At 47.1% G+C, this 71,300-nt stretch overlaps 3 protein-coding genes across 3 annotated transcripts; 1 reads left to right on the top strand and 2 right to left on the bottom strand.

Moving 5' to 3' along the window:
- The first annotated feature begins 15,842 nt into the window (after positions 1-15,842).
- On the top strand, positions 15,843-19,502 carry SSTR4 (somatostatin receptor 4). The gene has a single exon (XM_084622730.1). The coding sequence runs from the start codon at positions 17,156-17,158 to the stop codon at positions 18,395-18,397; it is 1,242 nt and encodes a 413-aa protein (XP_084478856.1). The 5' UTR covers positions 15,843-17,155; the 3' UTR covers positions 18,398-19,502.
- Positions 19,503-27,038: 7,536 nt separating this feature from the next.
- On the bottom strand, positions 27,039-32,118 carry THBD (thrombomodulin). Its single transcript, XM_084623570.1, has one exon. It carries the CDS (start codon positions 31,945-31,947, stop codon positions 30,304-30,306), a length of 1,644 nt encoding a protein of 547 aa, XP_084479696.1. The 5' UTR covers positions 31,948-32,118; the 3' UTR covers positions 27,039-30,303.
- A 7,793-nt stretch (positions 32,119-39,911) lies between these two features.
- CD93 (CD93 molecule) lies at positions 39,912-63,112 on the bottom strand. Its single transcript, XM_084622279.1, has 3 exons — positions 61,164-63,112; positions 42,053-42,157; positions 39,912-40,063 (listed from the first exon to the last, which is right to left on the bottom strand). The coding sequence occupies exons 1-2, from the start codon at positions 63,050-63,052 to the stop codon at positions 42,112-42,114; spliced, it is 1,935 nt and encodes a 644-aa protein (XP_084478405.1). The 5' UTR covers positions 63,053-63,112; the 3' UTR covers positions 39,912-40,063; positions 42,053-42,111.
- Between the last annotated feature and the right edge of the window lie 8,188 nt (positions 63,113-71,300).

Raw genomic sequence — 71,300 nt, 5'->3', positions numbered from 1 at the left:
TGAGGTTCTTCCAGGTGACCCTTCTGCACCAGCCTTGCAACTCTGAGTCCCTAGCTGGGGGAGGGAAGGGGAGGTGAGAAGGAAGGGGGGAGAGCTCAGTGTTTGACAGAGAGCTTCCTTACCCAAAATCCTTTGCAGAGAAGGGAAGTCAGTCCAATTTCTTCATCAAAGGGACATTGAAAATGGGGAAAAAATTTTGATCTATGTAAAAGTTATCCAAAGAGCAATGCATCACTGTCACCGTGCCCCAGTGGGTCACAGTGGTGGATGACAGGTTCAGGACAAACTACTGAGAAATAGGGAAGACTCATCCCACACTGGTGGTTTTTCTACCATCAGATATATCAAGCCAGTAACAAAAGTAAATTTCTGTCTCACCACACTGGTTAACAAGAAGTCAGAAATGCAGTCTCCTTTAGCATTCCAGCACTCACTTCACCACCCAGACACTGGACTTTGTGATGAGTGGTTATTTAAAACCAATTTCATCAAACGAAGGATCCTTCTAATCCCAAGAGCTTAGCCACATAGGTCAATAGACAGCAAAAGCTGATTTATCCGGCACTTCACCAACTGGAAAGCTCTATAAACCAGCATTTCTGATCTTCACTGAAATTCCAGTTTATATTCCGGTCAGTGCGGGGCCAGCAGCAGGTTTGGGCATGGGAAGGAGTGTGGAGTGCAGGCTCTGGGAGAGAGTCTGGGTGCGGGAGGGGTCTTGGGAGGAGGCGCGGGGTGCTGGATCCTGGGGCTGCTCTCCTAGGGCAGCTCCCCGCAAGCAGCGACCTGTCCTGACTGCTCCTAGGTAGAGGTGCGGCAGGTGGATCTGCGCGCTGCCCCCGCCCCTCCCCGAGCACTAGCAACACAGCTCCCATTGGCTGGGAACTGCCTCCATCTAGGAGCAGCCCCCAGCACCCCACACCCCAATCGACCCTCACACACCCAAACTCCCTCCCAAAGCCCGCGCCCTGCACCCTATCCCACACCCTCTTAGTTAACTGACATGTTTAACTTACCAGCACCCCCCATTCCCCCAACATTCTGGATAAAACAGCTTTTACTGTATAACTTAGATCTTACCCAATAATCACGTTGCTGCTAATCCTTTAGTACCTAACATGGAAAGGTTTATTTATAAGAGAAAAGAAAGAGGAGAGAGTTAAAATGGTGAAGGAAGTCAAATACATACAACCATTGCAAAGTTCTTGGAGCAGGTTTGTAGCAGTGCTGTTACAGACTGCTGGCTCGTAAAGTCTCTAGTAATTTCCAAAAGATTGGAAGGTCCTCAGTCCATTGATTGAAATGCTTCCTTTAGCACAAGTCCAAAAATCAGAGCAGGAAAGAGGCAAAACGGAGAAGCTTCCAGGGTCCTTTATATGTAAATGGATGGACTGCTCCCAGACTTAGTTTGTGGAAAATTACAGGCACAAGATGGAGTCCAGGGCCACATGAGCTAGTCACATGCCTTTGCATGCTTTGATGACTCATAGGAACAGCCATTACCCATATTCTGGCTAAAGGGTCCACAGGAAGGCTCACCGGGCAGGGACAAGCTTCTTCTGTGGCCTATTGTGTTCTTTAATGGGCCACCAGCTTGAATGGTCCATTCACAATGTGCTGGCTAGCCTGGATGTAAACTACTTTGTGGGTGTTATCCCAGGAGCAAATACAGTTGAGATATAGCTCTATATAGCCTATTTTCATAACTTCAGATACAAAAATGATACATGCATATAAATAGGATAATCTTACTCAGCAAATCATAACTTTTCCGTTGACACCTTACATGATATACTTTGTACAAGATTTGTGGCAATTGTTTAAGAGCGGCAATATTTGTGATATAAATGGTCATGTTTCAATCATACAGCATCACAATCACGAACATGTTTGCGCTGCTACAGTTTATTTTTAAAATCGGATCTTGCTATTAGTCCTCAGTGTTCTCTCATCTCTATTAAAATACCTTGATTGGAAAGCATGCCTTACAATGAGAGATTTAAGGAGTTCACTCTATTCATTTTATCAAAGAGAAGGTAATAGATTGATCAAACCACCTCTTAAGTACCTACCCAGGAGAAGATATCTGATTTTAGGGCTCTCTCTAAGCTAGCAGACAAAGGTATAACAAGATGTATTAGCTGGGGTGCAACTTTTTAATAGTGAAAGTAATTAACGGCTTAATAAAGGCAGGGATAAATTCAGCGCCACTTGAAGGTTTTAAATGGAGATTGACGTCTTTTTACAAAATGCAGTCTGATTCAACCACAAGTTGTTGGACTCAAACATGGTCACCCAGGTAAAAAGGCAGTATCACTCCCGCCCCTGCAGGAATGATTGGGTGCAGTTCTCTGGCCTATGTCATGCAGGAGATCAGGCTAGAGCAGTGTTTCTCAATGACGGGTCCCTGAGATCTCCCTGACGCAAGCCAGTCCCTGGTATCCAAAAGGCTGAGAAACACTGTGGTAGGTGATCACAGTGCCCTCTTCTGGCTTTAAAAAAACACAGAAGCTTTGATTTGGAGGATGAAAGGATTCCCTCCCCACAGACAGCCCTACTGGTAAGGAGCAAACATTCAAGAATACGTGCAACTTTACTCAGCAGAGTAGCCCCACAGACTTGCCTGAGTAAGTTTACTCATATGCTTGTGTGTGTGCAGGATTAGGGCCACCCTGAGGAGTGGGGCTGCAGGGGCATGGGAGTTTTCAGAGGAAAGTGGGGGCAGGGCTGTGGGGCTCAGGCAGAGAACAGATTTGTGCATGGGGGTCTGGGGGAAACCCAGGGGCCCATAGGGCTGCAGGTGGGAGCATGGCCTGTGAGCGGGAATGTGGGAGACACAGAGGGAGCATGGATGAAAAGCAGAGTTTGAGCTGGGTGGGGAGAAGCGGAAGGCAGAGGAGTGATGTCCGCTCCATCAGTGCAGTGCATCCATCCCCCCGCAAACTATTTGTTTAGCTGGAAAAGGGCTTCTAGATAAAAATAGAAATTTTCACCAAAAAAACTCCCACCAATTTTCATTTAAAATGTTGTGGGGGAGGAGGGGGGTTGTCTGAAATCCTGTGAGGAGGAGCAGGTTCTCCTGCCCAGCGGTTAGGGCCCAAGGCGGAAGTCACACCCAACAGTTCTTCCCCGGCGGCAACCCCGCCTCGTGGGCACAGTTCTGGGGGAACCCGGGCCCTCCCACGCCACCGGATTCCAACCCAGGGTCCTGGGAGGCTGGTTCCGTTTCGCTCGCCTGATGGTGTTTTTCGTCAGCCTCAAGTCAGCTTCCCTGGGTCACTTCCTCCCTCATTCTGCATCCCCGTCAGCCGCCCCTGGGGAATGCTGGCTTCCAGCCCTGGTCTCCATCTCCCGTTGCTCCTCAATTCCCTGGCTTGGTGTGGGCTCAGCTCATGTCCTTCCCTGGAGCTCCCAGAGCATGTCCTTCTCCCTCCTCTGCCAGCCCATCACTGAGCTGTCTCGCTGCCTTTTAAAGCCTGCTTCTATCCTGAGTATATTCTGCAGGGGCAGAGCCTCCATTGCCCAGAGCTGCTCCTTAACCTCCTCCTGTCCAGTGAGGACAAACCCCAAAATTGTTTTTTTGTTCTTGTGTTTTTGGTTTTGGAAACAATGAAATTTGGGGTTTGGGTTTTCAGATTTTCTGTAAATAAAAGTTTCCTTTCACTGAAATTTTTTGCAGCCCTATTTATCAGAGCATAGAATTGACTGTATGGAGAAATCCTTTTCCCCATAAGCACTCCCATTTGTCCAATGGTGGGTACATTCTAGCTGCCAGCAGTAAAAAGGAGGGCCATATTCCCAGCTGGCGTAAACAGGCATAACCACACTGATGTCAATGGAGCTATGCTGATTTACACCCGCTGAGGATCTAGCTCCTTGGCATTAACCTATAGGCAGGCAGGCAAATGCAGTTCACCTCTGAAAAGAGACTCTAAAGCAGCACCTTGAGATCGCGTGTTTAATGTGCCTCAGTGATTCCTTATCAGTTGTGCTCAGCTTATAAATCAAATGAAGCTTCTTTCCTGGCTGCCAGGCCTTGTGAGGTTCTGGAGGCTAAATATTGCCTCTACTTCCTGAGCGGAAAGACCTTGGTCACCTCACCAAGGCTGTAGCAGGCTGTTCGGTGACCTCACTCTTTTAGCTCAGGCAGGAGAGGCTCATAAGATGGAGAAGCCCAGCCATGAGAGCGCTACAGTGACTAAGGGTGTGCTACACCTCTGCGGCTGCCGTTAGCACAAAGCAGTAAAACTTGTTCTGGTCACTCACGTCTGCGACTCTGACCCTGAATACACCGACAGCTGAGTAACCAAGGGGCCGTCCTTTTAGTCAGTTCTGGGAGGAGACACCATGCAGATATCGCTCGACAGGTACCGGGCCAGATCCTGAGCCTAGCCCCAGTGAAATAAATGGAGCTGCACTGATTTGCACCAGCTGAGGATTTGGGTCTATGATTTAAAAGCGAGTTAGCACGCCATTGACAAAGCCTTCGTCTGACGAACCACAGGCAACGGTTCCCAGCCGGTCCTGAGGAATTCAAAATCTCTGGTTAATGAGCCCCCTCATCACATATACATTATTGGCTTTTCTGGAGAAAGCTGCTTTGGCGAACCATGACAAGGGCTGGAAATGCTGCCAGCTCACAGCTAGTCTGGCTCCCCCTGTATTTTCTTGCATAGGTCTCTGTGCAATGCTGAAGACAAAATCTCTCTAGGACTCTGCAGATGATAGATGGATTAAATCTCCCAGCAAACGAGAAGGGAAGTGGCATCTGCGGTGACAGCAAAATGTGTAACAATCGCAAAATGGCAATTCAGCCCTTCTCCAGCATATTCAGAATGAAGACACTTTGACGTACAGGTATTTCAAATGAGGTTAAGGGCACCTGGAGTGAGGGGATACATGATCTTTTTTGCCCTGTATAAACCTATGCCCCAGCTTGTCCTAGCCCTTACTTGAAAGTGCCAGGGTAAAGGGCCTCCTCAGTGCCTTGCACAGAGCGTGACTGTCAACACAGTGGGCAGTAGGAGAGAGCAGGGGGCACTTGCCAGGCACCCTCCATTGCAAGGGAGTGACAGAGGAGGAGGGGGAGAGGGGCGGGAAGTGGGAGGAGAGCCTGGCTCCACCCCCTTGGCTTGCCAACCAGAGTAACTGGTTGAGGTCACAGGGGTGAGAAAACTGCTCCACAAAGAGGACAAAAGAAATTTACTCCTCACACCTAGAGCAGGGTGGGGCCCAGGGAAGGACTCATGCTCTGGGTTGCCCCTGGGTGCGGCGGTTACATGCAAACCCCTTACGTAGGGCAGAGTGGAAAGATACCATCTAAATAAAATAAATTAGATGATTCTGCCACCACTTATAGTGTAAGGGCTTTTTGTTCTGTGTTTGTACAGTGCCTAGCACAGTGGGGTCCTGGTCCATGACTGGGGGTCCTACATGCTACAGTAATACACAATAATGATAGATAGTACTTGATGAGCAGTACGCACATGCATTATGGACTCAGGTGATGGGGACACCCTCTTTGTCCTTCGGCTTTATCTCAAGGTGGATTTTTGCTTCTGACATGAAAAAATAAACCATTAAATGTGTTTTGGTACAAGAGACAGAATACTAAAGTTTACAACCATTTACCTAACGATGATCACAGGCTGCAGTTCAGAGAGTCATAGGTTCCAAGGACCAAATTCTGTGATGAATCCTGTTCAGGTGCCATTTGAAGCACATTGTATCTAGGCTAAGCAGAAGAGGCCAGCAGGGACCAATGTGATCTCCTAGTTTGACCTCATGTATAACACAGGCCAGGGAACTTCCCCACACTAATTCCCAGAGCAGATCTTTTAGAAAAACATCCAGTCTTGATTTAAAAATGATCAGAGATGGAGAATCCAACATGACCCCTTGGTAAATTGTTCCAATGGTTAACTACTCTCAGTGTTAAAAATGTAAGCCTTATTTCCAGTCTGAATTTGTCTAGCTTCAACTTCCAGCCATTAGATCCTGTTATACCTTTCCCAGCTAGATGGAAGAGCCCATTATTAAATATGGGTTCCCCACATAGGAGAGTCCTGCAGGAAGCATGGGGAGAATGTAAAGACTACAGATAAAGGCCACATTAGAGGAGCATAAGGGAGAGAGGCCTCATGAACTTTCAGAAGATACTAATGCTGTTTGTCATAATGCTACTACCAGAATAGTTGGAGTGAGAAGACAGAAAGTAGGATATGGGGCATTAGCAGCAATTTTTAGGGAAAAGGGTGGTCTTGGAGTTAAGGCAATAAACCAGAACTCAAGAGAGGCAAGTTCAATACAGTTGAACCTTGGAGTTATGAACACCAGAGTTACGAACTGGCCAGTCAACAACCACACACCTCATTTGGAACCCGAAGTATGCAATCAGGCAGCAGCAGAGACCAAACCAAAAAAGCAGTACAGAACAGTACTGTGTTGAATGTAAACTACTAAAATAATAAACGGAAAGTAAAAAAGAAAGAAAAAGATTTGACAAGGTAAGGAAGCTGTTTCTGTTTGTTTCATTTAAATTAAGATGGTTAAAAGCAGCATTTTTCTTCTGCATAGTAAAGTTTCAAATCTGTATTAAGTCAACGTTCAGTTGTAAACTTTTGAAAGAACACCCAGAACGTTTTGTTCTGAGTTCTGAACATTTCAGAGTTCACAAGCAGCCTCCATTCCTGAGGTGTTCGTCACTCCGAGGTTCTACTCTACATGGCTCTCCCACAGACTTCCTGTGAGATCTGGGTTTCTTTGTGTCCAAGTTCCCCCCAATCCTTGCTGCCTCCTCCCCTTTTCCTGTCGAGAAGGTAAGCTCCTGGGAGAGGGGCTATCTTTGTCCACGTGTATGAACTGGTCTGCACCTAGCACTGGTCTGGAAGGAACTGATTTCAGATGCGACCTCTAGGTGCCACCATCATACAAATAATAAATCTAATTATACCAACAGAAAGGAACATTTTTTAATGTTACACTGAAAATGAGCCCTACGGACTCAGTGAGTGTTTCACAATAATACATTAAAAAATGATGAGTATCCAGTCAAATTCCCTTTGACTTCAGTGGGACCAGGATTTCACCCTCCATGTATTAGATTACAGGTGCTTTGAATGCATTACCTTAACGCATACCAGTTGTGGTAAGGAAGTCTAAGCAATAAGCCTTCAGCACTAGTACTGTATCTCATATGAAATTACTTCAGACAGTTCATGAAATCAAGAAGGAGTGGGTTTGTAGCTCCATAGTTGCTGAATCCAAAAAGATGCACCACTGAGAAAAGCTTCATGCTTGAAGATGAAACTCTAGGTTGACCATATTGTAGGGAGGACAGGACGTATTTTCATTAGCCAGCTGTCAAAAGATGCAAAGCCTCACCCATTGATTGCTTAGCAGATAAACAAATACAGTGCAGGGGACAGTTTCCCTAAATCCAGATTGAGCAAACATAGTTTTTCACCCAGACACGTGCAGAGCAGGAGGCGTTACAAGATAAGCATATTTTCTTCTCTCCATAGAGGGTAAATCCTGAGTCCTGTTACAGGTGCTGAAAGCCCCTGGCAGCGGAACCAGTGTGCTACAGCAATATAAGGTTTCTAGGACTGTAGGGGTTATGCACGAGACTTGCACATCCTTCTTGGGGTGGGTCTCTGTGCAGCAGGGGATAGGGGAGTTTGGTTGTGGCGCAGTGTGAACCAGAGGAGGGACTAATGACCTGCACCACACATTCTCTTGCCTGCCTCTCCTCTGTAACGGGGGGCATGAGGAGGGAATAGCTTCTGTGGAATAGCTCTACTGTTGTTCCATGTCTTAGGAGAAGGATTCCTCCTTCTCCTGACCTCCTGTGGATCTTTTCAGGATTCAGTTGGGTTCTGGGAGGTGGATTTCCTCCTAAGAGAAGTTCTTCCAATAAAGCGGGAGGGATAATTTTGTGAATTCTGTTTCTTCTGGTGTTTTTAGCTGTGCTTCACCAAAGTCTAGTACAGTACAGACTTTGGCACCCAGTAGGCACCCACAGGACAACTTTAGAAGAGGGGACACAGTGTTCTCATTCATTCATAGGCATTGCCATTCGGGCAGATCTTGATTCCCTTTGCTCAAGTTGAGTAGCACTGATAGCATTTGTGGAGTCCGATGGTATTAATGGGATCAGAATATGCTCCACAGAGCACTTAGCACTGTCCCACCAGTTAAGGGTATGAGAGAATTCTGTAAGTGAACCTGGGATAAACTGCTTCACTTTGTCCTGGGCAATGGATCTTCTGGAGATCCCTCCTTAAAATTCTCCTTTGCTGTGATGCCTACAGAACACTTGACAATAGTTAGACAGCTGATATGCTAAGACTGCTATCAAGTTGTCTAGTGTTGTCTCACTGTTTCCTTGTGTCCCCTTTGTCTGTCTATATTCACCTGTTGTCTTTCAACCTCTACTTAGATTGTAAGCTTTTGGGGGCAGGGACTGTCTCTTTGTTATGTGTTTGTACAGTGCCTAGTACCATGAAGTCCTTGTCTGTGATTGGGGCTCTTAGGCAGCAAGGCAAGACATAATATTATTAATTATTATTATATTGATAAGGAGGGACCTTCCAAAGCTGTTGATCCAACCTAAGTCACAGGCACGAAAATTCACAACCAATGAGAGCAAGAGAGAATATACAGGAGGATACATGAAGTGTTATATAAAGATTTCATAAGCATGAGTTGGGAATGGCCATATCACTCATGAGTCCAGCTGGTGGGCATTTTCCAAATTTTGAGTTTTCACCGGACATTTTCATTGGAAATTCAGTTTCTGCCCCAAAACAAAGACATTTTTCAATAATATTTTTCCCAGTAATTTTCAACACTAAAGCTGGGGGAGATGTTGTCATTTTTCAAAATTTAATCAAATTTCCATATATATTTTCTTACCACTTGAGAGGTGAAAACCACAATTGAGTTTCGCTAATCATCTCAATGAAGGCCTGTAAAACCTTTACACCACACCATTGTATATTTTCTGTATGGCACCTATTTTACACACAGTCAGGATCTATGCAGTATTGTTGTAGCCAAGCTAGTGGTGTGCACCAACACTTCTTAGCAATTACTGAGGTTTTAGCAGTTACCATCAGCCTATTCCTACCATGGAGTTTGGCTTGAAAAACTAAGAATTAATCCTGTGTGCTACAGTACGGCATTTAGTTGTTAGTATACTGAGTCACCAGAAACATCATCACCTGGCAAGTAGAGACCCTGTGTTTTGACCTGAAGAAGAGCTCTGTATCGCTCAAAAGCTTGCCTCTCTCACACACAGAAGTTGGTCCAATTAAAAGGTATTATCTCACCCAGTTTGTCTCACAAATTCAGAAGGTTTTAAAACTGTTTTCAAATTTTTGTTGGGACTACTATTTTCTACCTTTCCAATTCCCTTAGTTACACTTGAGTTGGTTGGGAATTGTCCATTGATATAGTGGGTTTGGTTTCTTATTTTGTTTGCAGAAAATGCAGTTTCTGCAAAATCAATGTTTTGATTTTGGCAAAATTTTTTTTTTTCTGAAAATTTTCACTTTTCATGTGAGATATAATCTGACCAGGGAAACTCGCCCAGGGAGGATAATGAAGGCATGAGCAACTTAAACTACGTCTCCCATGAGGTACTACAGCAGGGGGACACAGCGGGGACACAGATTAAAGTTGAACCATGCTGAAATGAAATGTTTTCAATTCCATTCACCAAATTAAAAAAAAGCACAGTTCTGAATTCAGGAATGTCAAGATGTTTTATTTCAATCAGAACTGTTTCACCATTTCCGAACTGAAATATTTTCAAGCTTTCCTTTCCACAAAATGTTTTGACTTTTCATGCCAATTTGGATGGAAATCCCAATTTTTACAGTTACCATGAGTCTGACTGAGCAGAAACAAGTGAAAAACAATCAATTTGAGATCCTCTACAATGACCTCAAATAGCTTTTCTGGACATGCAAATGCCATGGCCTTTAAAGTTCTAGATCTCAAGGACCTGTCAGGGTTAGAAACAAGCACTCACTGGAAAGCCGTGAATATCTCCTATCCCATGGTACAAAATTTCCATTCCCAGTCCAAACGGGCTATAAGACATTACTCCTTAAACCTGTCAACAGTCCAGCACTTGGCCTCAGACCAAAGAAATTTAGGTGTGGGGGAATTTCACACAGAGGAAGTGGAAAGAGAGATTTTTATGGTAGGTTGATTTTTTTTTTAAAATAGTGCATGAGTTGATAGTTGCATAACTTTTGTTATTTATTTATGTTACAGTAACACCTAGAGGCCCTGACTAAGATCAGGCCTCATTGTGCTAGGCACTGCATAAACACACAGTAAGGGGCAGTCCCTGGCCCGAAGAGCTTTCAGTCTAAACGGACATGACAGAAAAATGGTGACAGAAAAGAAGGATTTATCATTCCCATTTTACAGATGGAAAACTGAGGCCCAGGAAGTCTGTGACATAGCCAAGAATGGAATCTAGATCTCCTGAGTCCCAGCCCAGTGGTTTTACCACAAGACCAACCTAAGACATCAGCATTGCCTCATCTGTAAGTTACAAGTTGGTTTCAACTACTGGTGTGTCACGTCCAGCTGACAATATTCAGAGCAATGTGAGCATGGACATGGTATGCCTTTGCAAAATGCCATGCATTCAGACATATATGAAAGCCCATGATACATTATTAACACAGTACATGGAACTCTTGATCTCACTTGCCAGCTGATGATGTTTCTAATGACTCACTATACTAATTAAACACTAGATTTCAGGACACGGGATTAATTCTTATTGTTTCAAGCCAAATTCCATGATAGGAATAAGTAATTGCTAAAACCTCGGTAATTGCTAAGAAGTTTTGGAGCACACCACTTTCCTCCTTTACAGTAAAAGAGTATTTAATCATTTCCTGTTCAATTCTAGCACTTGGAGCAATTCAATGTAATCTGCGTTCCATTACACTGTTTTATTGCACACCTTCCGGTTTATTGCTGTAACAGGAACCATGTTTAACACGGCACCCCCACCTCCAGAACAGAATGTATTACTTGGCCATAGCTTCTTTTAGGAATGTTCGTATGAGCTTGCCAGACTGAGGCTTCACTTTCACCACATTAAAATGTTCAGGATCCTCCAGCAAGACACAGAAAGCAATGGGGAAGTTGCTATAATGAAATGCATTGGGCGGTATTCAGGGCATCTGTACCTCCTCAGAGTCTCCGCTCGTATAAATCAGCATAAAGCTGAAGCTGTGCCCAGTTACACCAGCTGAGGATTTGGCCCCGGGTATCTTAGTGTTTTCCATACAGCAGTCAGTTGTGAAGGGAAAGACAAGGTGCAGGAGGTAATCTCTGTTACTGGAGCAACTTCTGTAGGTGAAAGAGACAAGCTTTGGAGTCCCATAAAGCTCTTCTTTGGGTCACTGGCAAGCTTCTCTTTCCCTCGCAGAAGTCGGTCCAATAAAAGAGATCGCCTCCCCCAACTTGTCTCGCTAATATCCTGGGACCAACAGGGCTACAACACCACTGCAAACAAGTTGTGGAGGGAGGCATCTTGTAGAAGAGATGATGGATGGCGGCCGGACATGTGTAAGCAGACTGCTTGAGGGCAAGGAAGAGGTCATCAAAACAAGTGCCAGAAACCATATTGCTAACTTCCAAAGGGTCAAAAATTATGAGTCAGATTTCAAAAAATCATGAGGACTGCCCCCAAAATCAGGAATTGGTTTTTGTTTTTAAAGGCGACGCGTGGGGGTTTGGGGCTGCCTTTTGATTGTTGACCCCCCTCTGCTCACCCCAGTGTGTGTGTGAGACGGTTACAAGTGCCGCCATCTCTCCCGATTTTATACTGTGAGGTGATTTGGCCCCTGCTCTCGGCGCGCTCACTGGCTGCCAGGTGGGGCGAAGCTTCCAGCTTCTCCCTAACCCCCCAAATTCTAACTCATTCTGCGCCCCCAGCCCCAAATCTGCCTGCTCCCCAGCCCAGCAATTACTACTGCCCAGCCCCCCTGCCCTACAACCACCCTGTGCCCCTCACTGCACCTCTGCTCCTCCTGCAGCTCCAGGGGTCTTCCACCCCCACCCCGGTCAGTGTCGCAGGAATGGAGAGGGGTGGGAGGAGGAGCTGAGAGCAGACTGGTCCATTGCTCTTGGGAGGGGGGGGTGAGGAGGGAGCAGAGTCGACCAAATCTGATGGGGTTTTTCTGCTCCCTTCTCTGCTCTCCCTTACCCCAAATCTCCTTTTGGGTCCCGCAGGGCTGGGGAGGGGAGAGCTCTCCCTGCCGCCAAAGCAGCCCTGTTTGGCTGTTCTTCCCCAGGAGGCAGGGAAGTGGAAGAGGCAACCAATCAGAGGGGCCTTCCCCCTGGGCAGGGCTAGAAATTGGAGGAGGGCTGGAGTTTCTCATGTCATTGTGAAACTGGCTCAGCCGCGGTCCAAGTGGTGAGCATTGGCACCGCTGGACGTTGGAGGAGACTGTGGGCTGCACCGGAATTAACTGGCCACGGCCTCTGAAGCGCAGCCAGATGCCCCGACTCAGCAGATGGGGCCCATGGCAGTGGTCACAGACGGCACTTATGTTCTCGGGATGGCGAGATGGGACGGTGGGCACGTGTTAATGGAGCTGCTGACGCGGGCATGTAAAGGTGGGGGCCCTCCCTGCGCAACCCCTTGTGGTCAGGTGAGGTACTGCTGGTGAGCCCCACTTTAGTTTCCACAGATGGGACACCAGAATGTTCCCTGCAAAGGACCCGTGTCAAGGGAAGCCAAAAAACAAACACAATCCAAACGAGTCCGTCTCCTCGAATAGAGTCTCATGGAAGGAGCAGTTGTAATCAGAGCAAAGGCCCTTAGGACCCTGCTTCAGAGCTCCTCAACTCAGAGTCCTCAAACAAAGTCTCTACCTGGTCAGGCTTCTCTTCTGGAGCAGCAAGGGAGAGATCTCACCACCACTTGCAAACTGGATAGCTTCTAGTCCCCTCTCTGCTCTGCTTCCTGTTCCTGTTTAAATAGGACAGCCTTCAGGTGGAGCAGGTAGCCCTCTTGATTACCCGAGGCTGTTTTGGTTGTGAGCACCTGGCTGTCCCTTAAAGGGGTAGTACACTCCTTTGCAAGGTACCACCATTTCCTTCCTCAGGAACAAGAAACAGGCCTGTGATGAAATGCTGAGAATCAGGTGTCCCAGACTACTGGAGACACACCCTTTGTGTTATCAAGGAGGACTTGTGGCACCTTAGAGACTAACAAATTTATTTGAGCATAAGCTTTCGTGAGCTACAGCTCACTTCATTGGATGCTGTAGCTCACGAAAGCTTATGCTCAAATAAATTTGTTAGTTTCTAAGGTGCCACAAGTCCTCCTTTTTGCAGATACAGACTAACACGGCTGCTACTCTGAAACCTTTGTGTTATAACATTTATATAATGCTTTGGGAACATTTTAATTAACCCGGTGATGGGACAGCCAACCTGCTCCAGAACCTCTGCCAGCCTGTTGTATTCCTCCTTCCATCATGTCTTTATTTATAAAAAGAAGTGTGTCGTTTTCTTGCTGACATTGCATGTCTCAAATAGACAGATTGACCAATCCCATTTCCAGTCACTTACTCCAGAAGCTGGGATACCTTCCAGCACAAAGCTTTCAGGAGGTATATGAGCACCCATTTGTGGCCACAGGTCTCTCTGCAGTGCCCTCCCTTCAGTAGCCCCCTCACACTCCACAAAGTCTTTGTTGTAGCTTAGCACCTCTTTCTGGGGCTGGTTCAATACTAAATACAATAGGAGCCGTGATCACAAAAGAATCCAACATAAAGTACAAAACCATACGCTCTACCTGAAGCCACCAGTTCCCAGCCCTCTCTGGACAGAGCTCTGGCCGTGCATCCATCTGACCCCCACCTCCCCAGCCTCCCAACCAGCCACACCCCCTGAAGCTTCCTGCTGCCTTTTATGTTAAATCACCTGATTCCCCTCAGGTAAATCTCTTCTTTTAATCCAGGCTGCCTTAGCCCCAGGCTCTCCAGCCCATGAGCAAGCCACCATGTTATAAGATATACATACGTATTTTCCAAATAAAATACGCTGTGGAGAACCCATGTGGAGGATGCTGTGAGTGGTGCTCACTTCAGAGCAGAAAACCCAGAGCAATTATTTCCCTGATGTAAACTATCCAGTTCCTTTTCTATTTCCTGGGGTGGGTTGGGACTCCCATCGCCACAGTCCTCCAGCCCTGGAATGAAAACTCAAACACACAGACATATTCAAAATATCGTCAAAGGACCCCTGATAGACACCACACAGCTGCTACAGAGTAGGGCTGGCTGGAAAACAAGAATTCTGTTTGGCAAAAAACCCTCAGAATTTCAACATTCGTTTCCATTCTACATCAGAACAAACCCAAGACCTTTCCAATTTTGGGGGGGGGGGGGAGAGAGAGATACCCATCCCAGAATAGGAGACTCATCTGAGAGATGGAAGGTCCAAGTTCAAGTTTCTGGGCTGAATGAGGCAATGCAAGGACTTGAACCTGGGTTTCCCATTGCCCATTTCCCACATCTCTCATTCTCCCTCCGGAAATTCCACGTGAGATCTGAGAAATCTTCACAATGAAAGTTTAGCCGAACTGATACCTTTGCACAAAAAGTTCAGTTTCCCTGAATCTACATTTTCTGATGGAAATGTGAAGCCATGGACAAATCCCCTGCCAGCTCCACTACCAAGATAAGACTGGCTTGTTCTGATAGCGACCCCCAGGTGGAGATGCCAAAGAAAGACACTCATGATAAATGAACAGAAAAAGCAAAATGAAAACAAATAGAAAAGGGGACCCAACAAAGAGCTCTATGTGGCTCGAAAGCTTGTATCTGTCCCCCACAGAAGTTGGTCCAATAAAAGATATTCCCTCACCCACCTTGTCTCTCTAGAAAAGAACAGACACACTGGTGGTCAAATCCTTTGCTACCATCACAGCTGACTACTCCATTCCTACGGGCTGATGGCTGCACCTTGATTTTCCTCCACATCACACCTGGTTGGTCTGGGGCAGCCAGGCGTCCCCTCTGGGTGAGGCTGGGGTCATTGCTTTAGCTGCACCTCACTAGGCATAATCAGAGTCCACATTTCCTCCCCAGGTCCCTTTCTCTAGGCCAGCTGTCTGCTTCATTCAAGAGCTCTAGCTCATTCTGCTCCTTGTTCTTTCTGCCCTTTCCCCACTGGGCTTGTTCAGAGAATCCTTCCCTTGCTCCCGGAGGGATGGATTCCGATACCCTTACACACGCCAAACGGGACTTTACTCCACGAATAATCCAAGCCAATGGGACTGCTTGTGGAGTAAGGAGAGTCAGGGGATCAGAATGACTTCTGCACTCGGTTTTTGCTTGGTCTGTTTCAGTGGTTTTCAACCTTTTTATTTTTCATTTGCGGTCACCTTTGGAAATGACGAATGGAGACGTGGGATCCTTTGGAAATCTATTGTCTGTGTATATATTGTTGAAGTCTGTTCAGTCAGTTTTCAGTCTAAGCCTTTTGCGGACCCCTCAGACATAGTCTGAGCAGACCCCCAGATTGAGAACCACTGGTTTATTTGATTCCCTTCCTTCCTTTTCCCTGCTCTGCTTCTGTGTCCACTTCAGTAGACTGGCAAGAGAAATTCCATCTGGGGGACGAGGGGGGGGAGGCAAACCCCAACCCTTTGCTCTTCTCTGCAGTGGGAAGTGATTTCAAACCAAACACTTGAGTGCTAGCCAATCGGGGAGGGCCATCTCTAGTTGCCAAGGAAACCTTCCTTCCTCAAATGCCTAGCCCATGTGGAGACACCTTGCATTGTGCGGTGTGCCGCTTGCCTGCATGACTGTCTCCCAGAGGTACCTCCTTGAGTCCTGTACGTATATAATTTGCGCAGTCCTTTGGGATGATAAATGTAAATGTTGCTACTGAGTGGGGACAATTTTGCCGTGAACCTCTCTCCCCCTCGCCAAGATGCCCGGATTGCCGGTTGTGAGCCCCTGCAATGCAACCAGCAGCTATTACGCAGGGTTACGGGCAACTGTTTGATCTGTGTATTATGAACCTCCCCCCCGACCTTCTAACAGCCTTCTCGGACTGACAGTGGAGATACTGCAAAAGGAAGCGTTTCCCTCAGCCATTTTCAGAGCACTGGCAAGGCGAATATCAAACAGAAGGGGGAAGGGTTGGCATTGATTTTAAAGGTGAAACTCCTGATCAGAAAGTTGTACCTTCTTGTGGAAACATGCCAGAAATGATTCAAGCAAATGAGAATAACTCAGATTAAAATGGAAGGAGAATGGCCTGTCTTTTACTTTTAAAAGGCCAGATCCCGCTAACTTTATTCACCTTGATTAGGACCTTCTTGTGCCCGGAGCCTGTTGATGTCATTGCGGCTGTCTGCCGGGTAGGAGTACTGCTCAGCAGCGGTAAAGTTTGTTCATTCTATGGACCTTCCTTGCAGGGGCTAATGAAATAATTAAGGTCTGGGGAACACCTCAGTGAAGAGGAAAAGTTTAATTATTCTCATTCCTTTGTATTTAACGGCCAGCGGCCACTGCTGCAGAGGCGTCGCAGCAAATGACAGCACCCCCTGGCTCTGCGTCCATTGTCTGAATCGGTCAATGCCGAAGCTTCCGAGGGCTGCATGTTGCAGTACACTATTGTCTCGCCGTGAAGCAAATCAAAGGCACCCTCGCCGGTGGGAGGGCGGCCTGTGATTGGAGCTACAGGAGGTGTGTGACAGCGATTTGACAATTAAGGGAGCAGCAGCAGAGAGCACAATTTTGCAGCTGCTGCTGCTACAGGCACTGAAAACTCACATTTCTGCCTCTTTCTCTCTCTCTGTCTCTCTTTGAACCATCTGCATGCTGAGAAGCGTACCTGCCAGGCGGCATCCTCCAACCCCGGCAGTATTCTTCATCTCCCGGCAGCACCATCCGTTGGCAGGCAGCAGCCACTTGTCCCCCAACAGAATCCAGCTCCTGGCAGCAGCCTCCATCCTTCAGCAGCCTCCATTCCTTAGCAGGCAAAACCAGCCATCCCCCTCCCCAGCATCACCCATGCTCTAGCATCATCCATCCCCAACCACATCCAGGCCCTGCAGCCCTTTGCTCCCTCTCCTCCCGATGGGACAGCTGCCAGCATGAGCACCGATGCCAAGCACCTGCCTGCAGGATCCCAGGAGGGGAGCGGGGCTATGTGGACTCCATCCAGCTGGATGGCTTCTGACGTCCCTCCCAACGCCAGCACCTCCTTGGCACAGCTGGATCAGCGGCAAAGGGCGGAGGAGTGGGGTGGCAATGCCGGAGAGATTACGGGCACGGTAGTGATCCAGTGTCTCTACGCCCTGGTGTGCCTGCTGGGGCTGCTCGGCAACTCACTGGTGATCTTCGTCATCCTGCGCTACGCCAAGATGAAGACGGCGACCAACATTTACCTGCTCAACCTGGCCATCGCCGACGAGCTCCTCATGCTCAGCATCCCCTTCGTGGCGGCCTCGGCTGCCCTGCACCATTGGCCCTTCGGCCGGGCCCTGTGCCGCACCGTGCTGGGCGTGGACGGGCTCAACATGTTCACCAGCGTCTTCTGCCTGACCGTGCTCAGCCTGGACCGCTACATCGCTGTGGTGCACCCGCTGCGGGCAGCCACCTACCGCCGGCCCCGGGTGGCCAAGATGGTCAACGGAGGGGTCTGGCTGCTCTCGCTTCTGGTGGCCTCGCCCATTCCCATCTTCGCCGGCACCGCCAGCACGCACGATGGCCGAGCAGTGGCCTGCAACCTGCTGTGGCCTAGTCCGGCCTGGGCGGCTGCCTTTGTGGTCTACACGACCTTGCTGGGCTTCCTGCTGCCGGTGCTGGCCATGGGCCTCTGCTACCTGCCGATTGTGGGCAAGATGCGGGCGGTGGCTCAGCAGGTGGGCTGGCAGCAGTGGCGGCATTCGGAGGGGAAGCTGACCCGGCTGGCGTTGATCGTGGTGGCCATGTTCATGGTGTGCTGGATGCCCTTTCACGTGGTTCAGCTGGTGAATCTGCTGCTGCCCGGCCACCTGGATGCCACCGTGAACAGTGCCTCTCTCGTCCTCAGCTACTCCAACAGCTGCGCCAACCCCATCCTCTACGGCTTCCTCTCGGACAACTTCAGGCACTCCTTCCATGGGGTGCTACGGCGGTGCTGCAATGCCAGCTTCTGCTGCTGCCGCCACCCGGACCTGGATGGCGCTGAGGAGGAAGAGGAGGAGGAGCCGCTAGATTACTGTGCCGTCCCCAAGGGGGAGGAGACGAGCAAGGGCTGCATGTGCCCGTCTTTGCATTGCCAGCGGGAGCCGGTGCACCCTGAGCCCTGCTGTACACCCGGCACCCTCCTTGCAAAGACCACCACCTTCTAGATGGCATGTGTCCTCCTCCTCGGGACCCCTGCCTTCCGAAAGGGTGCCTCCTCCTGGCCCAGCCCGCGCCTTGCAGGACCAGCATCTTGTAATGAGCACCATCACCCTGCTGCTGCATCTCACCCTTCAGAAACAGACGAGCGGGGTAAAGAAGCCTGTGTAAGTCCTCAGCCTGGGGCCATTTGCTTCTAGGTTGGCTCCTGCCTTTGGGCTGTGGCTGGGATGGGGCTTGTATGGCTGCTGGGTAAGCTGGCTGAGGGAGCTGCCCCTGCTTTTTTTCTCTTTGGGTAGCTGGGCTTGTTTCTTGATCGATTCCTTCTGTAGCCTGAGCAGTCCCTTGCCACTGAGACCGTGGGGACCATGCTTGGAGTAAGGTGCCACTCAAGGTGGCAAAGGGTCTAGAATGAGGATTCTCTTAGCCACTCCCATCCCAGGCATTTGCTCACAGGGCAGGAGTACTCTGTTGGCTTCTCTGACATGGGTTGTTTCCTATGAGCCTGCTCAGCACAAGAGGCTAGGGATATGATACAGGTTAATGGTCAGCATTGGGTCCACATCCTGAGCCTGATGACTTCAGGAGGAGTTTTTCTGCAGCTCTCACTGGGAACAGGCTCAGCCCTTCTAAGGCCAGGCTGGTAATTAAAATGCAAGAGAGAGAGAGAGAGAGAGAGTATATCTTCTTTAATCTTTTGTGACCAGTGTTTGGAAAGGAATGTGCCATCCTTAGCAATTTATTACTAGATTTTCAAAAGGGCACAACTCCCATTAAGAACAATGGGGGCTGCAGGGTCCTTTTGAAAATCCACCCATTAACCTAGTAAAGTGTGTCTAAAGGGAAAATAGTACCCTAGTTTGCAGAAAGTACGAGTGACAGTAACCTAACCCCAAAGTACTGATTTAAGGCTCAGTCTAGCTCCGATTTAGTGAATGAGAATTTTGCCATTGACATGAACATAAACAGAATCTAGACTTTTTAAATGCTTGAGGTTCTTTTAGATCCTTAGAAAGAGCAACGGTGGGTAGGACTGAGCTGCAGTTGTGTCATGAATGATCCAATCTGTAATTGTGCCATAGAAAAATAAAAAGCCATAATGTTGGCCTGTAACACTGTTATTATTATCTCTCAGGATTACATTACAGGAGTGGTTCTGTGTTTTAAACAAACAGCCTTCACAACATACAAGATCTTTAGGCATAAAAAGGGAGAAGCTACAGTCTAAACTGTATCCCGGTGAATCAGCAATAAATCCTAACCATGAACTGACTCTGAAGGTTTGGGTAGTCAGGAGTTTTGTTCCACCCTCCGCAGAATTCCTGCATTTTAGGTGCTCAAATGCACTTGTTCTTGTTTGGCTTTCCTTAAAATTCTTGCAGTACCTAAAAACACTGTCTCCTGGAAGTCACTGATTGTGATGGTCCTAACATGCTCTTGAGCTGCCCGTTCATAGCCTTAAAGAGATTTCTCCAAGTGCTCCAGCAATCACTGGAATCGTTGTTGTCCGAGTTTTCCATAATCGTTCCACTTTGTGGCAGAGCTCTGCATAGTACTTCACGTACGTCTCGTCTTGTTTCCTTTTTATGTTTCTGTCTGCTGGCGTGGCAACATCCATCAACACGGTCTCATTGGTCTTCTCTTCTACAACACTCATTATTGTTACTTATTACCATTACCAAAGCTCCTAGTGAGAGACCAGGACTCCATTGCACTAGAAACCCAGAACAAAAAGACAGTTGGAGAGCTCACAATCTAAGTAGTCACATGTCCAAAGACAAACGCTGGAGACCACTTTAATCCTCATCACTCTCAGTTGACAAAGGAGTACAATAATTTGAGGTGGACAGGTTTATCTGTGATGCTTCAGATTTGGGCCCCCACCAGGGATTGAACCATTTACTTAACATGCTTACCGTTCCACACTGCGAGTAGTCCCGTTGTCAGTCGATGAGACAGCTCGCAGCGTGGATAAGCATGTGCGTCTATCTTTTCGAGATCAGGGCGTTGGGAGCCATAGCAGTCCTGGGAAGATTTATGTAAGGGATTCCATCTGCTGGATATGCCCTGTAAAATGGCATGAAGTGACTCCTGTCCTCTGGCTAACCACTGCACTCTCCTGGCAGCTCATCACGGGGCTGGTTCTCCTGGCTCTTCACTTTGTGCAGTCCTTTCCACCAGTGTAAAGTGTCCCTAGTGTTCTGATCCGGTAACATGTCGCGCCCATTTTGCCTTCATGTAAAGGATGGCACAAGATGCAGGGCAACGGAGACTCAGGCCCCACAAATGCTTGCACAGCGACCACCAGTGCTGGGCCCTGCACGATTTCCCAGAGCTGCTGATCACTCTTCAACTGCATCACTGCCAGCTGATGTACAGGCAAAGGTTATGTTCCCAAAGAACAACTCCGTGCTGCTCTTTTGACTTTGACAATTGTTACGATGTTCTTAACTTTCAATTGCACACAAGGGAGGCAAAGGGATCTTGGCATGGGAGAGGTTCTTTAATAACATTTCAATTATGCTCAAGCAACAAAACGTACAAATCTAATTTCTGGGTGTGTCCTGTGCTGGGATAGTGCCATGCCTTGGATGTGTACAATAGCACTCAGCCCCATGACTACAAATGTTCCCAACATTGAAACACGCCCTTCTCTCCCTTGCTGCTCACAGGAGCCTTGACACGGCATGTAACTCAGGATATTGTCAAATCTCGAGAGTGCTTTAGTTAAGTGTCTTCGATTCAGAGATCTAAGGCCAGAATTGTCACCTAATCTGACCCCTTGTAGCCACAGAACGTCACCCAGCGAGTCCTACATCAAACCCAGCATTGCAGGATGAACTAGACTAGAGTGTATCTTGTAGAAAGACGTCCGGTATTGATTTAAAGACTCCAAGTGGTGGCAAATTTGCCACATCCCTTCGCAACCTGTCCCAGTGGTTAATTACCCTCACTGGTAAAAACATGCATCTTATTTCCCATCTGACTGAGTTAAGATGATAACCCTAAAAAAAAATCCCACTGGATAGCTTCTTTTAGGGGTGGCTATAGAGTAGGTTTTTGTTTATGTTGTGACTTTTTTCACTTAAAACACCTCTGGATATTTAATTGATTTTTTCCATTGTTTTTTTGCTATAAAAATTATTCAAAGTAGAAGGGTCAGAGGAAATAGTAGAAAAGGCGTGTTTGGGGGACTTTTACTATGATTAATTTAAGGGGGGTCCTTTTTCTTGATTTTTCAGCTAGTTCAGATACACTGGATGGGATTTTCAGAAGCCGTCAGTGTTGGCCTATGGCTTTGTCTACACGAGAAAGTTCTGCCTCCTCACTATGCTGGTATAGGGCTAGTGTTATTCTGGTCTGGTTAAAGTGGGGCAAACACACACACACTGGAACGGGGTGGGGATGAGGAATAAACTGTATTGGTATAAAGCATCTTTATTCCAGCATAACTGTATCCTCCTCAGAGCTTGTGCCAGTAGAAGTGTATCAGTAAAAAATATCACACCCCTAACCATCATATTTATACCAGTCCAACTTTCCTATGGAGACCAGGCCTAATTCTGTTCCCATGTGGTAAAACTCCTCTTCATTTCAATGGGAGGCCGTGTCTACACTACAGTTGCTACAGTGGCCCAGGTCTGGCACTGCAGCGACGTGCTGCTGTAGTGTCATAGTGTAGGTGATTCCTACAGCACCAAAAGGGGTTTTTCCATCACTTTACATAATCTACCTCCCTGAGCATTGGTAGCTAGGTTGAAGGAAGAATTCTTCCATTGACCTATCCACGTCTACACCAGGGGTGAGGTCAGCCTAGCCATGTACTCAATGGTGGGAATTGTTCACACCCCCTGAGCACCATAGCTATGTCAACCTAACTTTTAAGTGCTGATCAGGCCTTAGACCAGAAGTGGGCAAATGAGGGCCCGCAGGCCACATTCGGTCCACGGGACCGTCCTGCCCAGCCCCTGTGCTCCCGGCCGAGGAGGCTAGCCCCCGGCCCCTCCCCCGCTGTCCCCCCTTCCCTGCAGCCTCAGTTCGCCACGCCACCGCGGTGGTGTGGCTGGCTCCGGCTGGGCAAGCTTCTGCTGTTCTGAGCAGCATGGTAAGGCAGTGGGGGGGGGGGGAGGGGGTTGGATAAGGGGCAGGGGGTTCCAGGGGGCAGTCAGGGGACGGGGAGCAGTGGGCGGTTGGATGGGGTGGAGGTTCTGGAGGGGGGGTCAGGGGATGGCAAACAGGGGCAGTTGGATAGGCCTGGGAGTCCTGGGGGGGCCTGTGAGGGGCAGGGGTGTGAATAGGGCTCAGGGGACAGGGAGCAGGGGGCTTGGATGGGGGTGGGGTCCCGGGGGAGCGGTTAGGGGACAAGGAACGGGGGGTTGGACGGGTCGGGGATTCTGAGGGGGGCAGTTGGGAGCGGGAAGTGGGAGGGGCAGATAGGGGGCAGGGCCCAGGCTGTTTGGGGGCACAGCCTTCCCTACCCGGCCCTCCATACAGTTTCACAACCCTGATGTGGTCCATGGGCCCAAAAATTTGCCCACCCCTGCCTTAGACCAACACTGACTGCTTTTGAACGTCCCACCGAAGGCCTAGGACTCTGAACCAACATATATCCTGGGGAAGTTTGTTACTGTTGGTGTTCAGAAGTTTCTCTGGCCTTCCCTTTCTGTTCAGGACGTTAACCTAGTTACAAAGCCTGGATTCACTGGAGAAGAGGACAATGTTCAATTAGAACATTTAACATGGAGTACATGGGGGCAGAGAAGCAATTAAGAGTGGCCTGTCCCAAATGAAGGACTTGGAAGTCTGGATCAGACAGGTAACTTCTCTTTGTAAAAGTCTGGATCAGTTTCCCCACGAATCACCACGTTCCAATGAAGCTTCATTTCTCCAGCTTGGTTATTTTTGTCACTTACAAATCAAAATTCAAAAACTCAAGTGTTGGGTATTTAATGCCTCCTGATTTTACTTGTTATTCATCATCTCGGGCCAGTTACTCCAAGACAAAGTGAATGCTAAACACCACCAAACCAGAGTGGTAGCATTATGCAACTGCTTTGTACCTACTTTGCATGCATCCTGCACTGGTGTCAATGATTGCACAGGGAGCAAGAAACAAGGTGCAAGATCAAGACCGTACAGCTGGCAGTGTGAACAGGACATGAATTCCACTGGAAGTAGGGTGACCAGATGTCCCGTTTTTAAAGGGACAGTCCCGTTTTGGGGGACTTTTTCTTATACAGGCGCCTATTATCTGCCACCCCCTGTCCCGTTTTTTCACAGCTGCTATCTGGTAACCCTAACTGGAAGTCCCTTTAGAGGAATCTATTTCTTGGTGGTGGGGGTGCGGGGAGTTTGGTTCTCAGTGTTGTTTATTTTATAAGTATGTGGGGCGGGGGGGGGGGGGAGTGTCATGGCAGCATGTTCTCCTCCACATAACTGGTTAGCACATCTCCTCTCTATAACTGGTGAGCTCTGCTAACTGGTATTAGTGGATGGCAGGGGGAGGGGCACTCCTTCCACAGACTTCCCGCCCCCCATGAGGTAGGCTGCACCCTCGCAAGCTCCAACAGAGAGCAGTCACTGTGTTTAACTGCAATTACCTGGCCCCTGTACCAAGACTCCTTACGTTCCTCCCCCCGCAGTTTGTACTATCAGGAATTTGTGCTGCAGCTCCCTAATGCACAGGAAGAATTTGTCTGCTGCTACATGCTGCCCACTGAGTGCCTGGGAGCAGAGCTGACCAGTGCATGGAGGGCAGGGGAACAAGGGCGATGGGTCCTCCTCCTCTCCAACCCCTTTAGGGCATCAGAGGGTGCATAGAGGGAGCAGCCTCTGTCTCATTGTCACAGGCATGTGGGCAGGGCACTTAAAACAGATGGCAAGTTCCTTGGGTGCATCTCCTCCACGCGCTGTAGAAAGAGCCTGGCAATATCCGGCCCTTCAATTACATTTTGCTTCACCCTGAACAGTTAAAACAATATTTGGTAGCTCTCCCGCTGTCGGCAGACAGGTGAGCTGGCTGACACAGCAGCCCAGGGCAAAGCTCAAAAGGCAGAGGGAGAAAAGGACTGAAATCAGGGGGGAATCGTTCACCCACAGCTGGATCTTCCAAGAGTTCATTCAAATGAAGGCTCAGCTGGGAGTTTAAACCCTGACCTGACTTTGCCGTCCAAGATCTCCCACACGTAAATCAGGGTGGGGTGGATCATCTGGAACCCATATTCAATGGATTACATCAGTGGCAGGTGGGGTATTTGTAGGGCTGGAATTCATCGTATCACACTAAATCCCACTTCCCTTTCTCATAGGAATTGTCCCATGGGTCTCCTGCGAGCCTCCTGGTGTAGGATTTAGTCTCTCATATGCCATCCAAAGGGAAACACTTGGATGCACTGTTAGATGTAAACTTTTGGGGTTGTTTTAAAACAAAACAATATTATTTATGGGCATACAATGAAGGAACTCTAGGGGAAACATCTGTATTTCATTTACTTGTAGCTGCTTTAAATAAAATTGAAGTGGACGTACATAATGTAAACCTCTTAGAATAATGAAAGCTTGCTTCCCAGTTGCTCCTTTCCTGCACCGGGGCAGGGAGAATGCAGAGATGAAGAGAGGGGATGAAGTGGCTTTTAGTATGGTCTGGGGCTATGCATGGCACTGCCTGCCCTTTGGTATAAGTCAGAGAAGCCTCAGGGTGACTCTAATTTACATGCTGCTTCCCATGGCTCTCAATTAGCTCTGAGAAGCAATGAACAGCCATAGTGCCATCCAGTCCAGCCACACCCCTGATCTATCTCCTGTGCTTGGACCTGGAAGCCAGGCTGCTGTAGAGCATTTCACCAGCTTTTCACTGGCCAGGTGTTCTTAGAGGGCCATTTTCACCCCTTTGAGGTTCCTTTATGTTAGAGTGGTTTAAATGTCACTGAGAATCAGGCCTGGAGACTTTAAAAGCCTGTGAGTAATAAGGGGACATGGCCAAAAAGTCTCTCTGAAAGGAGTTATTAAAATGGCGAATGATGGGTCCTGGAGGTGCTGCAGCAAGAGTTGGTAATCGACTTTTAGAAAACCAAAGGGGCAAATCCTACTCTCCATTACATCGTTACCCTCCAAGGAGTTGGACCCGTGCAGCTGGGGGCGGACAGGAACATTTGGGCTCAAATCCTGGGAAAGAGAGCACAGCTGAGAACAAATAAATAAAAGGTAACTCCTGCACCAAACACAAGCCCCTGGATGCATGGGGCTGGAGCACAGAAACAAGGGCACTTCCGGATGATGTTGGGGTTTTCATTCATCAGCCTGGATTTACAGTAAGGTTGGATTCCCTTTAATTTTCTGGTTCTGGGACTTTTGTTGCTTTGGTTTAGAGAAATAAAGGGGGCCAGGGAAACCAAAATAAGAATTGCCAGTAGTTTGCAAGTTCCTTGAGTTGCACCTATGTGGACTGGTTCCACAACCTAGCTGCTGCCCTTGAATAAAGTGACCAGTTCCTAACCATCCTTGAATGAGATCACTGGAATCCAGCCACCCTGGATGGAAGCTTTGCAAAACCAGCTACCCTTGCCCAAAACCTCCTGACCACCCATGGATAGTGGGCCACCCCTTCATCTTTTATTGTCAATCTTCTCTCTTAGGGGTGAAGTCCTGGACGTGAATGGCCAAACCCCCATGGACTTCAAGGGGGCCAAGGTTTCACCCATCACCTTTTAATTGCATTTTCTTGCCAAAGAAAATGCTTCTGGCAACCTTTCCTCCCCCAACCTTGATCCCTCCTCATTTCTTTGGAACATATGTGCCCATCAGATTCCCCAGCCCCCTCTGTTCCCTGCAGAAGTCAGTAAAACTAGGATACTGGGCAGGACATTTCTTCTGTGATTATTTTTATTCATGCAGCACTTTTCTTTCTCAAAGCACTGTACAAGGATTAATCAATCCTCACAACCCTCCTGAGAGGAAGGTAATCTTTGTACAGATGGGAAAGTGGAGCACAGAGAGTTTAAAGAGATGTGGCAAAGTCACACAGCGAGTCCCGGTGGAGCCCGCCAGGCCTCCCCACTCTCAGTCTTGTGTTTAATTCACCAGTGCCACAATTTCTGATCAGAACACACAGAGGAGATTCTCTTCTCCCCTGTGCAGCGCTCAAAAGTAGCTCAGAACTTTTTGCTGAAGCTTTCTATAAACAGACTCACCCCTGGGTTGGGAATGGGAGTAAATTCAGCCCAAAAAGGAATTTATTTCTCAAATTTATGAGCAACTGGAAAAGGAAGATTATAGCAGGAGCTGCATTTCAACTTTAACAGGTGCCACTACTGCTAATTTAATCTGCGGTAATGTACAAACTTTAGGCCCAATCCTTGCTCATATTAAACTCCCATTCAAGTCAACAGGATTTGGATAAAGACACATGGCAAAATTGTCTCAGCCACAGGAAACTCCCACAGGGCCAAATCCTGTTCACACTCACAAAAATCCACTGACTTCAAAGGAGTTTTGTATGTGTGTATAGATAGATATTTCAGTGGAGTGACATGAAGGATACATCTGGCCCTACGTAGCTATCATTTTATTTCTATTTCATTAACATTGATCTTTTAATGTTAATCTTGTTCTCCATTATTTACAGTCCATTATCACGGATAATAATCACACTTGCAAAATAGTTATAAAAGAATGTTTGGCCTGATTTTCAAAGGTGCTGGAACTTGCAGCACGCATGGACTCCAATGGGATCTGTGGGAGTTGGGCACTTCTGATAATCTGGCCAGTAACAAAATTGTTCTTGGTAAGGAAAGATCAGCATCTGCTGTTATTAGGGAGGTTGTGGGGAGAGGAGAGAAAGAACATTTCATTACCACATTTTCTATAAACCAGGTTTGTCAAGCTTTATTTGTATGCCTGTGAAATCACGCAGTGATTTTGCATTGCATAGGGTACATTTCCAATAAATAACTATTTACAAATGTGCTGCATTTACAAAACCATGGATTGAACCATTTACAGTAAGAAAGCTAGATTTCATGTAACACATTTCTTCTTCTGTTTGTTTTTTTTCAAAATTTGAAATGTATTTTGATCATTCTGGCATATCAGGAAAAAAATAATACCATGTGTTAGCAGTCTCACTTTGTATGTACCTACAGTTATTTTCACCCCAAAAGGGGAAGATTAGAAAAATCAAGTTTCTCAATCTCTTAACAGTAAACTTTCTTAAGAACAACCAGCTGGTAGCCTGCATACTTCTTTATCAATCAGTTCATCAATCAGGGTAGGGATAGGATACAGAGGGACCTAGACAAATTAGAGGATTAGGCCAAAAGAAATCTGATGAGGTTCAACAAGGACAAGTGCAGAGTCCTGCATTTAGGAAGGAAGAATCCCGTGCACTGCTACAGACTAGGGACCGAGTGGCTAGGCAGCAGTTCTGCAGAAAAAGATCCAGGGGTTACAGTGGACAAGAAGCTGGATATGAGTCAACAGTGTGCCCTTGTTGCCAAGAAGGCTAACGGCATTTTGGGCTGTATAAGTAGGGGCACTGCCAGCTGATCGAGGGACGTGATCATTCCCCTCTATTCGGCATTGGCGAGGCCTCATCTGGAGTACTGTGTCCAGTTTTGGGCCCCACACTACAAGCAGGATGTGGAAGAACTGGAAAGAGTCCAGCAGAGGACAACAAAAATGATTAGGGGGCTGGAGCACATGAGTTATGAGGAGAGGCTGAGGGAACTGGGATTATTTAGTCTGCAGAAGAGAAGAATGAGGAGGGATTTGATAGCTGCTTTCAACTACCTGAAAGGGGGTTCCAAAGAGGATGGATCTAGACTGTTCTCAGTGGTACCAGATGATAGAACAAGGAGTAATGGTCTCAAGTTGCAGTGCGGGAGGTTTAGGTTGGATATAAGGAAAAACTTTTTCACTAGGAGGGTGGTGAAGCACTGGAATGGGTTACCTAGGGAGGTGGTGGAATCTCCTTCCTTAGAAGTTTAAGGTCAGGCTTAACAAAGCCTTGGTTGGGATTATTTAGTTGGGGATTATGTCCTGCTTTGAGCAGGGGGTTGGACTAGATGACCTCCAAGCGGTCACCTATATGGCTGGGTTTGCTATCCCAGAATTGTAAAATGTACTGCTAGAAAACTGAGCACTGCTGCATATCAATATTTCATAGGCACGGGACCCTATCTAGTAGAGCTCAATCATGCTCCTCTTGAAGCCAATGTCAAAGCTTCCATAGAAGCAGAAAAAGGCCCTTGGAGTTCTCTCAGCATTTGGGCTTATTTTCTCCCACAATCTCATTAAGGTTATACTGCCCGTCTCCTTTGAACACTGGTCTGACCCTTGGCTTTTATAGCCTCCTAACCCTTCATCTCAACACTTGATAAAAGGATCTGGAAAGGAAAATGTGAAATAAATTTTTCGGATTTTGCCCACTATAGTACTGGATGGCAGACAGAGGACCTGAGCCTGCTCCCATTGAAGTCAATGGAAGTTTTGCCACTGTGTGGGTAGGACAGGGCCCATAGCAACCATCTGGACAGGGGCTGAGGGATTTAGCAGCGCTGGGCAAAAATGCCCTGCCATCATGTTAATAGGCAGCAGAGTTAAAACAAACAAAAGGAAGTATTTTTTCACACAATGCACAGTCAACCTGTGGAACTCCTTGCCAGAGGATGTTGTGAAGGCCAAGACTATAACAGGGTTTAAAAAAAAACAAACTAGATAAATTCATGGAGGATGAACAGGGATTGTGTCCCTAGCCTATGTTTGCCAGAAGCTGGGAATGGGCAACAGGAGATGGATCACTTGAGGATTCCCTGTTCTGTTCATTCTCTCTGGGGCACCTGGCATTGGCCACTGTCAGAAGACAGGATACTGGGCTAGATGGACCTTTGGTCTGACCCGGTATGGCGGTTCGTATGTTCTCATCAACAGGAGAATATGAAGTGGTTTTATTAATGATGTTTTAAGCTGACAGTGAGAGAAGGGGGAAAAAACCTCTAGAGAAAATGTGAATGGAACACACAACCGTCAGCTGGGAAGGCTTTTCCACCATAGCAAGAATGACACACCATTGACAGTTCCATGTACCCAAACACCCGCCCCCCTCAAAAACAAAAAACCTGTAACAAACAAACAAACAGCAACCAAATCAGCAGAGTTCTGACCCTGAAAGGGAGAAGGGGCAGAGATTCCATGAAGTCCATAAGGGGCTTTGCTTTTGCTATTGATTTTACATGAAAGGTGCTCAGATACTGTGGTAATGGGTGGCAGCACAAACCCCTAAAATAGATAAATGTGGGGAGCTGCAATTTCTTACAGATAACAAAGAGGACAGGACGATGGAAGGTAGGGGAAGAACTGATGGAAAGGTCTTTGCCACTTGTTAGTAATTAGCAGTTTTTAAAAAATAAACCAAACCTATATCTGTCGCAGGAGCATTCCACCTCTTCTCGATTGCTCAGTAGCTCCAGCCTGATGTGGGAAAGAACTCATGACACTGTCTCTGGATGAAAGCTGCTTTCACCATACCACTTCAAAGTCTAGTCAGTTGCATATATTCTCTTGTTTTATAGTCAGATTTCAATAGTCAGTTCCAAACAAGGGCAGTTTTTTCAATGCACAAAAAATAATGAAGTTCTCTCTTTAAACCCCACAAAGCTCGCCAAGTCTGGAAAAGGGGGGAAATCAAAAAGGCATCTAGGGGTTTCTTTAAAGATGCACAAATGGGACTAGCTCAGCATTGTATGCTCTACCATTCAGTTTTCTCATCTCTTGCAAAGCATATTTTTCTGCAGCTCGTTGAAAAATAGTGAATATTTTCCCTGCAAAGTTTTAATGACTTTCCTTGAAAAGTTTTCATCAGAAATTTGAAAAATTTCACCCAATTCCATCTTTTCCCCTTTCAATCCAATGGGATTCTTTACAGTTTCTGGTTAGTAGAGGGGCATCCGGGGGGAACTTGCTGCAGCATCACTCCCTTTTCTGTCCTGTTGCTACATTTATAATCCATGGCTCCATGAACTGGGAAGTGCTTCTTCATCAGGTGGTAGAGAATGGCCATCAGGACCAGAATTGTGGACAAGATGCCAATAATGATTCCGATCAGCACTCCAGGGTGGAGGCTGTCTGCAGGCGGTGGGACATGGGGGGGGACTGCTGTTTTTGGGTAGGGTTCCATTTCACCTGAAAACTCATCTTCAGAAATACAAGAGTGCTGCTTGTCAAGGCTGTACCCCTCCTGGCAAGAACAGGTGTAGCTGCCTGGCTTATTTGTGCACAGCTGTTCACAATAGTTTAGCTCACACTCATCAATATCAACACACATCTTTGCACTACCGTTGTGGTGATCCAAAACAAAGCCATCAGGGCAGTAGCACGTATCCTGTGTATGGGGGTCACAGTCTGCTGGGCATTCAGTCTGGTTGCAAAATAGGACACATTTATGGGGGTCCAGGGGGGATGGGGCGTATCCACTGGAGCAGCTGCAGCGGTAACCCCCTGGCACATCGTCACACTGGTGTTGACATTTCTCTCCGTCGCAATCTCTCACGTCCTCACATTTGCCCTCCACCAGCTCGTAGCCCGCGTGGCACTGGCAGGTGAAGCCCCCCTTGGTGTTGATGCACACTTGGTCACAAAGGCCCGGGTTGGTTTTACAGTCATCAATGTCTCTGCAGCTGATGCCATCCCCGGCCAGCTCATAGCCCTCGTGGCACATGCAAGTGAAGTTGAGGGCGAGGGGGATGCAGTGGTGCTCGCAGGGGGCGTCGGCACACAGGGAAGAGCAGCTGCGTTGGTCCTGGTCCAGCTGCTTCCCCTGGGGGCAGGTGCAGCGCGGGGTCCCGCCGTCCCCCTGGCAGGAATCCTCGCACCCGCCGTTCTCCAGCTGGCAGTGCCAGGCCCCGGGGCTGGCTGAGCTCCACCGCATGCCCCCGCTGCTGTGCTCTTGGCACACCAGCTCCACACCCAGGGCCGGGATTGAGGCAGTGGTCTGGGGAGGAAGGACCAGGAGGTCACTGTCCTGCGCCCCGAAGGGGGTGGTGTAGGTCACAGCCAGGCCTGCCCCGGGGGAGAGCTTGGCGCACGTGTCAGGGTAATTGTACTCACACAGGAAGCCGTCTGCTTCGGAGTCACACCGCTTCTCCTCCCAGGTGAGATTCAGCGCCGCCACGGCGACACACCGGCGCCCGCAGACGGGGCCGCCCGGCCTCCACTGGGTGTAGTCCGTGCGCTCGTCGCCCGTGACCCAGCGGAACCCCCGCAGCGGGCGGGCGGGCTCCGAGCACGCCTGGCCCGGGGGCAGCTGCAGCCCGATCCACAGGCTGGAGTCGCTCTGGTTCCGCACCAGCAGGGCGATGGCGGTCTCCGCCACCGTGGAGCGCACGGTCATGAGCTGCCCCCCGCGGGCCTGGCAGAGCCGGCTGGCGCCGGGGAACCGCTGCCGCCCCCAGAACAGGCCGAAGCAGACGTGCTCGATGCACTGGGCGCCCACGGGCTGCGGCGGGGCGGGAGCCGAGCGCCCGAGCTGGGCCGTGGCCACCAGCGCCAGGCAGAGCCCCAGCATGGTGCGGGGCGGCGGAGCTGAGCAGGGGCTGGCTGTCGGGGGGCTCCCCGCGAGCAATCGGCTGCTCCCCGGCGCGCCCGGCGCTGGGAAGTTTCGGTCATGCCTCCGCTCGCTCGGTGCCCACGTTTTTATAGGGGCGCTGCAGCGCAGGAAGCGCCGGCCCGGGCTGGGATCGCCCCCAGCTGCCGGAGCAAATCACGGTCACCCGAGGGGCGGAAGGAGGGTGGGTGGGAGACTCATTGTCTGCAGAAAGAGGCCGGGGGGCGGGGGGGGGCTGATGAAACAATCAGACCCCCTCCGCCCTGTGAACTCGCCTGTCCCTGGAAGAACAGCTTGGCCCTTTGCCGCACCAGGGAGTCGGCCGGATAGGCGGGGGGACACTCAGCGCGCCCCACCCCAAGCAGGGATTTCGGGGGTCTCTGAGCCCACGCCCTGAAACGCGCTTTAGCGCAGCAAGGAGAGGGGGTGGCTCATTCCGGCCCCACAAGAGACCCGTTTGGATCCAGGGCAAACGGAGGAGGTTAGTTCTGGGAACATGAAGTGGATCGTTATGTCCCAACTCTGCTTTTTGGTCTAGGTACGAACTGCTGCGTGTGAACGCTTCCCCTGCTCCTTGCAAAGAGACCATTCAGGGAGCAGATTTCTCAGCACGGATCTTCCAGGCGTGGGCATGTGTCCCTGTCACACGCCTGGCTGGACGCTTTTAAACCCGATCCCAGCTCCCGTTTCCCCAAGTGCACGAGAAGCAACCCGTGCCTGCTCCCAGGTTATAACAGAGGATTGGTGTTGAATGTGGATTGGCTCTGTGCGGGACTGCCTGTTCCCTAGGGAAGCCATGTGGCTTCCCCTAATAGCCCCTTCTTATTTCATCAGATTTGATATTATTGCTCGTATGTATCGTACTAGTGGGGCAAGATCCCGAACATTACAGGGGAGCCGCACAGCACAGGGTGGAGGATTTACTGAGCGGGTGTAACGAAAACCAGAGTGGGGGGAATGGCAATGAGACCTGCAGACTGGAGACTGTCTCATGGGAGCTGTAGGCGCACACCGCCTATAACTCCAGCTGGGGGCGCTGCTGAGCTCCCCAGCGTCACTGGCGGGAGCACGGACATGGATTCCCCTGCGCAAGGCTGGGGAAGCAAAGGACACGTTGCAGAGCTGAGCTGTAAACCGAACCCGCCTTGTTGAGCTAGCAGACCCGCAGCCCGGTCGGTGCGCTTCGCTTCGGCCTCTGCAGAGCGGATTGCCTGCTCCGCATTCCCCGTTGGGAAGTGAGGGAAGGAACTCGGGTCTCTCTGGGGGGGGAGCTGGAGTCTTCTTTCTCCCTGGCTTTTGCAGACGAATTCCGCCCGCGTGTTGAGAGCTCTTCCCAGCCCGCCCGTGGGAAAACGAGCCAGCAACCACACCAGACCCATCCCTGACCCTGATGGACAACAGCAGCTGCAAGTGTCGCTGACGTGAACACAGGGAGGGATACTTAACAGCGGATTTGGAGGGTGGTGAAGCGCCGGAACCGGTTCCCTAGGGAGGTGGTGGAATCTCCATCCTTAGAGGTTTTTAAGGCCTGGCTTGACAAAGGCCTGGCTGGGATGATTTCGTTGGGGTTGGTCCTGCTTTGAGCAGGGGGTTGGACTAGATGACCTCCTGAGGTCTCTTCCAACCCTAATCTTCTATGATTCTGTCAGTTTCTTCTGTGTTGTCTAAAATAACACCCCACCCCCCCAGTGTAGTAACTTAAATAAAAATAATGAATGTACTCCCAGCCCCCAAATCTGGACATTTCTTCCTCATAAAGGGATCACCAGTGAGGTTTCTCCCAACCCTAAAGCCTTTGTATGCAGCGTCCGTGTAAGTCTGCGACCTGCAATTATTAAAACATTTGGAAGCTGGCCAGCTCCATGCACTGCAGCAGGAACTGGGAGCCCCGTGGTTCTGATTCCCATTCACCCTGTTCTTCCCTGCTCTGGGAGAGTGGAGAGGTGAGGGGCACTTCTGTTTTCCCTGAGCTGAAATATGATTCTGGACTGGACACCTTGTGCCTGTCATAGAATCATAGACGGTCAAGGTTGGACGGGACCTCAGGAGGTCATCTAGTCCGACCCCCTGCTCAAAGCAGGATCAATCCCCAACTAAAACATCCTGTCAAGAGGAAAAGGTCACTTGGCTGCCTGGCTGGAGCCACATGCGTCAGCCTGCACAGCCCCACCAAGCAGGGGTTCCGGGAGGTCAGGAATACCCCTCCTTGTGGGCAGGGCAGTCTGGAGTGACTCAGATGTGCGTCAGAGGCATGGGCTGGAAAGGGAAAGGTTCCCCTCTCTTCCCAAAGTACAAGAGCACCAGCCAGCAGCATGCAAGGGAGCTGGGCCCCTGCCAGGCCAGTGCGGTCTGGAGCAGCAGGAAGTTTCACTACGGACAAAGGGTAAGATCGCGCAATACATGCATCTGATGAAGTGAGCTGTAGCTCACAAAAGCTTATGCTCAAATAAATTTGTTAGTCTCTAAGGTGCCACAAGTCCTCCTTTTCTTTTTGCCAATACGTTTTGAAGCAGAACTTTCCCTTGAGTTTTCTGGGGAGCTCTGCCCTACACTGGATTGGACCACACCAAGCTTGAAGATCATAGCAGGTGTTGTGAGGAGAAATACATTAAAAGTTGAAAAGTGCTTTGAGCTGTACTGATGGAAAGCGCTAGGTAAGAGCTAGGGATTATCACTATGATTAAATAATCCACTGCCCATGTCTAGCTTCTTCCATCCAAGACTCTCAAAGCTCAGGAGCCATCTGTATCTATCAGAGTATATCTCCATCTGTGTCTCTATGTGTATCATTCATAGTACATGAGTTCCTCAGATAAATTATAAAGTTCTACCTTCATTATTATATGACAGTAGTGTCTAGAGGTCCCGCCCAAGATCAGGGCATTCAGGAGATCTGCATGCTCTTCCCTGCTCTGCCACTGCTTTCCTGGGTGACCTCAGTCAAGTCACTTTGCCTCCCTGTGCCTCAGTTTCCCTATCTTAAAATAGGAATAATGATATCTACCTCCATTGGAAAGTGCCTTAAGATTTATGGATGAAAAGTGCTACAAGAGAGGTATTCTCATTATTGTGCTAGGCACAGCATGTGCGTAGAGCAAGAGAAAGCCCCAAAGCGCTTACAGGCTAAATAGACAAGACAGACAAAGAATAGGAGAAAGGAAGTGCTATTACCCTCATTTTACAGAGAGGGAACCGAGGCACAGAGAGATTAAGTGACTTGCAGAAAATCACACAGGGAGTCTGTGTCAAAGACAGGGATTTAGCTCAGATCACCTGAGTTCCAGTCCAGTGCCTTAACCACAAGCTCATCCTTGCGCCACACCATATTTCAGGGCGGTGTTATGGGCTACATGCAGCCCTCACTGTGTGCACATGCATTTCTGCTATCCAAAGGCTTGAGAAACTGATTTAAACTCACTGAACAGAGCCAGCAGTGAGGACTGTTTAATACAAATAATAATTCCAGTTAATGGGCAGTTGGGGTCTGAGGAACTAAGCTCAGACTATGTGATCTAATGGTGCCTTCTAGCCTTAAAAATCTATTAATCTATTACATGGTTGGGGGCTTAGGCCATCTGAGTGTCTCAGGCTGCCTCCTTTTATTTGCTCCTCTGGTAGGAGATTTCAGTCCCTCCATAGCTGGGACGCATGCAAAATGAGTATGGATTTATTTCATATAACCTGTTCCCAGCTGTCATTTTGCTGCTTCCCAGCCAACTACTCATACAGGGCTACATGCCACGTGTCTTGCAGCTGTCCTTACTGGCCGGAGTGGGCACGCAGCGAGTTCAGCTCCCACTCTGCTGTACAGAGTACTTACCAACTCCACAGCCTGTCCCGTAACGCACTGCCTATGCAATGTTTCAGGGAGCAGCACAGTACTACCGTGATAATACTAAAGTCAATTCTATATCGCACAGTTTGTACTGGTGACCCCTTTCACACAGCAAGCTTTTGAGTGCGACCCCCCCCCCTTATAAATTAAAAACACTTTTTATATACTTAACACCATTATAAATGCTGGAGGCAAAGCGGGAGTTGGGGTGGAGGCTGACAGCTCGTGACCCCCCCACATTATAACCTTGTAACCCCCTGAGGGGTCATGACCCCCAGTTTGAGAACCCCAATATAGCACTTCAGACCTGCACATCTCAAAGTGCTCTACAAAGGTGGGTGAGCTCTGCTATCCCCATTACTCCAGAGAGGGTAACTGAGGCCCAGAGAAACTAAGTGTCTTGTTCAAGGTTAGGCAGTAAGTCAGTCCCTGAATTGGGAATAGACCCCAGCCTGCAGACTCTTAACACATAGGATTGCAGCTGCCTCTGTTACAGAAATAGTGTCTTCTGTTAGCCAGTAATTCCTCTCAGCAGCGATAAAAGGTCACTCTGGTACACCATGGTTGAGGAGGATTTTACTGAACATGTAAATAATAGAAGCACTCCAAGACATTCCTTTTAGTTTTGGAGCAGTGCCTTACGCAGCGGTGGCTGGTGCCCAATGTAAGTGGGGATGGGGGTCCATACCCTTCTCCCCCATCTGATTCCCACCCTTCCTAGAGCTTGACCAGATTTTCACACTGGAAAACCAGGAGACTGGTGGGGTGTTGAGGGAGAGTTATAGTGGAGGATGATAAACAGAGATACTTCACAGTGAAGGACATGGTGGAAGAACACTGGGTTCCCCTCTGTAGTTCCTTCAGTGCCTTCTCGTCTCACTGTCCCTCCACTCTAACCTTTTCCTGCCCGTTGCCCTCATGCCCACCCACATCCCTTCAGCCATACTCATCATCATCCCTCATTTCACCCCCACGTGCCGCCTGCCCCATGCTCTTCCTTCCCAGCTCAGAACTCTCCACCCAGTCCCCTGGAGCCCCTTTCCTCCAGCTCAGCCTCCTCTTGTTCAGAAAGTCCCTAGTCCCAGCTCAAGCTCAAGCCCTGCTGCCCCATCCCACCTGACCCCACCAGGCTCAGCCCCTTCTCCCATGAGGAGGTAAAATCCACAACTCCTCAGGCTAGGACTCCCCCCTCCCCCCAAAACAGAGAAACTCTCCACTGCTCAGAATCTCCCCTGGCTCAACTCTTCCCCCATCCCACCCAGGCTCTGAACCCAATCTCCTCTTATAATCCTCTGAATGCTCCAGGGACCATCTCACCCGTGCCTGTCTGCTCCATTCTTGTGAACGGGCAGGGAATTCAATTCCACGGCGCTGCCTTTTCACATGAGCAGAGCCAGCACGGAGTGGATGACATGACAGTTAAGTGCATGCCAGCCATCACAATATGCTGTGCTCCCTAGATGTGCTCTTGAGGGGTCCCCAGTGGAAAAGCCAGGGGCAAAATTCCAGCCCCCTTAACATCAATGGGAGTTTTGCTTTTGATTTCAGTGTGGCCAGGATCTCACGCCTGGATTTTAACAGCATTGCAGCCATTGGTAGGAAGGTGTGAAAGTTTTTTCAGTGGCAAGGCGACATTTTTGAAGAAGAAGCTCTGTGTAGCTTGAAGGCTAGTCTCTCTCACCAACAGAAGTTGGTCCAATGAAAGATATTACCCCACCCTGCCTTCTCTCTAATATGTTTTAACTCCTGTCTCTGCCAGCAGATGGCATTTGATTGCGCACTCCAAGGATGCTGAGCTGCGGTTAAGTAAGTGCAATGGTGGTTAAACACATTACAATATAGTAGTGTTTTTATTCTGCTAACTCACTTAAGGGAAAACAAGATGCTTTCACTTTCTAATGGAGGCTGTTTCGTTTTTGTAGGCTAGAGACATACAGCAACAGCAGATCTTGACTTCGACATATGAAGCGGGTAACAAAGAGGCCAGGCGCGCGTTGGCGTGTCAGGCTCCTTAATAAAGGGTTAGACTGGGGAAGATTCTCTGTTCTTTGGAAGAGGAGAAAGAAGCCTGAAAGCTTCGGTGGGAATTTACTGAAATTTCCCATAGCAGCTGGGGACTTGGAAAACATTACCTCTTGCTTGAAGCATTATATTAATAATGATGAATGATCATCACAGGCCCCTTGCATTCTACAGTGGTTAACTGCAAAATAAAGCAGAGGCAGGGGAGTGGAGGTAAAATGGATTAGCTGATGAGACAGCCTTTGGGGATTTCCTCTCTGCGTTTTCGTGTTAGCTTCTGGTTACCCAACCCGAACAAACGGCGCTGACCCAGACTCAGCCTCTAGATTAGTCAGAGAATTTCATAAGCTGTCCACTTGCATGCTGTGCCAGCTGCATGGACATGTCCCCTGGGATGGTAAACAGAGCCCAGCATACAGGTGCAGTTGCTGGCAATCTGAATGATTTGGGCTCCAAAGAGGATAGTTTTCAGGACTATACACAACTCCTCTCCCTCCCTTCCCCTAGGGCGCCCACCTTTCAAAATGCAAAAACAGAATGCATGGCATTTAAAAAAGTAGGGGGAGAGGGAGTTATAGTATATGTGCACATTTTATATTCTATATTTAATAATGGTAATTAAAAACTAAATATCAATTTGCCAATGTGTCTTGTTCTTCATTGGACTGCATCGCCAAAGCAGATTAGTTTCAGCTGTTTGGAAACCCGGGAGACGTGTAACAAGTCACATGCTACTGGGATGATAACTGAGGTCTTACATTGGCTACACCACGTGTCAGTCGTTCCAGGACTATGTCAGCATTGTGGATAGCGTGGCAGTGGCGGGGCTTTGCACTGCGCTGTAGTTGCTATGGTTTGACCCTTGCTAAGTGGTAAATTTGAACTGTGTCAAGGGGAATCAGGGACAAATGCTGTCCTGGAGTCATTCAGCCCAGGACTGGGACTTGAAATCTACATTTCGGGACTGCCCCGCCCAATTAGGGACCGGTGGTCACCCTACCCCCACTCCCACCCCCATATTATGCAGTTACATGGCAGTACAAATGACTGCCTAATTCTTTCTTTTGTAAAACTGCTGCATAAAGGCCTGATCCAAGCCCACTGGAGGCCATGGAAAGCTCTCGTGAACATCCCTGGACTCTGGATCAGGCCCTAAAGTTCTCATTTTATGCTGCAGTAATGCGCAGCAGAGGCCAAGGCGTGGCTGCGAAGGCAGAAGTAAATGAATGCTTTCAGAAGACATGCTTGCTCAGCGGAGCCTCACCAGAACAGAGCACCTGCTGTCCCACAGGGGAGATACTCTACATAAAACAGTGCTGCCTCTCTCTGTGGCTGTCCTATGCTGGTCTGGGGGGAGCTCATGTGCAAAGGATTTGGCAGTGACTATTCAGTACAAGATAAAAATGAAAGAGCTGGGGGGCGGGAGGGGAGGAAGTGACATAAAAGAGTACTCTGGCCTGATCCCAGTGTAGAAATCGGATGTGTTATCATGGAGATCACTTCCGATCCATCTCAGAAGCACAGAAATGGAACTCCAGCTCCAGGACGAACATTTCCAAGTCTTGAAGCACAAAAATGTACCCCATTAATTACAGGGGAGATTCTGTCCTCATCTGCAGATCTGAGTATCTGAGCCAGGATTTGGCTCTAGGCTTCTAACATGGCAGATTTATAGATATTTTCTGCACCTATCACCATTTTCCCTCTTAATTCCTTCTAATTCTTAAACACTTTACAAAACATAAATAAAACCGATAATACATGTAACTGGCTTGACCAACACACAACACCGTAGATCATGTATTCAGTGAAGAGAAGGCTTCATTACATTACCTTTGCAGTGCAATTTGACTTGCTGGGGAAAGCATAACCTTTTACCAACTTTAATCCTTCCAGTGATATTTTTGTATGTAGGCTCAGCCATACTGTCAGAGGGCAGCCAGCACAAAGGGAAAGTTAAAAACAATCATCTAAATCTCAGTCATTCAGAGGAAAGTGTATTTGATCCTTTTCTTCAATTTAGAAAGCAGTATTTTACCACAAAACAGAATCACAGCAGTTAGCTTCTGGAATTCCCTGCAGGGAAAAAAAAATCAATATCACTCTTTACTTGGTTCATTCCAATGATGTTATTCTCTTTCATTCACATGGTACGTCTGATCCTTTTCCAGTCCAGTCCAAGCCACAGAGGTTACAGGAGGTTGTGGAGATTGGCTCCTGCTGTGCAAATAGAGACGGGGGAAAATAATAATAAACCTCTAAAATTCTGTCCTCTGGTGAGTTGCACGGTTGGCCAAGCTGAATCAGAGGGGGAAGAGCTCATGCAAGCAACTTCCTTGCCTCACATGCTCCCTATCCTTGCCCTCTTTTACCACACTTACCAGCTACCCCGTGGCCATGCAGAAGACTACTCAGGACTGCCATGGGCTATTTGACCATCCAGAGTGGAGATGGACCGGTGACTCCCCATTTTGCCTATGGGCTGTTCGAACAAGTTATCTAGGAGGTTACTAAACCTCTGCTGGAGAAGTTTGTGGGTGTTCACCTCCCCCAACTCAATTGCCTTTTGGGGATGGGGTAATGGGGCGTTCCAAACCCACTGGGTGCATTAATTGCCAATATCAATATCAAAAGAGCCTGGCCATTTTGTAAACAATAGCATTAGGGTTGCAAAGTTTTGGCTAATTTCTTGCTAAACATGACAGTGAAGAGCCAGCTGCCTTGTTTTCTGATTGTTACCTGGCTGAGGAGCGGTAGCAGAATTTTGGGGCCTTTCATAGACAGCAATAGTAACTTATTATCTGTCCCATTCCTAATGGTTCCTAACATTTTGTTAGCTTTTTTGACTGCTGCTGCACCTTGAGCAGATGTTTTCGGAGAGCTATCCACAATGACTCCAGGATCTCTTTCTTCAGTGGTAATAGCTAATTTAGACCCCATCATTTTGGATGTATAATTGGGATTGTGTTTTCCAGTGTACATTGCTTTGAATTTATAAGCACTGAATTTCATCTGCTATTGTGTTGCTCAGTCACCCAGTCTAGTGAAATCCCTTTGTAACTCTTCATAGCCTGCTTTAGACTTAACTATCTTGAGTAGTTTGTAGATGATACAAAAGTTTGCCACCTCACTGTTTACCCTTTTCCCAGTTCATTTATAATAAGTTGAACAGTACTGGTCCCAGTATGGATCCCTGGGGGACACCACTACTGACCTCTCTCCATTCTGAAAATTGACCGTTTATTCCTACCCTTTGTTTCCTGTCTTTTATCAGTTCGTGATCAGCTTCCCCTTTGGAGGAGAAATCCATGACATGGAATCAAAGTTTTCCTAGTGGAACTTGTTTATTTAAATGATACATTCCAGTCCTTGAACAGAGTGGTCACAAACAGCATGCAAGCAATCCCTTCTTCCAGAAATCGCAGCCTGAACTCCAACACCTGGTTCCTAGGAAGCCACTCCACCCCCAAAATTGACTCTGGAGAGATTAAAGCAAAGAGCAAATTCTCTTGTTGTTTGCTGCTGCTCACCCAAAAGAATATCCATCATAATGCTAACAACAATTCAGCATTTCTTCAAAACTGAACACTGCTCATACCCTAAAAGTGTTTTTTGCAGGGTTATGTGTAGCAGTGCCACCTGGTGAGTTCTGCAATAACATTATGTAATCAGGTACAAATAAGGGCAGATCCAGCAAAATACGCCTGGCCTTTTGGGCTCAGGAAGGCTGCAGCTTCCTGCTCCGTGGTACATTGACCTATTCAGAGAACAGGTCAGCCTACTCCAGAAGAGCTCCAGCTCAGCAGTGCAAATTGCAATGCCTCAAAGGAGTTGAAAATCTCCTACAAATTATCTCTCCTCCCTCCCACTTCACAGTGGTAGAGCATACTTGGCAGTCTCTCACTCTAAGAAATGAGACCACAATCCAGAAAAGCATTTAAGTATGAGTTTAGATTTAAGCATGCCTATTGTCAATTGACTGCAGTGAGACTATTCACATGTTTAAAGTTATGCACATGCTTAAACGCTTTGCTGGATCAGAACCTCAGATTCCACCACATGTTGCCCAGGGTTTCCTGTGGCTTTCCCTGTGGCTTCCCTGCAGTGTTGTTTTTGCTTTAGAAGTTGCGTTTTAATTTAGAACAGAACAGTAATTAGAGCTGCAAAATATCTTCTCCACTTCCTGTTTCGCACAAGGCACCCCCTTACCCTTTCACCTGCCATGGTCTTCCTAAAGGGGAAAGGAGCATATCAGTCAGCCTCCTGAGTCAGCCTCCTGAGGTCCGCTGACCTATTACGTCTCTGGCTGCCATTCTGCAAAACATGAGCACAATCATCATTTCCCTGCGTTTCCACAACAGCAGCAGACAGTGAAGAAAGTCTAAGGACACTGTTGCTTCTGTACGGCGTAGGGTGCGACGCACTGGGCAGTGTCGTTGTCAAGGTTCCTTTTCCACTCTGAATTTTAGGGTACAGATGTGGGGACCTGCATGAAAGACCCCCTAAGCTTTTTCTTACCAGCTTAGGTTAAAAACTTCCCCAAGGTACAAACTTCCCCTTGACCTTGAATCCTATGCTGCCACCACCAAGCGTGTTAAACAAAGAACAGGGAAAGAGCCCCCTTGGAGACGTCTTCCTCCAAAATATCCCCCCAAGCCCTACACCCCCTTTCCTGGGGAAGGTTTGATAAAAATCCTCACCAATTGGTACAGGTGAACACAGACCCAAACCCTTGGATCTTAAGAACAATCAGGTTCTTAAAAGAAGAATTTTAATAAAGAAAAGGTAAAAGAATCACCTCTGTAAAATCAGGATGGTAAATACCTTACAGGGTAATCAGATTCAAAACATAGAGAATCCCTCTAGGCAAAACCTTAAGTTACAAAAAGACACAAAAACAGGAATATACATTCCATTCTGCACAGCCATTTTACCAGCCATTAAACAAAAGGAAATCTAACGCATTTCTAGCTAGATTATTTACTAGCAGAAGTTCTGAGACTGCATTCCTGATCTGTTCCTGGCAAAAGCATCACACAGACAGACAGACCCTTTGTTTCCCCCCCTCCAGCTTTGAAAGTATCTTGTGTCCTCATTGGTCATTTTGGTCAGGTGCCAGCGAGGTTATCTTAGCTTCTTAACCCTTTACAGGTGAAAGGGTTTTGCCTCTGGTCAGGAGGGATTTTATAGCACTGTATACAGAAAGGTGGTTACCCTTCCCTTTATTTTTATGACAGTTGTGTTCCAGGAGTTGCAATTCAGCCGACAGTGATGAAATGTACAGAATGATAGGCCCTGATTCACCGCTGCATTACGACTCTGGGTGATCCCACTGGTTTCAATGGCTATAGACCATCACACAACCGGAGTAACACAGTAGAGAGGCAGATCCATAACGTTTTCTCAAGAACACGAATATGCAGGTGGTGTGCAATACAGACCTATAAGCTGAACAGTGATTTCACTAACTATCTAGGGCACTCCTGGGACTACCAAATCTTTGCAAAGTCATCAGTTCACCAAGACCTACACTGTGCCCAGCCTCATGCTTCAGGGTGTAAATAAATTCCCTCAGAGGGCTAGAAGGAACACTTTCCTACCAGAAATTCCCAGCGACTATTAGAATCTGTTGACTCTCACAACTGGTTTCTACTGGAGGCTAGATGGGGTGGTAACCAGTAATGGCTATCAAGGGTGGGATTTGCCAGAGCATATAAAGGAGTTAGACACCCAACTCCTGTTGACTAGTGCTGGTCAGAAAGTTTCCAGTGAAACTTCTCCTCTGGAAAGTTAATTTTCATTTAACTGAAAACTCTGCCACGGGAAGTGACTGCTTTCCTTGAAAACTTTATTTTTCACTGAAGAAAAAAAAAAGAAGAAGAAGAAGAAGAATTTGGCCCCAAAGTGAGAAGGTTTGATTTTCAGTTTTTCATTTCAGTCCATTTTCATCTAAATTTTCTGCAGTGGAAACAATCCATTTCCCTACCAGCTCCATTAGGGACTTTCATTGGGACTCGGGCACGTTTGTTTCTTACTCCCTTTTGAAAATTCCAGCCCTAACGCATAAAAGAAAAAATGTTTGCATGATTTCATTTCAGCACTATGGATTTGCCTGGGTTAGGAAAGAGGGTTGAGGCTAGGTCAGGGATAGTGATGGAACCCTGTTGTAACAAGCACCTTTAGTGTAGACGCAGGTTAACACCATTTACCCCAATTTTACTGGTCAAGGTCAATCCTGGGGAAAAGGCTGTGGTTATATATGTGCCAAGTGGATGTACAAAGCTACCATACTTTACATTCACTTTGCATAGGTGCAAATGATTACCCATGGTGTCAGAGAGAGGAGGAAAAAGCCCAGGAAAGAAAGACTTACAAGACAGGTGCCAATTACTCCCTAGGTATAATTAGAGCTGAGTGAATAATTGACTTTTTTGCCATGGGGGGCTCAACCAAAAAATCCTCCCACAATTTTGGTTTCAAGGAGAAACTAATTTTGAGGGGGTTTCTCATGAAAACAAAAATAAAAATTAATGATGGATCAAAGACACACAGAAAAGAAAAAAAAACTAAAAAATTCAGGTTTTTGTTTCAGCTGGTATTTTGATCCAAGATCAAGATTTTTTGGAAGACTGTTTCATTTTGGGGGGGTTCATCCCTTAAAATATCGCTAAACTTCACAACAATATGTCATTTACAAGCAAAACGTTGAAATATTTAATTTGAAAATGGTTTTGACATTAAAAAAAATCCTTTTCTTCCCACCAAAACTATTCACCCAATCTAACCCAGATTCCCAGTACTTTTGGTGCCCTGAAATTTTTTTTGCCCAGCTCAATAATTCACCCAAAAGGGGCACAGTTTACTCATAATCTTTGTCATCCTTCCAGATTCTCTCTGTTTGCTTTTAAAGGGAACATTGCCATAATGTACTTAAAACATGCCTGTATTCAGAAAAAAAAACCTCATTGGGAGAAAAACCCCATCAGCATTTGGCAACAGATCTTCCAGAAAGGAAGGATACAATCATCTGTGCTGCTTTCATACTTGAAGAGTTTTCAGCAGCAAAGGGGCAGAATGTGGCTCTAAGACAGAGCAGGTCAACATCTTTAGTTCAACTTTTCCCCAAAATGCCTTTTTTAAAAAAAAAAACAACAAAAAAGTTATTGATTAAATAAACATTTTTCATTTTCAGATTCTGATTTTTCTGTAATTTGTCCCCCCCCCCATTCCTCCCCATTTTTAATGGCAAAATGAGGTGGGGGGGGCAGAGGGGCGGAACAAAAACTAAAATCTGAACATTAAAACAAAAATTCATTTTTTTTGGGTGGGGGAAATCAGTAAAAAAAAAAAAGTCACAATCTTTTTAAGCAGAAAAATTATTCTTTTGAAACCTACCTGATGAGAGTGATTTCAAAATTTTCTAAGGAAAATGATGGCATTTTCCAACCAGCTCAACTGGAAAAGACGAAACAAAGTGTGAGATTCTACACCTACTCCTTGCTCCTCAGTTGAACAGCTGCAGAGCACCAAAGTTTCTATGGGCGTTGGCTTTCCCTTTAATCATAATTTTTTGTTCTGCTCATGTTCAGTTTCAACTAACTCAAACCACCATAGGCATCTGATCATGTGGATTTCCCAGTCTGATTTGGGGGTTTTCGCCTTCTGCAGCATGGCGGTGCAGGCATGGGCAGCAGGTAGCAAAGGCTGGGGGAGGCTGAGCCTCCCCAAACAGCCAGGCGTGGCCCCGTCCACACTCCACACTCAGGCCCTGCACCCCCGCTTCCTGCTTGGCGTGGCTCCAGTCTCCCTGTGGGTGGCCTGCCCTCCTGGCGCTCTGGGTCTGGGGCCCCGCCGCCGTCCTGGCACTGGGGGCCCTAGCCTGGGCCGGGGGCCAGCAGCCGTGGGAGGGAGGGGGGCGTGGAAGGGGCAGGCCCTTGGGCAGAAGGGGTTAGGCTAGGGGCTAACCTCCCCCAGCCAGTGGTTCACGTGCCGCCCATGGGTCCAGGGGACTTACCAGGATTATCTGGGTGTATCTCATTTAATAATTTCCCTGTCACTGTGAGGCCTCGGGCACTGGTGCACTTCCGTTCCTCCTATTCTCTGCCTGTGGCAAGACAGCCTAGACTCCTGTGGGCTGTAATACTTGGTTTAATTTCGGTTATTGGATTTAGTGTGTGGGTGCTGGGTGGTACTGGAGGCCAGTGATCATGGGCGGCGCGTGAACCGCTGGCTGGGGGAGGCTAGCCCCCAGTCCCACCCCTTCCATCCAAGGCTCTGCCCCTTCTGTTTGCCCTGGAAGCCAGCCCCCACCCCACCCCCATGGCCACCAGCCCCCACCCCAGGCTGGCTATTGCCCACAGCGCCCCCAGGAAAGGCGAGTGGCCTGGCCCTAACCCCTGGAGCCCAGCCGAAGCAGAGCCCTGAGGGCAGAGTGTGAGCGGGGCCACTCCTGGCTGTTTGTGGATGCTCAGCCTCCCCTACCCGCCACCCATGCCTGTGATACACAGGAGGTCAGACTAGATCGTCTGGTGAACCCTTCCGGCCTTCAACTCTATGACACGCACAGAAACATTTCCCCCAGATGTACTTCTTTCCCCTTTGTGAGGCTTGATTAAAAGCAGTCTCTCAATCATACTGCAGTGCAGTTTACAAAGTTATAGTAACACACTGCCGGCTGTCAACTGTGATAACAAAAGAGGGACCTTTAATTTTTTTCACCTGAGTCATCTCAAACTGAGTCATCTAAAACTGTCATAAATTTTATATCAAAGGAGTGCCGATAGGGAATATTTCCAATAATTTCGCCTGACCTCTGGTTGCTTGATGAGACTATGCCAAGGTTTTTTTGGTTTGATTTTAAAATAAGATTCTTAACTTTTGAATGCAGATGGGTTATACACAGACAAGCATGACAGATTTTTTTTGTCTTTTTTGAAAAGCCACAGAAATCCCCAGTTACGATGCTGTACCTAGACAGCCGAAAAGGAAATCCCAACCCTTTTTTATATAGAAATGTGGGCCAGTTTAGGAACACTACAGAAGCCCATCCAAGTCAAACTTTCACCTGTCTTGGAACATTTTAGAACTACAATGAAAAAATATTGAGTCATTTCAGCATGACTGACCACAAGAAGGAAATAGCACAAGAATCTCTGCTCATTTTTGGCTTTCTTCCTGAGGAGCTCGTAGAATGGACCAAACACAGGATTCAGCAGCTTGGCCATACTGAGGATGATGAAATCAGCCTCGTATAGAAGCACATTTGAGAATCGAGGGTGCTGCCTTCTGAACCAAATGCTGAAAAGAGGGTTTTAGGATTTTCAGGTCTGATCCAAAGCCCACTGAAGTCAGTGGGGGAAAAAAAAAAAAAAGACTCCCATAGACAGGTGTTGCGTGTAGTGAGCAGAGTTTGGTAAAAATTCATACATAAAAGACCGAGCCCTATGCCTGACCTGCCAGGTTTCTATTCCAGAAGAGAACATGCAACACTGAAGAAACCTGGCCCATGTTTCTGAAGACATTTGAAGCGTTTAGAACCAGTTTGCCCAATGCTTCATACTCTAAATATTGGGCTCAATCCTGCACAATTAACTCAGTGGCAGAACTCCCACTGGGCCTGATTCTCCAGTGCCATACCTCTTGTGTAGTTATTTATACCTCTGCCAAGTCGGTACAATATGCTGCCAAATCATCATTCTCTGTTCACGTATGCCAGTGCTTGTGTTTTACCCCTGCTTTATAAAGGATTATATAAGGGGCACGGGAATGGAGAATCAGGCCCATTCCCTTTAGCAGTGCAGAATCAAGTGCTAAGCGTCTTCTGGGAGATATGCAGCGCATGCAGCTCCCACTCTTTGCTTCCTAGGAGGCGGTCAGCATTGTGGAGGATAAGGCTCATTCACAAGTGGCCCTAGAAGTCCCAAGACTACTTCTAGTCCCAATGCCTATTGCTACAAGGGGGTCTCTCTTCAGTTCTCTAGCAGTCCCTCTGTAACGTGGGACTTCGGTGCTGCCAGGGTTCCTGCTGGGAATAGCTGCTATTGAAAGACAGCTGTCGTTATGAGAAAACAAAGTTATTAAAAGCCAGGATATTCAGGACAAAGAATGACATTCTCCCCTGAACTCAGATGTCTTCTGACTTTGTTGCAAGACAGAGGAAGAGACACTGGGGCAGGGGGAGACCTCAGACAACTGAGGAAACGTAAAGCCAACATGGCAAAAAGAGAGAGAGATTCTCATTTACATAGATACCAAAGAAATTAATGCCTGCTTTATAGCCCCTTTAGGCTGCCAGAGCAGCGAAAAGGGGACTTAGTACAATGGACAATCTGGCCCAGAGCGACTAGTGAAGATTCCATACTGTGCCACGTGATCAGAGGAGAGAGTGATGTGACCGGGTGCTCAGCTCACCGCTGGCTGCTGCCGCCGCCTCCCAACGGGTCTGAGGATTAGCTCTGCCAGGCCAATGCCCCTTCCAGCAGTCGCACTCCATCACTGTCTCCTCCTCTCTCAGCCTCCTCATCGTGACTCGGCCCTCTGGCCAGGTCACTGCGTGGTTTCCCCTTCTGGGAATCCCAGAGTCCTTCTGCACAAACAGTCTCACTCCGGCAGTCTTCTCCAGCACTGCCCTGATGGTGTCACTTCCTTAGTGGCTACTAGAGGAACCCCGGCCCACACTCTACTCTGGGTTGCACCTCAGGGACCCTCTCGTCAGCAGCCAGGGTCTATTGATTCCCTCCTGAATCTTGCTGCCTTTTCCTGAGCCTCTTCTGTACCTTCTGGCTCTCCCCACTCCTCTGAGTTTGCCAGCCCAAACTTCCTCCTCACAGGGATTAACCGTAGGCTACCTGCCTCTACAGCCCCAACCACATTCCTGGGGAGAGGGGAGCATAGGTGGCGAGTTATATGGGTCCATGGTGACCATGCTCTAGCAATATTCAGGAATGTGGGCCCAGCTCCACCAATGTTTGGGCTTAAATTTTCAGAGCCATCCTGTCCATAGGATGGACTGGGGCAACCGCCCAGGGCCCCACGCTCTGTGTGGCCCCACGCTTCACAGGGACCCGGGGTCCAGGGCACCCTGGGGGGTTAGCAGAGGGGTTAGTGGGGGAGCTGGCACTGGCAGGAGCAAGTGACCCACCCCGCCTCTTCCTGCCCCTGCTCTGCCCCCACCCTCCTTTTCCCCCCAAGCTGCAGCCCTTGCCCCACCTCTTTCCGTCTTCTGCCTCCTCCCCTGAGCAATGCCGGGAGCTGTGCGTGTGGGGCAGGGTGGAGGGGACTGGGGCCGGGTTGCTTGCTGCTGCCCGCACCAGCCCCCCTGCTAACCCCCCAGGCTGCCCTGGACCCCATGTCCCCCTGAAGCATGGGGCCCCCCAAAGCGCAGGGTCTGGGGCAATTGCCCCAGTCCCTCCTGTAGATGGGATGGCTCTGCTTGGACCTGTTTGGGACACCACCAAAAATTATACAAATCTGGCACCTATGGAAGGGAGGTGACAGCAGACTACTTCCCTGCAGCACCCCTCTGCTGCCAGCTTCCTGGCTTTATAAACCCAGCCCAGCCCCTCCTGCAGCTGGGCTCCCTCAGCCAATTAGTCCTTAGTGCTTCCTGGCTTTCCTCTGCCTAGAACAGCGGTTCTCACCCAGGGGTCTGCAGCCCACTTGAGGGGGGAGGTGGGTGAGCAGCTTTAATGGGGTCTGCCAAAATAAACCGGGCTTTGGCCCCAGGTGGCAGGGCTGAGAGAGGGAGGACGGACCACCTCCACCCCCACCCCCGGATCACCTCAGCGGGCCACCCAGCCTGTGCGTCAGCACCAGCAACGAGCTCCCCCTGAGTAAGTAAAACAAAAATAATAGTTCTGTTTATTTTTGCACTTATGTTATCCTTTTCTTTTTTATATTCTAGATGTGTGCGCTTGTGTTTAACTGTATAACTATCAATCGAATACAGCTTTTAATCTACTGGGTATGTAGGAAACTAGTTGTTGGGGCAAAGGTGGGCCATGCAGTTTTTAGAGCATGGGGTGGGGACTAAAGGAAAAGATTGAGAACCCCTGGTTGATAGGTTAACTGGCCTAATTTACCCCTCCAGGCCTTGTGTGGAGTGGACTCCCTATCCCAAGGGGTCTCCATTACTGCAATAGGCCCAGCTGCAAGAGTTTTATAATCCATGTGCTGTTAACATGTTAACAATAAAGATTCATCATTCCAAGAATTTCCTGTTGGGAAATTAAACTTGGATTCTCAGTTAGCCTGTTTTGGAAGTTAACACAGGCTAGACCTCTTTGAACTAGGCCCTTTGAAGTCAGAGTCCAATTGGCTGAATACAGTTTAGTTATTATGGGTCTGATTCTCATTTACATAGGTGCCTTTTTACATATCTCTGGCAGTGTAAAGGCCCTTTACAGGTGGGTGTAAATGTAATTGACTTGTTGGTTAGATTTGCTGTGAGCAGGTTTAATGGGCACCCTATTAAAATAACCTACAACTATGGGAGTTTTGCCTACATAAGGGGCTCCCAACATTTCTGACATGGGTGATGGACATATTCTTTAAAAAATCCCCCTTGTGCATGACAAGAATATTGAGGCGATGTAATATTGAGAGTAAATTTTACTTCTCAGGACACAGGAACATCCAACAGTATTTGTTTGCATTCATTTTGATTAAAATGAGTAAGAGAAAATCCTGTCCATTTTCCCTACAAATGGATGCATGGATGTGCACCACGTGATGATCACACTCGTTAGCATGGATGCTTATCCCAGAAAATAAGACGCCAAAGTATATTCTCATTCTCTGTGAAAACTCCGACTATAGAGGGGGTGCTACCACTATATCTCGGGGCATCTATCAAGTGAGAGCTGCAATCGTGCCCACATTTAGTACAGGTCTTTCCTCCGACCTGAATGGGTGCCTTGTCACCGTTAGAACAGAGGCCACAGACAAAATGGAAGTGCACCAAGCCACAAGTGGTTTACTTGAAAGAGTTCTCAACTATGTGGCCAGGAAGAACAAACAAGTTCTCCCATGATACACAGCAAAAGAATTCACAGAGCAGCTCAGCTGACTACAGTGCTGAGAACCGTGCGACGGGCCCCCAGAAATCTTAGAGCCACACACTCGTAGAGCTGGGTAAATAGCTGATTTGAGTTGACCGGCAATTTGGGGGGGATTGATTTGAAGTGAGTTTTTTTAAATTTTTGGTGAATAAAAAAAAAACAAAAAACACACTTTTGGGGTCAATGAAATGTTTTGTTTTGATTTTGAGGGATTTTTTAAAAACTTTAAACATTTTAAAAATAAAATTAAAAGGAAATTTCAAAACAAAGTCATTTCAAATTGAAAAATCCAAATGCTTCTTTCAGAAAGCCTCAAAACAAAGTTAGGTTTTTGGGAATTGTTTCAGGTTTTCCTGACTGAAACAATTCAGCAACATCAACGTACCCTGGGGAAGTATTTCTATGTTGCTACATTGGCATTTTTTGCCAAAAACAGTTTCAATCAAAAAATTTCACCCAGCTCTACACCACGAGTGAGTACAGCATCAGTGTGGACACAGCAACTTGAGTGTCAGTTTGAGGGGAAGCAGCTGCATTGCAAAATAACAGGAGAAAAATAACTCCAATGATCCACATTCCAGTTAATTCTGCAGGGAAAGACATACCCTTGGGGGTAGATTTTCACTGTCACCCAGTTTCCTCCCACTCTACTCACTCCTGAGGTCGTGTGTCACACTTGAGGTTTAGCATCACAGAAAACAGTGAATTTGGTCAAGGGGCATGGCACGGCAATGAGCTGTCCCAGCTCTAAGCAAAGGTTAAATGCAGAAGAACTGGGTGGTAACGGCAAATGAAAACGTTTTTAATCCTCTTGATATGAAAGCAGATGTACGTGAGTGGGGGTGGATCCCTAACCATGATGACAGAGGCTCTGACTCATACACCACTAGGCAGATTACTTTTATATTTTTATTTATAAAATTGTTACATTTATATTAGTTCTTCTATTGAGGGAGTTACAATGTGTATCAGCTGACAGCTCTGCCATTTCATTGTGGTTTTGAGCACATATAGAAGTTGCCTAGAGAAATGACAGACTGACATCTTGCTCAGCTAACAGGCGGCTCTGGAATTTCATTTGAGAGAAAAGGACCAAATATACAAATCATTAGGTGCTCAATCCAAAACATACTTACGTCAATGGGAACACTCCCACTGACTTCAATGGAGTTTGAATCAGGCCTTAGAGAAGTAACGTTTGAAATCCAGTTCACCCATGTGCCTCCCAAAAGGGATTGCTAGATTAATTATCTGTTGACTGCATACAACTACAAACACTAATCATCAGTGCCATAGCATGAGGGGGAAACCAAGTGAGATAGCAAAAGAAGAGAAAAAACACACAGCAGAAGAAAAACCATCTTCTACAATAGAAGAGGCCATGTAAGTTAACACAACACCATTGAAGACAAGAGAGCTATACCAGTGAGGCTCTGGGACCTGTACTGTGCATCTTTTGTTTCTCATACTGCCATCCTAATCCATTTTAGAAAAATAATGAGCATTGTGGACAGGTGCCATCCCAGGACCTCCTTGCCTCAGTTTCCCTTTGAGCTCCCAGAAATAACCCACTCACAGCAAGAGTCTTTAGAACAGTATTCCCCCTCTCCTAGGATCTAATTGATTCAGCATAGTTTAGCTCCCAAAGCAAGCTCCCTTTCTATCAGTGTTCCTATAGCCTGCCTTTGGGAATTGAATGGTTCAAGTTCTGATCTCCCAGCCCACAAACTCACTCCTGTAGATGAGATTCTCACAACCCTCTTCCTATGCTCTTAGCAGCTCTTGCTGGCCTGGGCTTGAAGCCTCATTTTGAGAGGCTCACAGAATCATCCCACCACTCCCTTAATCTTCCCAGCTGGGTGTAATAACCTCAAACCTCTGTCTGGATTGGCTGGCAGAGAGAGGAGGCTTGCTCCACCCAGGCTCCTGGGCCCTTAAAGGAACAGTAATCTGAGTTTTTCCCATACCTTCCCCCTACCAGACATTAACTGTTCCTCAGGGACCAACTTCCTTTGTTCTAGTGATTGCTTCATTTACGTCCCAGGACACGCAGCGGGATGACTGGCCTCTCAAACTACCTCCTCTGGCCATAAAAGACCAGTGCCCCATTACAGGTATCTGCTTCAGATGTAACAGTGGTGGCTGATGTATAACCGTACCTACAATGGACACAGGTGTTGAACTTGTCTGCGCCCCAGTATTTTGGGGGATATGGAGAAGGAAAGCTTCAAGTCTTGCACATTCAGGGAGGTCAGACTATTATTCCTTCTCGCGATCTCTCTGCTGACTCTAACATCCTCTGAGACATAAGTGAGAACAGCAGATTCCTAACCTGGGAAGTTCTCTGGGTTCATCTTTAAAAAACATTAATTCTTGTCTTCCTAGCAATCTGGATCCTTCCTTCGGTCACATTGTCACAAGTAGCACTGTAGCCCAGTGGGCTAGTTTGCCTTTATTATATTTATTGCTTTGCATTATATTCAGCAGTAATGCAAGAAACCTACAGGCCTGTATTCTGTAAGACATTAGCTTCAGCAAGTTAGCATAAGGCTTGAAACCTATAAACTTTGAACAGATAAACTTTGCACAGATAAATGGTCCAATGGAAAACCGCAAGTATTTGGGGAGCTGAAAATAGAGTTTAAGGGGAAGTTCTGACGTAAATAATTCAACCACAGAAGTGTCCTGGCAACGAACTGGTTACAGGTACATGGGATATATTTAAGGCTAGCCTGCTTGCTTATATATCTTTTCTTGTAAGTGTCTTATTTTCTTATGGGTTTGATTATTTTATTATAATAGGTTTATAGGTCTATATTAGAGTATATATTGTCTGTAACACAAGGGACCTGCAGGCCACATCCTGTATGGCGAGCTAAGGCCAGGTTAGAATACATATGTTTGGGACCTTTCACCTAGATAGATGGTGAAGAGCTAAAGCATAAGGTCCATGTATGGCTGTGACCTATAACATAGAGGATGCGTTAAAGTAGGTTGGCACAGGGGCTTTCCTAAGTTCATACCCTTTTAAACTTATCATGTACACCACAACTTGGAAAGAACCGAAATACTCGGTTAGGACAGAAATAACAAATGTGATACCTAACCACAAAAGGGCCATGGTAATGAATGGACATATATGATAATGAGTTGAGATCATTGATATACTAACCTATACGAAAAAAACATTCCAACATTAGCAAGGTGAGGAAATACAAATAAGGAAGGGGGAAAAAATCCCCTACTGAATATGCATCAAATACAACAGTGTCAGCGTAACATATTACAAAAACGGCATCCCAGCCTAGGCGTGGTATGAGAGAGAGGTGTAGTCCTTGGGAGGTGCCAGGATGATGGCCACTGGTGATGATGGGGAAGGTGATGGTGATGAGGACGATGACCGCTAACATTTCACGTTGTTCTATAGGAGATGGTGTGATTATACAGATGTGGAGAAGGACATTCTGTAGTACCTCTATCTACCTTTACTGATTTGGGGTGTTTGTGACTATGCTAAATGTATGAATAAACTCTATTTGTAAATATAAGAGTTCCTATAGTGCAACTGTGCACGTCAGGGTTCCCACCAGTATAATAATTTGAATAATACTGGGCCTGAACTTGGGGCAAGAACCTGGCAACCCTCGAAGTGATAACTGGAGACTCTTAAGTAATCAATATAATTAATATGCAATCTAAAGATCAGGCAACAGCACTGCAATGTACTTGGTTAGACATGAAGGTCACCTACTGACTTTGAAGGGACCTGAGAGAGTCAAATGCCAAGAAAGGACTAAAAGATAAAAATAATGAAAACGGGCACAGATTAGAGGGGGAGGGTATGTGATGGGACATATACTCTACACTGGTATAGAGATAGCTAATTGAAGCCAGAGAGCAATTAGCCCATCCAGTTGCACCAGAAAGATGGGCCAGGCCTAATTAAGGATCAGTGCCAGTAGAAGTGGGGTAACTAATAGAAGAAGGATTCTAGGGCAGTAGAAGTCTTAGGGATTCTCTTCTGGGATAGGAGCCTCTGGTAAGGACCAGATTGAAGTAAGCTCTTGTGATAGGCCTTGATAAGAGACACCCCTGAGCCAGCCCAGGGCTGGGACTTCAGAGACAGAGAGAATTAAACTGGTAGGGAGGAATCATCTAGGAGGTGTCACTCTGTGCAATAGCGGGAAAGACCTCTGCGGAGACTGGGAAGGGGAGAAGAGCCTGTGGAAGAGTGACCCCAGAAAGGGGCTTGGGAACAGGTCCTAGAAACAGGCTGAGGTAAGAAGTAGTCTAGGAAAGCAGAAAGGGGGCTCAGGGTGCAGACCTTAGGTGCTTGTTACAGGGCCAGTAGACTGGAACCCAGAGTACAGGAAGGGCCTAAGTTTGTGAAAGTCCCCCCAATATATGAGGTATAAGGACCATTGAGCTCAGAGATGGGCTGAAGACCTGGTGTAAGGCCATTGGACCATAGTATTAAGAAGAGGCACAGTGGCTGTCAGCAAGGGGTGTCAGAGGAGGACAGTCTAATAAGCTATGCCCAGCCATGAGGGGGCACATTGGCTGGTGAGTCACTCTTCTACAAGGGAAATGAAAAGGCATTTTTAAAGCACTTGTTTTTGCAGCGTGAGACACTTTGGAGAACATGGTAGATTTGAGAGAGCCATGTTAATCCTTGCAGAGTGCATCATATTTTGTTATTTGACACCTTTTCCTCCAAATCTTTCCATACTCCCTGCCCCACAGAAAAAAGGGGGTCTGCAGATCCTGGGGGAAACTTCAGAGGCCCAGAACGATCCTTGTGGAGATTTTATATCTCAGCACTGGTCCCAGGGAGTGCGATGCCCTGGCTTACCCTGACAGTGTCCCAGTTCATTTGCGATCTACTGCACCTGTGACAAGTAAGGGCCAAAATAACTAATATGGGCCTGATCCAAAGGCCGCTGAAATCAGTGGAAGTCTTTCCATTGACTTCAAGCTCTTGGTTGAGAAATCCCACGGCAGTAAATGGTAGGTCTGAATGTAGGCTGACTGAAAGAATGGACAAACTATGATTTTTGGATCTCTTTCCCCTATCCATCCTGTTTGGATTCTAAGCTCTTCAGTGTAATAGCACTCTCTACCCTGGGCTTGTATAATGCCTAGCACAATCTTGGTTAGGCCCAAGGCATACCATAATAAACATCAATAGCAATAATAGTGGTTTCTGACCATGTTATAGCAATGACTGCGCTACAGAATCAGCAGTTCAGTTCCACCCTATTGCACTTCTGTCAGATATAACCACATTTGTTTTCTTCTCCAGATCACCAGCCTAAATTAGATAGGGGTAGTACATGACCTACCTATCTCACTTCCCTGGATAAATATTGAGACTATGCCCATCACAGTGGTACCTAATTTTAGTCATCTCTTCCTATGGCAGATGCTGATACTAGCCAAAATGAATCCAGAAAAGCTTTTCCTGTTTTGAAAATGCTCATTTATTCATGTCCAGCTGCTGTTAGAGAACATCTTTTTTCTTAATATACCATTTAACAAAAACTTCTGTGATTGGTAGGACACAGGGGCTATAGAAATGAGAATCTTTAGAGGGGGTCTGGTCAGTAAGGCTAGTTCAAATTTTTGCTTATGTTTCAATTTTTCCTAGATGAATCTTTCATCAGCCGCGCAGATCTATCTTGGTAACCCCAAATGATTAATATTTTGCTGTTTTAAAGAAATTCGTGTTCTGTGCCTTGGTCCTGCCGTGAGAGCCACATGAATAGACCCCTGCCCCCTCCAGAACGACACTGAAGTCAAAAAGGCTCCATGTGGGTCTGTCTGAGTGCATTCCATTGGCCTTAGACTTAAATTCTGGGGAGCAGGAACCTTTACTTCGTATACATTTGTACATCACCTAGAACAAAAGGGCCCTGATTTTGCCTGAGGCCTCTAAACACTTTATTAGTATACATATTAAATCATTATTAGATGAAAGGTACCTAACTGACAGCTCCAGAAACCAAAGTCCTCTGTACAGAGCGGGGGCAGCATGAGTAGTGACAATGCAGATAGTTTTCCAGCACTGCCCTGCTTAATCTTGACTAGCAAGGACAATTTATCAGGGGGCTAGTCAAAAATTTTCCCTCAAAACCCGGGTTTCTGTCAATTTCTTTTTTTTAATCTAAATGACATTTTTCACAGAGGGTATCTGCTTTCCTTAAAAAAACAAAAATCAATTATTTGTCAGTTTTAGTATAAAAAAGGTCTTGGTTTGGGGGCAGTTTTAAGCAAATTATTAGAAACACCACAAATAAAACAATGTATCATGTATTGCCTCAATAAGTATTATCATGTTTATTTCAAAGCATCAATGACACATTTCATTTGGATTTTATTTGTACGTGCTTCCATCAGAAGAGCAATGTATCCACTGAGGTAATGCTATTTACGGTATTAAAGTTAAAAAAAAAGGAAACCACTGTTTGAGAACACCTGTAATATCATCATACACAAATGTAACATTGATGTACCAATGATGCTGTTACCTGTGAAGAACAGAATATTTTTGGGCATGTATTATTTCAACCTGTGGGCAGCCACATGGAATTACCAATAATTAAAAGGATCTGAAAAAGTGTGTGTGTGGGGGTCTTATCACACCACATCTGCCTGGCCCCAGTAGTTCTGCCCACCCAGCCTCACCTCTGTTCCTCCTGCATCTCCTGGAATTCTTCACCCTGGTTTCCCAGGCCTGGAGGAAGGGGGAGGAGGTTCTGCAGTGAGAGCCTCTTGTATCCCTTCCCAGGCCTGGTTGCGTTGGGATGGGGAGGAGCTGTCCCATTGCTCACAGGAGGGGCAGGGGAAGGAAGGATCAGAGCTGTTCTGAGATGCTGGAGTCTTTCCGCTCCCTTTGTGCATCCTGTGAGATTGGTACTGGGTTGCTAAGGGAAAAAGGAGAAGACTCTGGTCTGCTTCCTCCAGCTGCTCAGATTAGCTGCTCTTCACCAAAGGTGGGCAAGTCGGGAAAGCCGCCAATGAGAAGGACGTTCCTCAGGTGGTACTAAAAATGTGAGCATCTCAGCAAGCTGGCTGGCTTTTTAGCAATTGTATTTCCCAGGCCTGTATCATGTTTAAACCTGGTGCACTTTAAGCACTGGTAATTCCCATTAGCACTGAGGAGGTTTGTGCATACAACCCTGGCATAACAGGAATATAACAACACATACAAAGCACTTGCTGTGTTTAAAGCATTTCACATGTGTTAACAAATCAGTCCTCACAATGCCCACATGAGGTTAGCAGGTAAACACTATTATTCCCCATTTTCAGGGAGGAAATTGAAGTTACTCATCCAGCTCCACAGAGTAAATACATACAGAGCCCACATTAACGTTTGGGATCTCCTGACTCTTCATTTAGGTACCATAATCTGTTCCTTTGCCATTCCTACTCACTTCAAGGGCTTGATCCGTAGCCCAGTGAAGTCCATGGGAGTCTTTCCACTGACTTCAATTGGCTCTGCATTGAGCCCTGAATCAAGAAAACTAATTCATGGCAAAAAGCAAGCAAGGGCTGAATTCATCACTGATGTGACTCCACTGAGATGAAACTGGCCTCAAGAGGTTTCACCTGGTGAGGTAAAGGGCAGTTAAAGCTAAACCTACATACATAGCAAATCAATGTTTTTTGGTGGCCTTAACTGATTAGAATTTTTTACTCATAATTCTGTGAGACACACCAGAATACACAAAATTTATATAATACTAAAAACTCAGGATTATGGATTGAACTATTAACCTTTCTGAATAAATATGTGAGATTTTACACTGGCTTTATGGTTCCACACCTATACTTTCTAGTTTCCCATTCATTTTGAATGAAAAGAGTTAACATGGAAACACCTGGATATCTTCCACTATAAAATGAATGGGGAAAGACTGAGGATTATAAACATCTTGAAAACGACACAAAGCAAAACGAATAATCCCAGAATTTTAAAGTTTGTTGGTATGACTGTTCATACAGGCCCTGACCCAGCACAGCATTTAAGCACATGCATAACATTAATCTTAGTCCTATTGTTGGGACTACAAAGATGCTTAAAGCTACTCACGTGCTTAAATGCTTGACTAGATTGGTGTCATAACAAAGAATTAGTTAGTATGAATTTTCTGCAGGTCTTCCCAATAAACCAGGGATGAGTACACTGCTTCTTTCAACTATTGTCCAGAGAAATGGAAGCATATACAAACTATTCAAAACATTTACAGCTGCTAGAAGTTACATTTTCCTGTTTTCTTGACTTGTACAATGGATAACCAGAGAAGAAAAACAGCAGGAAAGGGTTTTCCTCCACACACTAAAAAGAACAGGATGTAGCTGTGAGGCTCACAGCTAACTCTTTTGTGTTAAGTTCACATTTCTGTCAAATGTGGCCTCAAGTATACAATAAAAGCTGCAAGAATATAAAGGTGGTGGGTATTTCAGGGAAAATATGTACCCTTATAACCAGATCCATATTCCTCTTTAGCACCTTTTGTACTCTGTATAGGCATGGTACTGCTCCATTGAAGTAAATGGCAAAACTGGTGTTGACTTGATTGGGAGCAAGACTTGGACTCTAAGCTTAGATTTTCAAAAGTGACTAGTGATTGGGTCTCTCAGTTTTGGGTGTGCCCAGTCTGAAACATCTTAAAGGGGCCTCATTTAAAAAAACAACCAGCCCTCTGAAAATCAGGCACCATTAGGTCTCTTAAGTGGAGCACCCAGAAATGGAGGCACCTAAAATCATCAATCATTTAAAAAAAAAACAATAATTCTGCTTTGTCATAAATACACTTTATAAACATATCCAAGGAAACAATGGTGAATAGCACAATGAAATCCATAAGATGTATTTAAGGAGAAAAATCGATGAGCTAGTTCAGAACAGCATGGGGGCCATGGCTCCATCTCCTCCTGACCACTTCTGGAGCAATGAGTGCAGAGACTGAGATTGTGACTGAACTTTACATGCAGCATGCAAGGGGCTAACAGACACCCACTTTCTCCCCAGCATTGCAGACCCATACAAGGGCCAGGGATGACTTCACCTTGAGAAAAGTGATATGACTTTGGAAGGGGATAGCCTAATTACCCTAATTAGCAAAATACACTACAACCCCAGGCAGTTTCTCATCAATGGGTGAAAAACAAATATACTCAGCCTGGACTACTTACAAGCTTCTATGACACTGTAATACACACATATTTGAATAAAACAGGCATGGTTTGGGTTTTGATATTACTATATTTTGAAAGAGGAGATTATTTTCTATCCTAAGTGACAATAGATGGGCAACTCCTCCTCAAATACCTTTTCCTAACTTCTTGATCTTGCATCCTCTTATGCTTTCTCAACTGGACACCATCAAATTAGGCCTGAATAAAGACTGGGAGTGGATGGATCACTACAAAAACTAATTTTCCCTGCTGATACTTACACCTTCTTGTCAGCTGTTTGAAATGGGCCACCTTGATTACACTGGCCTCATTAGCACTACAAAAGTGATTTTTCCTCCCTTGGTATTCACCCCTTCTTGTCAACTGTTGAGAATAGCCCACTTCCACCTTACTTGAATTGGCTCATTAGCACTGACCCCCCACTTGGTAAGGCAGCTCCTATCTTTTCATGTGCTGTGTATTTATACCTGCCTACTGTATTTTCCACTCCATGCATCTGATGAAGTGGGTTTTAGCTCACGAAAGCTTATGCCTAAATAAATTTGTTAGTTTCTAAGGTGTGACAAGGACTCCTTGTTGTTTTTGCTGATACAGACTAACACAGCTACCACTCTGAAACCTGTCAGGTACACAAGTGTTTGCAAGATCAGGGCCATGATTATTCTGATTGTAAAGACGTTTACCTTTTTGAAAGTTCCAATGAGCTCTTCAGTGTGATTGCTTTTATTTTTCAAAAGAAACCTATCACTCTGGGCCTAATCCTTGTCCTATTAAAATCAGTGGGAGTTTTGATACTGATTTCAGTGGGAACAGCAGGGGGATCTTGATCCAAGTGGCAGACTTACTGTTCCTCTGACACTGAGACAATGCCAAACCCAGGGTTCTAAAGTGAAAACAAAAGTTAAGTCACATAATGAAAGCATAGTTTTATATAATATGGGAAATATTCTCTGCTGCACACAATTATCCTTAGTTTAGTGTTCCCTCTCTCCAGAGAACCCTGATGCTACCCTAGTCCCTGCAAGCATGCTACCCTTTCTGCAGACTCCTGCCTTTACCTGTAGTCATTGTCTACTGCTTTTTTCTCTGCCTGCTCAAGTACCCAGCAGTAGTTGTCTGTGGCGCTCCTGGCTTTCTTCTTTTCCTTCTTGGCTTTCCTCTTCCTATAGATGAGCAAGCCCAGGGCAAAAGCCATCAGCAGCAGGATAACCACCAGGCTGCCCAGGATATAGTACAGGAGCAGTTTGGGGCCATCGGTGGCCTGGTCAGCGTCGGGTTTCATCATGGGTTCCCCAACCCCTGCCGCCCTGCTGACGGCAGCTGGCTGGAGGGTGCTGGGTTCTGCTCCCCCTGGCTGGGCTCGGGTGGTTGGATCAGAGCGCGGGGCTGGGCTCTCGGTAGCAGGGTGGGTGTCCGGCGGCTGTCCACCCCCAGCCGTCGGCTCCTCTTCTCCTGGGGGGCGCAGGGACGGGGACGGGGCCGCGCTGCCGGCGGTGGTGGGGCTGGAGCCGGAGAGGCAGGAGACGCCGTTGGGGGCCAGCGCCCAGCCCGGCGGGCAGAGGCACTGGTAGCTGCCGGGCTGGTTGACGCAGCGCTCCTGGCAGGGCTCCCCCAGGCACTCGTCCACGTCCCGGCAGGAGGCCCCGTCGGGGCCCCGCTGGTAGCCCGGCCGGCAGGCGCAGAGGAAGGAGCCCGGCGTGTTGGCGCAGAGCTGGGCGCAGGGCGCGCCCTGGGCGCACTCGTCCAAGTCCCGGCACTGGCGGCCGCCGGGCCCCGCGGGCTCGTAGCCCGGCGGGCAGGTGCAGGCGAAGCCCCCCGCCGTGTTGAGGCAGCTGCCCTGGCAGGGCTCCCCCAGGCACTCGTCCACGTCCCCGCAGCTCACCCCGTCCCCGGCCAGCGCGTAGCCCGCGGGGCAGCGGCACTCGAAGCCCCCCGGCCGGCCCAGGCACAGCCCCTGGCACGGCCGGGCGCTGCAGTAGTCCACGGGCGAGCAGGAGAGCAGGTCCCCGCCCAGCCGGTAGCCCGCGCGGCAGGCGCAGCGGAACGAGCCGCCGGCCAGCTCCAGGCACTGGTGCTGGCAGCCCCCGTTGCTGTAGGCGCAGCCGTGGCGGGGCGAGGCGCACAGCGGGCCCGGGCTGTTCCACGCGAACCCGCCGCCCTCCTGCGCCGTGCACACCAGGAAGGGCCCCGGCGCCTGACCCTCGCACGACACGGCGGCCAGGGAGCCGAAGGGCACGGCCGCCAGGGAGGCGTTGTTCAGGCCGAAGGGGGTGGTGTAGGTGACGCTGCCGGGCCCGGCCAGCGCCAGCTGGCGGCACATGCCCTGGAAGCTGAACTTGCAGAGGTAGCCCTGGACCCTGGCGGAGGAGCCGCTGCAGGGCCCGTCGGCCCAGCCCAGCCCGGGGGAGCTGGGGGCGGTGCTGTTCCGGTGCAGGCTCACGCAGCGCCTGCTCGTGCAAGTCTCCCGGGGCTCCCGCAGCCAGCCGGTGTAGCTGGTCTCCTCCCCGCCGGAGGCCCAGCTGAAGCCCTTGAGGAGCTGGTGCTGCTGGTAACACTTGCCCTTCTCCCGATGGAGCCCGATCCAAAGCCTCGCCTGCCCCTCTGGCCCAGCTTCCCTCCTGGGCAGCTTGGCTAGCAGATCCTGGACATGCAAGGCCTCTTCCTGGCTCTTCATGGTCACCAGGTTGCCTCCGTTGCTCTTGCAGTTCTCCTGGGCATCCGCCCAATTGTGCTTGCCCCAGTGGATGGTGTAGCAGGCAGTCTGGGCGCACAGGGCCTCTGCCTCCTCACTCGCCCACGAGGGCACCCCCCAAAGCAATGCCTGGCCTAGGAAGAAAAGGGCGATTCCCATGGTTGCTTTGGTCTGGTCTGGCAGAGAGCGGCAGGATCGGTGCTGTTGCTGTCCCAGGCACCAGATGCACAGATGGGACCTGCAGGGGACACACATCAGATGTTAGAACAAAAGAGCAGAAGCTGTTTGCCTTTCAGATCCCTTTGGCCCAAGGAGCTGCCCTGCACGCATCCTGTGCTGTTGCGACTCTTATTTATCACCGGAGACTAGAGTTTCCTGTATTTTAGTTACTGGTGGCTTCATCCCCGTGGTTTGTTGATAACAATCAAGATATTCAGCTGCTTTTCTTTGCCTTCCTTTAAGTGAAGTGGTTTAACACCAGTTTAAAAAAAGATTTACCATTAAAGGGCTTTCTTTATTTTGGCCCAGTGCTCCCCTCCCCCTGTAGGAGAAACTTGCTGGAATGCTGCTTTCTTGTTTTATTTTTAAAGGACATAAACTACTTACTCATTGGTGACTTTTTCTAACCCCCAATAGGGAGTTCTAGTTTTCCAGTATCTATTGGAGAAACAACAACAAAAAAAGCATGGAATCCCTGCTTATGATCCTAAGCATAGTTAACATTTCATCTTCTAGAAGAAATGGAATACTTGGTGCATATAAGTCATCCACACAATTAATTTCAGGCACTCCCCTCCTCCCCCATTCTTGCACTTTAAATAGATGGAAAAGTCCTTAAATAGGGATTGGGTCGTGAGAATGTCTGAGCTCCATGCACTAAGCCAAGTTGTTTAAGGACACCAAACCAACTCAAACTCAGTGTACAGTGGGGAGTTCTCTAAATGCAGCCCACTTAGTCACTGATCTGTTGTCCAGAACCAGTCACTTCAAACAGAAGAAAAGCACTGAACAGCAGCTGCTCATACCTGGGACTTTTGAGCATCAGAGCAATGATATTCCAAGTTAATGGTTTTGGGGAATTTACAGATCAGTGATCAGTTGTATCATCAGTTCAGTTGCAGCTTGAGCCAAACCCAGGGAAGTCAATAGGAACCTTAAAGAAAGGGCCAAGTAGTTAGTGTGAGAGGTTTTACTGGATGAACAAATGCATTAAAAATGCACAAGCCTTCAGGCCCCAAAAGTCCCCTTTTCTGGGACTGGCAACTTTTACGAAAAGCACAATTGATACTGAGTTGATTGACCTCTTTGTAATAAAGTAGAAATACTTCATTTGAGAATCAGAAAGTGTTTTACTGACGTCAGTTAAAACTCACAGTTACTGAGGTGTAATTATTTACAACTATTATTTTGCAGATGGGGATTTGCATGAGATGCAGAGAGGTTAAAGGTCGGATTTTCTTTATACAATGGGGTCCTAGATCCATGCACATTTTCTGCCTGTGCATTCATGTGCTTGCTTTTGAGTGCACACTTATTGCAATTGTGAGCATAACTTAAATAGATGAAATGAAGGCATCTAAATATATATTAATGTGTCCAAATGTCTCATGTGGATGTCCAGATAGGCCTGTGTGTGCAAACATAGGTGCACTAATGAATATGCAAGTATGCCCATGGATCTTGGACTTCACTTTGGGGTATATCTCCCACTCTTTAGGCCCACACAGAGTCCAGGATAGTGCCAAGATTATGGACCATGAAGGCAAATGGAACGGACTCAAGGAAGGGAGAGAGATAAAAGACAGGATGCTTCTTTTCCTCCCAGTTCTTGCCTTTGAGACATTCAGCTGAAAAAAGTTAACTTGGTCAAGGTAGGCAGTCATTTCAGTTGTCACAAGACAATGTACTGTACATACAGTTCATTTGTACAGTCATCAGAGTAACTGTGGCAATGTTAAAGGATGAAATACAGTAACCAAGGGAGAGAATAGAGAACAGATGCTAGAGAATGAGCCCAGGTGGGACATCTTGGCACAAGGGTCAACCATTGCCAGAGATATAGAAAGAGCAGTTTGATAGGCAGGGCTGTCCCTAGGGGAGTGCGGGGCCTGGCACAGATCAGCCTCCCCGCTAGTCTCCTCGCTGTCCGTCCAGCGCGTCCCCTCGTCCACGCGACTGCCGCTCTCCTCCTTGCTGTCCACCCGCCTACTTGGTTCCTCACCTCCTCCTGCCTGCCTGCCCGCCTGATGCTCGCCTCCCTGTTCGCCTCCTCACCCCACTCACCCACTCCCCTCCCGCCTCACCTGAATATCGGGACAAATGGCATCCTGATTGTACATTGGTTGGGACACGGGACAAAGGGCCAAATATCAGGACAGTGCTGATTTTATTGAAGTGTGGGGCCCCCCCAAAGCACGGGGCCCAGGAAGGTCACCCCGATTCGCCCTACCCAAGGGACGGCTCTGTTGATAGGCAAAAATGGAACGAATAACAGCAAGCCAGAGATGTCTTCACATCTAAGGCGTTGGTCCAGGAAGACAGAACTGTGACTACAGTGTAGAAGCCTGTGTGGTCAAGGAGAATGAGAAAGCAGAGGTAGCCATCATCAGTAGGGAAAATCATAGAAACATAGAATATCAGGGTTGGAAGGGACCTCAGGAGGTCATCTAGTCCAACCCCCTGCTCAAAAGCAGGACCCATCCCCAATTAAATCATCCCAGCCAGGGCTTTGTCAAGGATAATAAAAAAGTTTATTAACTCTCTGCAGAAGAATGATTTCTTTGCTATGGCTAGACCAATACTCAAAGAGAAATTAGCCCAGCGTATTGTTGTGGGAAAGGTGGTTGGAGTGATGGAGGAGGGAGTTACTTTTGCAAAAACTTTGGGAAAGGGGAAATAGAGATGGGCCAATAGTTAGCTTCAGGGTCATGGGAGAGCTTTTTTAAAAAGGGGGGACTAAATTCTGAGCTGGGGTGTGAAGAAGCAGGCCCAACTCTATTGATTTAAATCAGAAGTCAGTGGAATTGTACCTGCTCACACTATGTTTGAATTTGGCTCAGGAACAGTGGTACGTTTTGGAGAGTTGGGGGAAGAACCAGAGAAAAAAGAGTGTTATATTGATAAAGGGGTGTTTGGGGCCCAACAAGAAATAAGATGTTTCTGAAACCCGTGGTCACTGTTACAACATTAAACAGTGCAGTATGGACTGAGGATTTGTTTCACATTATCGCTGGTGACTCCTACTGGGAAAACTACCATAAAATGTTTTAAACTTTTAATTAAAGACACAGAAAAAGCAGTTAACAGCCTTTAAAATGTGAAGTAGTAAATCAGGCTTTCATTTTCACAATATCCCATATTCCCTTTCCCTTTAGCTGTAGAGAGTCTTTTGTAGAGAGAAACCTCTCCATGACTGTTTTTAGATGGTGTTAAAGATGGTATTAACTGTTTTTTGGGGGAGGAGAAAAGGTTAGTTCAGTCAGTCTGGATCTCTTGTCTCTTATTGGAGTCCGGTCCTGTTTCTTTAAGACAAAACAAGACAAACACACACAAAAGGGGAGAAAAAAGAGACCAGTAAACATGGAAAATGCAGCTTCTGTCTCTGCTGCTGACTCTCATGTGAGATCTTGCTGCTGAGGAAACACAAGCCCAGCACAGGGTCTTATCCACTCCAAGCCCTGGCAAACTTTTATCTACATATGGCTGCTTAAGGCATTGCTTTCTCAGAGCAATGTTCCAAGAGGTGTAGACGTCTTGTTGGCTAAGCCAGAGACAGACCGAGGCAAACAGAGAGGGAGGAAAGAGGAGAAATGCAGTAGGAAGGAAAATGACAGATGTGTAGTGAGTGACTGCAGGAACTCAACTCTCACATTCCTGGTGTTCAGGAGTTAGCTGAAGGTGGTGATGTCATGGCCTGGTCGGGTCAGGACGATGAAGGCCCAAGAGTGTCAGGTTGGTGGTTAGGGTCTCATGAGACAGTGGGGGTAGGAGCCATGACGGTAAAGCTCGCTCCTTCCAGTCTACCCATCCTGCTGCTCCCATCTAGTGTCCCCCAAGTAAATAATGTTCAAGAAGGGGTGTAAACCTCATTCCATTCATATTAACCCATGAAAACACATTGCCACCCATATTTAGAATCTTTCAGCTTGTTGTCATGCCAACCGATGACTACCAGGAGCATTTGAAGATCTTTCCTCTTCAATTAACCTAAACAATCCATTTGTCCCAGTCTATTGGTCTCCAGCTTTTGCTGACTTTTACAAACAATTTTATGTAACAGACTGAATTGGATTTTTGTTTCCTTGGATACCGTAGAGTACAGGCCTCTGCCCATCAGAAGTTATTGACAGTAGTGATGAGGGAGGGAGCAAGGGTTGGACGACAGGACAAACTGACAGGCGAGAGAAATGGATCAAGAGAGGAGGAAGTTTAATATAAGCCCCTTGTAGCCCTCTGAAGAACTACAATCTCTCCAGACCACCTCTGTCACCATGTGGAAGTGAAGGATTTGGGTGGAAAGCTTACCAAGTTTTGCAGATGCCTCTTGGTGTAGACATGACAATGATAGATTTGGCTCACTCCCGTTGGCCTCGTTTTGGGGAGAAGGGACAGGGGGTTGCCCTGTCAAACTGAAAGCCTCGAGCAGGCTTGGAATTTCTCCCCCCACACCCGTCCCTCTGGGCTTAATTGGAGCTGCCCCCAAAATATAGAAGTCAAACTACTCTCCCAACTAACTTTACCTCCAATGTTGAACCTGTAAACAACTGTGGCTCCCAACAAAATAAAAGTATTTTCATCAGTCCCACAATGCATTATTAATTCATCTTTACTTCTGGGTCATTTTATATGGCAATGAACATACTCTTAAATAACATATTCTTAAATTTGCAACTCAGAAAGATTTTCAAAAGGCACATTAAGACAGTCACACTTGGTGTTGAGCTCATGTTGGTATTTTCCTTTTGGTATATTAAGTATATTAATCCAGTGGGGTTTATTTCCAGCCAAAATCCCTGTTGAATAGAATTCCATTTAAGGATCACAGTATCTGACCCTGTTGATTCACTACATACTTTAAAAGTTTAGCAAGTAGTACCACTGGCATTTTCCTAACTTTCAGCATTTTTTCTTTTTTAAATAAATATTGAAAATTGAACATTACCATTAGAGCTATTGATGAACATCTGAAAGTAAATAAGTAACAGTAGATTGTAATTTTTAAAAAGAACTCCATCTATCAAGTTTCTTAATCTTTTCCCAAATTCAGAGAATAATTTATAGCAACCCCTAAAGATACAAGCATACTTCTGTTGCCTATATGAAATAACCCATTTAATTTAACTTCCCCTCTATAGACATGATCTCACTTGAAAATAAAAAAGATCCAAATAATTATCCTGCCAATAAATAGCAATAAAAGTGCCCCCAATAAATTACATGTTTTTTTAATTTTTAATAAGCCATTTAACACTTGTACATATGAACTGATGTTTCAGATCACAATCAACCACAAATTGCCCTAGGAAGACTGGATCTCCTGCCAAATAGGGCACAATATATGTAAAAACGTATCAGATTATCAAAAGGATTCATTATAAAGCTGTTACCAAAGCCAGAAGAAGGAAATTTAGAAGATCTGTTAGAAGTCAACAACAATTCCCAAAGAAAGAATCAGGGTTGGAACAATGGACAATGGCATGCAAAAGTCATAAAGTAGCACCTGCATAAATAATAGCAGAAAGATCATGCTCTACAAGAACAGAAGGAACTCATGCCTTCTCTGGGGATGTTTGAAACTACACAATTTCCATATACAGTAAAGTGGGCCAGACAGTGAGTATAAATGGACATTGCTCTGTTCAGTGGAGCTAAACTGATTTATGCCAGTTGAGACTCTGGCCCTGCAGTGTTGAGATGCTCACTGCAAACTTCAGTTATCACATTGTAAAAATGTAAGGTCTGCACAATGCTATTATTTGCAGTAGTTTATGTGTTGTCTATATAAGTCAAGGGAGATGAGAGACTAAGCTATTTTTGTTAATCGATGATGTCAGTGAAGAGTCAGTCGTCTCTACCATACAGTCCTTGGTATGTGATAGTGTCCATATGCAGTATGTGCAGAAGTTTCCCCCTGTGTTTTATATTTTGCATGCATTACTAGCCAATGCACTGACGGCCCAGTTCCAGGTGGTGCATGAATCTGTGCTGCTTTATGATAGTGCCATCAAACAAGCTCTTGCTGCTTCTCTCATGTCATGCCATGGCATACCATTCTATTTCTTTATCATTATTACTTTTTGATATGTTTATCGCAGTCGCAGCAAGTGGCCCCAGTAAAGATCAAGGGCCCGCTGCACTAGACACTGTATACACACATAATGAAAACAATACCTCTGCACCAAAAAGCTTATCATTTCTGTGATCTTATACCAGGCCCATCACTGTGGTGTCTGATAATCTGCAACTGGAATCAGTGGGAGTTTTGCTATTGACTTCAGGGGGATCAGAATCTGACCCAAAGCCAAAGGCAACTTGCATTTGTAGGGCTTTTAAAATTGTACATCCCTGCGCTCGTTTGTAAATCAGACTACAATAGAGCCTCGCTAATTTGCACTAATGACTGGGACTAATCCGTGGCAGATTACTGAGTTTTGTGAAGTACCAAGTAAGTGAACAACCCTGAATTTAAATAAAAATAATCAAGGGTTCTCCCTCACGAACTGAACTTTTTCATTTATTTTGACAAGTGTAGTTTAGTTTTAATGATTTACAATCCACCTCATTGCATACTAATTAATGGACTGCAATAGACCTTTTTAAAAGTAGTAAAGTCTTAGTAATATGCAATCTCACTACAATACTCTTCCACTGCACCTTCTGAGCAGTGGAGTTTAACCATCAGTTTCTGGGGAGTATTACTGGATCTACAAAAAGAAAAGGAGGACTTGTGGCACCTTAGAGACTAACCAATTTATTAGAGCATAAGCTTTCGTGAGCTACAGCTCACTTCCTCAGATGCATATCGTGGAAACTGCAGCAGGCTTTATATATACACAGAGAATATGAAACAATACCTATTCCCACCCCACTGTCCTGCTGGTAATAGCTTATCTAAAGTGATTTCCAGCACAAATCCAGGTTTTCTCACCCTCCACCCCCCCACACAAATTCACTCTCCTGCTGGTGATAGCCCATCCAAAGTGACAACTCTTTACACAATGTGCATGACAATCAAGCTGGGCTATTTCCTGCATAAATCCAGGTTCTCACATCCCCCCCACCCCCATACACACACAAACTCACTCTCCTGCTGGTAATAGCTCATCCAAACTGACCACTCTTCAAGTTAAAATCCAAGTTAAACCAGAACATCTGGGGGGGGGGGTAGGAAAAAACAAGAGGAAACAGGCTACCTTGCATAATGACTTAGCCACTCCAAGTCTCTATTTAAGCCTAAATTAATAGTATCCAATTTGCAAATGAATTCCAATTCAGCAGTTTCTCGCTGGAGTCTGGATTTGAAGTTTTTTTGTTTTAAGATAGCGACCTTCATGTCTGTGATCGCGTGACCAGAGAGATTGAAGTGTTCTCCGACTGGTTTATGAATGTTACAATTCTTGACATCTGATTTGTGTCCATTTATTCTTTTACGTAGAGACTGTCCAGTTTGACCAATGTACATGGCAGAGGGGCATTGCTGGCACATGATGGCATATATCACATTGGTGGATGTGCAGGTGAACGAGCCTCTGATAGTGTGGCTGATGTTATTAGGCCCTGTGATGGTGTCCCCTGAATAGATATGTGGGCACAGTTGGCAATGGGCTTTGTTGCAAGGATAAGTTCCTGGGTTAGTGGTTCTGTTGTGTGGTATGTGGTTGTTGGTGAGTATTTGCTTCAGGTTGCGGGGCTGTCTGTAGGCAAGGACTGGCCTGTCTCCCAAGATTTGTGAGAGTGTTGGGTCATCCTTTAGGATAGGTTGTAGATCCTTAATAATGCGTTGGAGGGGTTTTAGTTGGGGGCTGAAGGTGACGGCTAGTGGCGTTCTGTTATTTTCTTTGTTAGGCCTGTCCTGTAGTAGGTAACTTCTGGGAACTCTTCTGGCTCTATCAATCTGTTTCTTTACTTCTGCAGGTGGGTATTGTAGTTGTAAGAAAGCTTGACAGAGATCTTGTAGGTGTTTGTCTCTGTCTGAGGGGTTGGAGCAAATGCGGTTGTATCGTAGAGCTTGGCTGTAGACGATGGATCGTGTGGTGTGGTCAGGGTGAAAGCTGGAGGCATGCAGGTAGGAATAGCGGTCAGTAGGTTTCCGGTATAGGGTGGTGTTTATGTGACCATTGTTTATTAGCACTGTAGTGTCCAGGAAGTGGATCTCTTGTGTGGACTGGACCAGGCTGAGGTTGGTGGTGGGATGGAAATTGTTGAAATCATGGTGGAATTCCTCAAGGGCTTCTTTTCCATGGGTCCAGATGATGAAGATGTCATCAATATAGCGCAAGTAGAG

This window comes from Lepidochelys olivacea, assembly GCF_965140295.1.
Source record: "Lepidochelys olivacea isolate rLepOli2 genome assembly, chromosome: 3".
NCBI classification, from domain to species: Eukaryota; Metazoa; Chordata; order Testudines; family Cheloniidae; genus Lepidochelys; species Lepidochelys olivacea.
This window is presented reverse-complemented; position numbering and strand designations above follow the sequence as displayed.

Coding starts and splice junctions, on each gene's coding strand:
- SSTR4 (XM_084622730.1), top strand. CDS start 17,156: ATGAGCACCGATGCCAAGCACCTGCCTGCAGGATCCCAGGAGGGGAGC.
- THBD (XM_084623570.1), bottom strand. CDS start 31,947: ATGCTGGGGCTCTGCCTGGCGCTGGTGGCCACGGCCCAGCTCGGGCGC.
- CD93 (XM_084622279.1), bottom strand. CDS start 63,052: ATGTGTGTCCCCTGCAGGTCCCATCTGTGCATCTGGTGCCTGGGACAG. Junction 42,158..61,163: donor GCAGTAGACAATGACTACAG/GTAAAGGCAGGA, acceptor CATGTTTTGCAG/AATGGCAGCCAGAGACGTAA.